The sequence below is a fragment of the Tasmannia lanceolata genome, unplaced genomic scaffold, assembly GCF_043159265.1.
Source record: "Tasmannia lanceolata isolate RefF3 unplaced genomic scaffold, GAP_Taslan_0.1 ptg000007l, whole genome shotgun sequence".
In the NCBI taxonomy this organism is placed as follows: Eukaryota; Viridiplantae; Streptophyta; class Magnoliopsida; order Canellales; family Winteraceae; genus Tasmannia; species Tasmannia lanceolata.
The window spans coordinates 5,801,668-5,862,615 of NW_027518684.1; the positions used below are offsets into that span (position 1 = coordinate 5,801,668).

The window sequence follows — 60,948 nt, forward strand, 5'->3', positions numbered from 1 at the left end:
GACCAGGTGTTTGCACTTGGGCGGATGAGGTGCTCTTTAGACCTTCCGAATTCGTAACCAGGCACGAACCTTATTTTATATCTCTGGTTATCCGTTGCAACAGAGCATAGTATGGGATCCAAGGCCCATTTGCCTTTTTCCTTGGATGGCGACTCTGAGTTTATTTCAGGTATGTCTCGGTTTCGAACCTCGGTTCCGGATCGAGACATATCTCTTTCTTTTATATCGCCACTCGTGCTATGCTATGAGGGTGGCATCCGTTTCGAGAGTTCCTTGGTAGAGCTCTCCACACACGTGGATGATCCTGAGACTTAGTGTGGGGCCCGTTCCCCGCCTCTCTCTCGGATCGGGGTCCACAGGCTGGCGACTCTGCTGGGGATTTTCTCTTTCGAGATATTGCCTAACTCTGTTAAAATGCCATTTGTTACTAATTTTGAAGAATTTTGGGCTAAAATCATTATAAATGGGAATTCAATCGCTTAGAATCCAGGGGCACCAGATGGGTGTTTAAAACAAGGGATTCACACACTGCACATCATACATCATTTTATTTTTTATTGATTTTCTTATTATTAGCTCCATGGGATAGATATAATGCGTACCTCATGGGATATCACTATCCAGATGGTGCTGTTGTATCTATTACCAAGCTATGCGCCAGTGCTGCAGTCGTAAACACTAGGCGTACTTGTGTTTACAGCAGCCGATGAGCAATGAAGCATACTATGTATAACACTAGGCGTACTTGTGTTATACATTTTAAGTATGGATCATAAGCATAGTACCTGATATATTGAGTCCGGAGCTCTACTTTCATTTTACATATATTATGTACATGGATATATTTGTTAATTTAGTGGAACCCAATTAGGATTTGCATGTGCTTATATATATATTGCATTCATATAAGGACGAACATGTGTTGCTTACACATGTTGGAGCCTAGATTTAGGAGCCATGTCCTATCCATAGATTACTGTAGTTCACTTTATGTGGCTACAGCGCAGTCCTAGTACACTCACATGTCTGTCCTGAGTCAAGCTTCTTGACTCTGCGGAATTATATTTAGGGCTGGTGCCCCTGGTTAGGATGTGTATGTGTATATTGATTATTAGATTAGGGCTTACTCCTTTGTAATGTTTCCTATCTAATCCAATCAGTCATTTTCTTTGAGATTTAGATTTGGTCAGTGACTTCTATTTGTCATCGTTATGACCATGGTCTTTGTTCTGATCTTTCGATCATAGATCTGGTTCATACCTTGTATCATTGATCCTATATGTGCATTATTAGATTAGGGTTTACCTTTTAGTTAGGTTCTCCTTCGTAATCTAATCAATCCTTTCTATTTTATCCATTCTGTGGATTATCATTAGATTATTAGTTCTTTATCCATAATCTATTCCTTGATCTATTGGTCTTAAAATTGATCCGTGTTTTTCATTGTTAGATTAGGGTTTACCTCTTAGTTAGGTTTTCATTCCTAATCTAATCAATTATCCCTATCTATTCATTCTTTTAGATTATGATCAGATCGATGGCTTCTAATCATCATTCTTATGGTCACGATCTATCCTTAGATCTTTTGGTTGCAAATTCAACCCATCTCTAAATGTCGTCATTCATGGTCAGCCCTTCACATCCCTCCGATGACCATATTCTATTTTTCACTCATGAGCCTATCTTGCCACCAACATTTGAGTGCAAGTATCCTTGCTGGGAGTTCTATACTACAGAGATTATTCATATACCCTTGAGATGACTTGTGGGGTCCCTTTGTGTGGCCGTCATGCTGCCAATTTTTACCCAACACATTTTCAGTGTGATCGTCATCTTTTGGGATTGTTGATGAGTCATGTGTTTATCTTACCATAATCCTTCTTCCAATTGTTATGCTGTTGGTTCTTACCCAAGGGAGAGATGTGTTTGTATTATCTCTTGTTTCAACTTGTGTATAACATTCAACGAGATTGTCTTACACTAAAATTAGTGTTTGTCATTTCCATGACAGGAGTCAGACCTTATTGACTTCACCCATTTGTTGAACCAGTTTCCTTTCATTTCACCCAACCAGGTCAACAGAACCTATACCAGGGTTGAACCCCCAATTATGGACATTATGGAGAGAGGAGTGCCACCCATTAAACTTTCAGTGCCAGTGCATTACTGAAGAAGAAGTGTCCTGTTTTGTTAGGTTTTTCTTTCGTTAAGTGTACACCAACTTTCTTCTCTCAAAGTTGGTAAGTCTTATTGTGTCAATGTTAAAAAAAAAAAAGTGTCACGTTTGTTAGTCGTGTTCATTCAGAGTCTGTTGTTTCCGTCCTTTGTCAAGTCTAATGTAGAGCCCATTGAGGCGCGTCGAAAAAAAGAGAAAGAGAAAAAGAGTGTTACCGTTGTACATACAGTTTTCAATTCAATAAAGTTGTTGATTTCATATCTTTGATATTCTATGATTCACTCTTAGATCTAATGTTTAAAATAACTAAAGACACCCTTCTCGAATGAGAATGCAGACAAAATTACCCTCGAGATCTGAAACATGATCAAACGAGAGGAAGAGCGTCGAGCATAGCCACTCAAAGAAGAAATCGAAGCTATTGATAGTGGTATCAAAATCTGAAACTCGGGAAAGATGGATTGGCAAAACTTTATCTCCCGAGGAAAGCGAGGAATTGATAAACCTATTTAGAGGGGGTTCGAGGTGGTCTTGTTGATCCTATGAGGATAAACCAGGCAAATGCCTTGTTGTGATGAAAAGCAAGACTCCATCGGCTTTAGACATTCAGTCAAAAGGTAAAATTCGAGAGAGATATGAACATCAGACATCAAGTGAAGCTGATGAGAACATTGAGAGAAGGTTTTCAGATGCAAAGTTATATTCATAGAACTTGATCCCCAAGAAGAACACTCGAGTTGTACATCTTGGTGGGATTTCAAGTCATCGTATTCAGATAGTAAGGACAGTTTTTATGTCCAAAAGAAAGAGAATATTCAAAAGAAAGAAAGGCATGAGAAAAAGAGACAGAAGGAGAAGGGAATGTGTCCCTAAGACAACATCTTGGAAAAATCAAAGACCCAAGTGATGGAGTCTATGAGATGGATTGAATATCAGAATTGTCTCCAACATTTGGAGACTATTGAGAGCAGTATAATCTTGAACATGAGTTCAATATTCGAGAAGCGCACAAGTTTAAGTGGAGCACCATGGTTGAAGTCTTGCTTGCAAATACCGCCAGACTCTAAAAAAAAAAAAAAAAAAAATTCAAAGTCTTGAACCTTAAACATTCAAAAGCTTGTACATCAAAACACCAGGAGGCCATCCTTGGACGTTTGAGCCTTTATAGCCAAAATCCCAATGTTTAAAAATCCTTTTGTGAGCCTTTTGAGCCAATATTTTAAAACCAAATAATTCTTTCAACCACATTATAAACCAGGGGCATTTTGTGCACCCGAACTACGTCGGACCTGATCCCTAACTCTTCAGGGGTACGTAGGCAACCTGATCAATTCAGGTTCGGTCAAACCTTTGGGATAAAAGTTAAACTATCCCCTTCCAAAATTTTGAAGCTAAATAGCTAAACCATTCTTTGTAAACCCCAAAGCGAACTACGCGGATCTGATCCTCCATTTTTGGGGTACGTAGGTAGTCTGGCAAGACCAGATTCGGTCCAAATCGTTTGAACTTTTGATATCTAACCCTTTTGAACCTGAGCCTACCTATAAAGTTCTTCTAGTGAAACGAGCAAAGGTTCAAGACAATTGAAAACAAAAACAGAAAGAAATGAAAAGAACGAGAGTTTGAAGACCCACTAGGTTGAAAACCCGAAAGGGCAGCCTAGAATCGTGTGTTTGCTAAGTCGATAACCAAATGAGATGGCTTATGCAAAATGAGGGTAGCGGTCTACTGGATTGAAAAATTGAAGAGGCAATCCAGTCAGAGGCGAAGACTTCCCACAAAAAGTGGGCTGATAAACATGGAAAGAGTTCATCGGTTATGAAGAACTTTGACGTTTGAATAGTGTGAGAATTCCAGGCAAAAGCTGAGGCAAATGGTTTGCTAGACCAGAAACCTGGAATGCTATAATCATGAGTTCCCACCAGAGGAAACTCGAAGAGGTGAAGAAGCCATCACTACACAGAGCAGGATCTTGGAATCCGAGTAGTGTCAGTGAGACTTACTTTGACACCTTTCTAAACTAGGGGCATTGAAACTGAGCAATTCAAAGGGGGTAATAACCATGACGGAAATACCGATGGAGGAAATTAATGCCTCTTGACATGTTTTTTTGAAATTATTCTGAGAGCGGTTAGCCTTACCATTTAAAAATACACATAAGGTCTAAGGGTGAATCAAAAGTGAGTCAAGTCCCTTGAATAATGAACATTTTCTTTGATAGAGTCTTGGAAGTCTGTTCCTCATTCATATTTGTTTTCCTTCAAGGTCCAAGTCATCTGGCACTGGAAGAATGGGTGTATACTTTCTGAAGTGATAAAAATGAATAGACCCTAGTTTAAGTACCAGAGAAAAGCGAGAAATATCTTGTTCAGAAATGTTGAAGATGTCAAATTTCAAGCAGAAGGTGGTGGAAAGAGCGAACCTCAAATAGTGGTCAATGAAAGGAGAAGTCTTTGAGCTTAGCCATTATCCCATCTTTATTCCAAAGAAAGAACCTATACAAACCCAAATTTTCCTACCTATCGTGGTTTTACTTTCCTTGGGACTCTTGTTATGGAAGTACAATACACTAGGGGCATCTTTTATGACTTGTGTCATAAAAGATATCAAGCAAAAAAGGCAATCAGTGTCAATGTCTTCAGTAAGTTGAGATAAGAGATGTAAGAGTATATCTCGAACCAAACTTCTAAACTCCTTAGACGAGTCCACTCTCCTGAAGAGTCAACTTCCCAAGAAAAATCAATTTCCTCAGTGGAGTCTAGAATTTGCTCCCCAACCTTCAAACCTCAGCATAATGCTTTTTACCTGTTAAAGAAGGGTCAATACCTGGAATTTTCTTCAAGTTTCTTGAGTTTTATCTTCAGCAAAGATCATGCATTTTCAATCATTCTTGGCGAAGAATGACTTATTCACCTTGTGAAATCGATCAAAGTTGGTCATTTCTTCAATCATTTCAATGAATTTTCCTTTCATTTAAAAAATATTTCTGCCTTTGGCTCCGTGATTTGGAGTTTGGTCATTTCTTTCACCATTTGAAAGATTTTAAAAGCTGTTTTCGCCAATGGCTCCGCGATTTGGAGTTTGGTCATTTCTTTCACCATATGAAAGATTTTAAAAACTGTTTTCGCCAATGGCTCCGCGATTTGGAGTTTGGTCATTTCTTTCACCATTTGAAAGATTTTAAAAGCTGTTTTCGCCAATGGCTCCGCGATTTGGAGTTTGGTCATTTCTTTCACCATTTGAAAGATTTTAAAAGCTGTTTTCGCCAATGGCTCCGCGATTTGGAGTTTGGTCTTTTCTTTCACCATTTGAAAGATTTTAAAAGCTGTTTTCGCCAATGGTTCCGCGATTTGGAGTTTGGTCATTTCTTTCACCATTTGAAAGATTTTAAAAGCTGTTTTCGCCAATGGCTCCGCGATTTGGAGTTTGGTCATTTCTTTCACCATTTGAAAGATTTTTAAAAGCTGTTTTGCCAATGGCTCCGCGATTTGGAGTTTGGTCATTTCTTTCACCATTTGAAAGATTTTAAAAGCTGTTTTCGCAAATGGCTCCACGATTTGGAGTTTGGTCATTTCTTTCACCATTTGAAAGATTTTAAAAGTTGTTTTCGCCAATGGCTCCGCGATTTGGAGTTTGGTCTTTTCTTTCGCCATTTGAAAGATTTTAAAAGCTGTTTTCGCCAATGGCTCCGCGATTTGGAGTTTGGTCATTTCTTTCACCATTTGAAAGATTTAAAAAAAAAAAATGTTTTCAAGTCCGTTTTCACACGGCATTCAAGGCATTTAAAGTCCGTTTTCACACGGCATTCAAGGTATTCAAGTCCGTTTTCACACGGCATTCCAAGTCATTCCAAGTCCATTTTCACATGGCATTCCAAGTCCATTTTCACATGGCATTCCAAGTCCGTTTTCACACGGCATTCAAGTATTCCAAGTCCGTTTTCACACGGCATTCAAGACCATTTTCACACAGCATCCAAATCATTAAGTCCGTTTCTACACGGCATTCAAATCCATTTTTTCTCCAAATTTCAAGATCATTTACAATCAAATCTATCATTTAATGTTTTGCAAGAGAGGCTATCTCGCCCATATATCAATTGTTGAGTTACGAGTTGGAGAGAGGCTATCTCACCAGCATTTGCAGAGTCAGAGTCCGGTGAAAGGCTATTTCACCGTGTTATCTTTGTAAATATCATTTTCAAAAACAAAAATCAAAATTTGATTTGTTTTCTTTTTTCGGGTCGGCCAAAATGTGTTGTCTGTTCAACTTTGACATTCGCGCGACAAGCACGCTCTGCCAAAGAGGGGCATCTGTAGACACCCCATTTTGACCATGCCCTAAACCTCCCGTTTTCATGAATAACCCCACCAAATCAATCAGATAGGATCCCAAACTTCACCCTTAGCTAGGTTAGGGTCCCAGCAAGGTCCCTGCAAAATCTCGTCAAAATCCGAGTTCGTTTGCCTAGCGAACGAGTCGAGCAAGGTCGTAGGTCAAGTTCAGAAGAGGGGGGTGACTTTATCTGGTAGGGGGGCGAATTTAAATCAGATTAAGGCACGAATTGCGCGCGCGCCTTATCATCTAACCATGCGCCCATCATTTTAATAGTGCCGAAATCTCATCGAATTTTACCTATAAAAACCAAATACAAGCCTCATTCCGGGGGGAGGGGATTTCATTTTCCAGAAAAGAGGAGGAGAGAAATTCGCAGAGAGAATGTGGGGAGAGAGGGAGGAATCGCCGGCAAATCTCCATTAACTTCGGCAATTCTCCGGCCGGCCTTGAACCCTCTCCTCATCTTTTCAAATGACCATCCACTTTACCCCTACTAGGTTTTTAGCTTTGTAAATTCAAACCAATTCTCACTGGCCAAACCCCATTTCCGGCAAAATCTCATCGGAATCCGGCAAATCTGCATCATCTCCATCATCCTTCCTACCAGATCGCAGATCACAGATCACAGATCTTTGAGATCATCTCCGAAACCCTAATTTCTCTTCTTCTCCGGCCAGATTCAGGCCAGATCCCGGCCAATCTACCTTCTACGAGCTCCGGCCGACTAGCTCCATTTATTCCGAGGAGGGAGAGAAGAAAAAGATTTTCGCAGAGAGAGATTTCCGATCGAGATTTTCCGATCGTCTTTTTCATTAAATCCGGCTAGAATCCGGGCATTCTGCCGGTTAACCACCATTCCTTTATCTCCAATTTGAAGAAAAGAAAAAAAAAATTGGCAGAGGAGAGAAACAGAGAGCGAGAGAGTTTTCCCCCAAATCCTAACTTGTGCTTTTTCCGATCAAGTTCTCCGATCATTTCTGCCGGTTGACTCGCCGGAGCTCCGACACATATCTCCAATTATCTTCTTTCACCTTGCTTAGATTGCCATTTCCTCAATCTCAACCTGTAGTTTTTATTTTCTTTTTACTTTTAGGGTTTCATTTTCAGATCTTCAATAGAAAAATCAAGAGAGTGAGAAATGAAGAGAGAGATCCTTCATTCAAACCTTGGCTGAAACCCGAGCACGATCTTCTTCTCCGGTGGAAATCTGGCGAGATTCCGGTCATTGTACCGGCCTGGTTCTTCTTCTTCAAACTAGATTTTCTGGTTTTCCATAGTTTTCTCTTTCTTTTCCTCTTATTTGTGTTTCCCAGCATCATAGAAATCCTAAATCTCAGTTGAAACTTTTTCTTCTTGAGTTTTAAAACCCTAATGTCTTCTTGAAACCCTAAGATAGAACTATATTTTAGATCTATAGCTTTCTCAAACTTAGAACTTCGAGTTTATGCTATTTTGTAGTCTCTTAACCAACTCTGAGACCTTAGGAATCCGATTATAATTTTGCTGAGCTTTGGATCTTTTTTGGCAATCCTTGTTTCAACTTATTTCGAGCTTTATTGAGCATAGAACCCTTGCTGAAGGGAGAAGAAATGAGGATGAGATGAAAAAGCTACAGGATTGAATTCTAAAGTACAGATTCCATGGCCGTTTGATCCTTAAATTCTTTGAAGAATTCACAAATCTGAAAAATCTGCATCGCTTCAAAGATCTTCATCATTAGATTTTGGTAAGTTCGGTTTCGTCAAAAGAATCAGGTAATCTTCTCTCTATATTTGGTTTTACAAATTTAGATTTTGCTCATGCTAATAACGTTTTGATCTATTAATTATGCTTAAAAATCTAAATTTATTGTGGAAAAATGTTTGTACACATGATCTGTTAAAAAATATATAGAACTTTTGAGCTTGTACAGATTCTTATTAGTAAATCAGATGATTGATTCATATTTCAGTTGTTCAGAGTAATTTTCTTTATATGTGGAAGTGATTTGTAGTTGAGACCTATTCATTGATGCATTTTTGCTTGGCTTCGAATTGTGCAAAGGTCTGTGGCTTGTGATTTTGGTTTCCTCATGTTCCTTAGTGTGAAATAAAAAAAAAGAGGCGTTGTGATGATTTTTTTTGTGAATTAGTCTTGGTCTTGATGGAATAGATCATTCATGTTTACATAAATTGACCAGGCAAGAATTAAGGTTTACAAATGGATGATGATTTAAATCCTATTGTTGATTCAGTAGTTATACTGTTAAGGTTTTGGATTGTGTCATTTACCTGAGATTTGCTTTGTCACTGATTTAGGCTATATTAATGAGTCATTAATCATTTTATCATTGGAAAAATTTGTATAAAATATTGAGAATTTATTACTTTTCTTTTATCTTAAGTTTTGAGTTAGATTCTGAAGATAAATGGATTGTTCAGGTGAGATTATCTCAAAGCTTATTATACTCATTCCTATTTATTTAAATAAATTGTTAATAGGAAGAAGGAGATCAGATGACTACTCTATTCGATATCATCGACATGAGTACTGTCTGATCTCAAGGCGGGATTAGAAATATTATCATGTGTATTTGATATCAGATGATTACTTTGGCATCATCTGATTTCATTGGAGTCCCCGTATTGGGGTTTGTGGTTGGTTTTGAAGTGTTTGATATTGTTTTTACTTTATTAGGCTATCCAGCGGCTGGTCTGGACTAATTAATGTTGTTTATCATTTTATAATTGCTATAGATCGTGTATTGTTTTATTGAAAAATTTTCTTTGTTTAGTACTTGATTTATTTTTATAAGAATAGAATGGAATTTGTGATTATCTGGTAGACTTTCCTTTCTCTTTGATAGACTAACACAGTCTTTTAGATATTTGTTAAATTCTTTAGATATTAGAATTCCTTCTCGTTGCAAGGGCGATGAAGGCGCTAGCCTAAGCCCATCCTTAGGGGACTCTCTCAGTCCGAGTAACCCTCCCCTCGTTTGTTTTTTTAAGGCGTGCCCAGTCTTTTGAGATACCCTTAAACTTTGTCATTTAGAGCCTCAATTTAGAGAGACAGGCTATGTCTCATATAAGAAAAGTTATACCCTTTAGAGACAAGCTTTGTCTCATTAGAGGGTTCACCTTTAGGAGACATGCCATGTCTCGTCAGCACCTCTCTTGGAGACCATCCTTGTGCTTAGGAGACGTGCCCAGTCTTGCTAGCATTTTTCTTTATCCTACCTCTATGTCTAAGAGACTTATCCAGTCTCATTTTCTTGCTAAACCTCCTCTTTGTGCGTCTTTTGGTTTTGGGAGAACACCTTACTCGGCTTGGCATCATACCCCTACCTTATGGGTATTGGGTTGCACATTTGTTGCACCCTAGGGCTAGGTAGCTGTCCGGCCCAGCTGGGTGTTTTACCTTTGCCAAATATGCATAAGGTCTCTTTTTCCTTATTACTTGTTGAGCTTTATCTTAGTTTGATTGGTCCACTAGCACATGAATCCGTCCTTAGTCTAGAGAGTCAATCCTCTTGTTCAGGAGTCAAATTCTATCATCATAGGGGTTAGGATTTTATCCTACCTCTCATCGTATCATGTTTTTATCCACTCTTGCAAGGTATAGGATGCTGTCCAACCCTTGCAGAGCTGTGTTTCAGTTCTTTTCCCCCGCAAAGCATAGGATGCTGTCCAACCTTTGCGGGATATCAGGAGTCTGCCCTCCCCTTATGATGATAGGATTTGTCCCCCTTGAGTCAAAAACACTTAAAAACAACAAAAACATCTGAAAATCCAAAAATCTCAAAAATCTTGAGTCATTTAGGAGTAGTTAGGAAAATCGTTTTCGAACTACGTTGGCTTGATCCTCTTCCATGAGGTACGTAGTGCAGCTTGAGATTCTTATCTCAGGTCCAGCCAAACCTTTATAAATAAATCATTTACCCATTTTAAGAAAAAAATACCAAAAATCTTCAAAACCTTGTTTTCAACAAGATCTTCCTCTAGAGTTAGTAGTTTGTCCTAGATAAAGAGTTTTAGAGTTTTGAGTTTGTCTTTGATGTGTTGTGTGGTTTGTTTGTGTTTGTGTTAGAGTTAGGAGTTTGTCCTAGAGTTATAGGAGCGCCTCCGTCTAGTCAGTTGGCGATTCATATCGCCGACTGATGATTAAGTCTTGGATACGCTAGTGATCCCATTGTTTCCCTTAGGGCGTACAGCTTAGCTACACTTAGATTATAGGAATCACCTGCATTAGCTTAGGACTAACCTGCATTTAGTTAGGGCATATAGGGTGTCCTAAAATCTACAATCCATTGGAATTTAAATAATCACACAAGAAGCTTTAAAAACTAGTCCGGTCTTTTAGATCGAGTCTAGGATAGAGGTCTAGATGTCTTAGGCATCATAGCTTAGAATAGGTGCGAAGAACTACGTTGCCTTGATTCTCGTGGAGGCGGGGATACGTAGGCTTCTTTGGATGAACATCAGATCATCTAAAGACTCGGGCCTAGGTATAGATTAGAGTTTTAGGGTTGTATGGTATCGAGTCATTTTCTATGTTTTGCAGTGTTTTCTTACTTTATTGCGCAGACCTTATACTTTTTTGGTGTGTCATGCATGTGTTTGTTCATCAAAACTTAGACACCCATTAGGCATGTCACTTATAACCTAGCTATGCTTAGGTGATACATGTTTCTTTTATTTTATCTTGTGTGCCTTTGATTTCATCTCCGAGACATGCATGATTAGATAGACGCCTTCTCGGAGATATTCATTCCCATTTCATATGATTTTCCCCCAAAGCTCTTCAAAATTATTAAGTAAATGGCATAAGAGACCAGGTGTTTGCACTTGGGCGGATGAGGTGCTCTTTAGACCTTCCGAATTCGTAACCAGGCACGAACCTTATTTTATATCTCTGGTTATCCGTTGCAACAGAGCATAGTATGGGATCCAAGGCCCATTTGCCTTTTTCCTTGGATGGCGACTCTGAGTTTATTTCAGGTATGTCTCGGTTTCGAACCTCGGTTCCGGATCGAGACATATCTCTTTCTTTTATATCGCCACTCGTGCTATGCTATGAGGGTGGCATCCGTTTCGAGAGTTCCTTGGTAGAGCTCTCCACACACGTGGATGATCCTGAGACTTAGTGTGGGGCCCGTTCCCCGCCTCTCTCTCGGATCGGGGTCCACAGCTAGTGAAGAGCAGAAGTGCCTCCAACCACGTCTCCGACCTCGAAGAGGCCTTCCAAGTCTTGAGGGAACACAACATGAAGCTTAATCCGACCAAATGTACGTTTGGCGTCGGAGCAGGCAAATTCCTGGGCTTCATGGTAAGCCAGAGAGGAATAGAGGCGAATCCAGAGAAGATCAAGGCTGTAATGGAGCTGACTCCTCCCGCCACTATCAGAGAAGTGCAGCGGCTGACCGGGCTGGTGGCAGCCCTGGGGCGGTTTATTTCTAAATCCGCCGAAAGATGCCTTCCGTTCTTCAATGCGGTCAAAGGTATAAAAACCGCGCCCTGGACTCCGGAATGCCAAGCAGCGTTCGAGGAGCTGAAGCGGTACTTATCCTCTCCCCCCTTGTTGTCCATGCCGGAGCCAGGAGAAGAGCTGATTCTGTATCTCTCAGCGGGACCCTTAGCGGTTGCAGCAGTACTTATCAGAGAAGAGTCTAACCAGCAAAAGCCGATCTATTATGTCAGCAAGGTCCTCCACGATGCAGAGACCAGATATCAGCGAGTAGAGAAGCTCGTGTGCGCCCTCATTATGGCGGCCAGGAAGCTAAGGCCGTACTTCCAGGCGCACACGATCAAGGTCTTGACAGGGCAGCCTCTCAGACAGATCCTCCACCGACCAGACACTTCGGGCCGACTTGTCAAGTGGGCCGTGGAACTCAGCGAGTTTGATATCAAGTATCTGCCCAGGCCGGCGATCAAAGCTCAGATTCTCGCTGACTTCATAGCTGAGTGCACAGTTCCGGACCCAGACCCCGGGCTGGTAGCAGTTCCGTCTCCAGAAGCAGAGCTGGCTGTACCGGAGCCACGAGTCGTTTCCAGAGCATCACCGCCCCTCGGGACTGAGTCCGTCACCGCGCATCCAGTTTTGGAAGAGCCGCTCTGGGAAGTTTATGTGGACGGGTCATCAAACAAGACAGGGTGTGGTGCAGGGCTAGTTCTCACTAGACCAGAGGACTTCGTCCTGAACTATGCCCTGAGGTTTGGTTTCCGTGCGTCCAACAATGAAGCAGAATATGAAGCGCTCATAGCCGGAATGAATCTCGCTGTGCAGACCCGTGCTCAGAGGTTGAGGGCGTACTGCGACTCACAGCTGGTCGTCTGTCAGATCCAGGGGGTATATGAAGCCCGTGAAGAGCGGATGATCAAGTACTTGGGAAGGGTCCGCAGTTTGGCCGATCATTTCAAGAGCTTTGAGGTCGTCAGAATCCCCCGAGCAGAGAATGTAAAGGCAGATGTGCTATCAAAGCTTGCAGCATCAGGTTACACCGCCCTCAGAGAAATTCGCATGGAGTTTCTGAAGAGGTCCAGTATCGATGCCCAGTCCGTCGTGGTGATGCAGATTGACGATGAGCCGTGCTGGATGGATGAGATAATCAGGTATCTGCTCAGCGGAGAGCTCCCGGGAGAGAGAAAGGAGGCCCGCAAGGTCACGCAGCAGGCAGCGAGGTTTTCACTGGATGGCGGGACTCTATACAAGAGGTCGTATACCCTCCCGTATCTAAAGTGTCTCTGCCCCAGTGATGCCTTGTTAGCCCTGCAGGAAACCCATGAAGGAATCTGCGGAGAGCACCTCGGGGGCAAGGCCCTCGCCATTAAAGTCCTCCTGAGAGGTCTGTACTGGCCTACATTGAGGAAGGACGCGCTGAGCCTTGTGAAAAAGTGTGAGAAGTGCCAGAAGTTCTCTCCGGCCGTCCACCAGCCACCCGTTCCAATGGCCCCGATCATCAGTCCTCTTCCTTTCGCAGTATGGGGAATGGATATTCTGGGCCCCTTTCCGCCGGCCTCGGGAGGCCGTGAGTTCGTCGTTGTCACCATCGATTATTTCACCAAATGGGTAGAAGCAGAGCCTCTGGCCAAGATCACGGAGCAGAATGTACAGAACTTCTTCTGTAAATTAGTGGTGTGCAGGTTCGGAATTCCCCGGGTCCTCATAACGGACAATGGCAAGCAGTTCGACTCGAGGAATTTCCGAAAGTTTTGTTGTGACCTGCAGATAGAGCAGAGGTTCACATCTGTGGCACATCCTCAGACGAATGGGCAAACAGAGGTGACGAACAGGACCCTCTTGCAGGGGATAAAGAAGAGACTGGATGGCAAGGCCGGGCGTTGGGCAGACGAACTGTATCATGTACTCTGGGCGTATCGGACTACTCCGCGCACGGCTACAGGCGAGTCACCCTTCAATCTCTCCTTCGGAACAGAAGCAGTGATCCCGGTTGACATCGGCGTCCCCTCCCCAAGGATCGTCCATTTCAGTGAGCAGCTCAACGGGGACGGACTCCGTGCCAACCTTGACTTGCTTGAAGAAGTCCGTGAGGAATCTCAGATCAGGGCTGCTGCCTATAAGCAGAAAGTATCCAGATATCATGACGTCAAGATCCGACCAAGAGAATTCTGTGCCGGCCACCTAGTCCTGAGGAAGGCCTCCGTTTCCCAGCCAAGAAGCGTAGGCAAGCTCTCTCCGACCTGGGAAGGGCCGTACCGAATCAAAGAAGTCATCCGCCCAGGAAGCTATCGGCTAGAGTCCCTTGACGAACAGATGCTACCACACGCCTGGAATTCTAGAAATCTTCGGATCTACTATCAGTGATTTTGTTTGCCTTCATAGGCTTGTAAAGAACTGTTGTAATCATCCAAGTTCCGGAATGAATAAAATAAGTTTCCCGAACAAGTGTTCCTCTTTGAGTCACTTATATAAACATCAACATACAGTAGTGGTGCACTCCGGCTCATCCTAGTGGCTTGGAGATCAGTTCCAGCCAGGACGCCCGCAGTGGAAACCACCTTCAAATATTTTCTAAGTGTTTGAGTACCAAGCTTCCAGCTCGGTTCTCGCAGACTTAGGACGAGCAGTAGTGGTGCACTCCGGCTCATCCTATTGGCTCGGAGATCAGTTCCAGCCAGGACGCCCGCAGTGGAAACCACCTTCAAATATTTTCTAAGTGTTTGAGCACCAAGCTTCCAGCTCGGTTCTCGCAGACTTAGGACGAGCAGTAGTGGTGCACTCCGGCTCATCCTAGTGGCTTGGAGATCAGTTCCAGCCAGGACGCCCGCAGTGGAAACCACCTTCAAATATTTTCTAAGTGTTTGAGCACCAAGCTTCCAGCTCGGTTCTCGCAGACTTAGGACGAGCAGTAGTGGTGCACTCCGGCTCATCCTAGTGGCTTGGAGATCAGTTCCAGCCGAGGACGCCCGCAGTGGAAACCACTTCCTAAGAATCTAAGTGTTTGCATACTTGGTTCCCAGCTCGGTCAACGATGCAGCACAGAAATAATGCGTACAAAAAATAAGAATGCCGTACAGACAGTTAAACAAAAGTGTATTTGTATTCAGTATTCATATCACAAAATTGCTCTTTTCGCCGACTGGCTTACAAAGAATGGGCCTTACAAACTGTGCAAAAAAAAAAAACATATCACCAAAAAGAAAGAGGGCTGCTACTCAGGCCTCCTCGTCGGCCACTACCTCGGTGACGACCTCTGTGGGAGTGAGGGTTGCAAGCTCGCCGCCCTCAGCAGAGGAGACTGCGGCCACAGTCACCTCCGCATCCACCTCAACAGGCCGGGAGGAGTCCGGTTCGTCTTCCTCCTCCTCCGGAGGTGCATACGGAACCGTCAGTCCGTCCAAGGAAACGCCGGGGTGAAGCCTCTTCACCTGCTCGGAGCAGAGAAGGAAACCCGCCCTATAGGCCTGGAGGCCCAAGTCGAAGTGCTGAGCCTCCTTCTTCTCCTCGGTTTCCTTCACGGCCTTCTCCACGGCCGCCTTCTCCTTCTTTCCGGCCCTCTCCGCCGAACTTAGGAGATCCTGCACGGCCTGGTTTTTGACCCTCTGCAGTTCGTCCTGCAAGCTGTTGAGTTCGGCTTCTTTGATCTGGACGGCTTCGGTGAGCTCGCCGTTCTCCTTCTGGAGTTGGGCCTTCTCAGACTCGATCCTTGTGATCGTCTCAGAGAAGAGATATCGCTTCTTAGCCATATCCCTCGAGTAGACCTGGAGTTGATAGAGGGCGGAGCTGATTGCCGCTTCGCAGGTCTCCGGCACCTCTTTTTCGACTTACAACCGGTCGCGTGGGAGGACGCCCTTGTACATCAACTCTGTGGCCACCCGGGTATCCCCCAGACCGGTGTCCGTTTTCTGCACGGCCCAGTTCGGGCGGAAGACGTTGTCGCTTCCAACCGATGCGGCGGCCGCAATACCCAGTACGGCCCCGCCGTGTTTTGGCCCTGTCGTCGCTCCGGGCTTGGAGCTCTGACCCGTGGTATCTGCCCGGCTCGATAGGGCAAGCTTATGCGTCGCCCGGCTGCTTTTCAGAGGCTTAGCCAGTGCGACCATTGGCGGAGTCGACTCCGGCACCTTCCTCTTCTTGCCCTTTGTTTGGGGCTGCTCCTACGCTGAGGAAGCGCCAGAGGTCTGCTTGATTCTGTCCAAAAGGGACATCTGCTTCACCATTTCTGCAAGAGAACGGAACGCAGTCAGAACTATGAAAATTGAAGAACAGTTCAGGAAAACAAAATGTTGGCCTAAAAAGTCTACATACGTGCCAGCGTCGCACGACTGACCCCGAGTGCTACCAGCTCGGCCTCCTCTTCGAACTCTGAGCAGTGTATTTGACCTCGCTTGAGCTCTTCTTTGATCAGAGCGAAGGTCATATGGTCATAGTCCTCGAGGGCTGGTTTCTTACTAAGGCGGCGAGTGTCCGGCGTTCTCCATTGTAATGAGAACGGCCAGTGCGAGCCCGGCACGGTGTCCTTCACATAGAAAAACCTGTTCTTCCATGTGTGAATGGAAGAGGTATCCCGGTGATCATTCTCATTTCAGGCCTCTGGCTAATGTAGATCCAGCCGCCGTCCTTATGCCTCTTCAGGTGCGCACACATCCTGAAGACGGGCACGGTGGGGTTCCTATGGAGCCGGACTTCCAGAAGGTACAAGAAGCCAACCAGCGTTCTCCAAGAGTTTGGGAGGACCTGTGTAACTGCCAGCTCGTAATAATTCAGTACGTCAGCAAAAAAGGGGTGGAAAGGGAGCCTAAACCCGGCCCGTAAGGCCTCTTCATATAGGCAGAGGTCTGCACTATCGTTGCTGGCCCGGTCCCCTTCAACAGCCGCCCTCAGAATGTACCGGCTAGGAATACAGTATTTGTCCCTGACGGTCTGAAGCCTGCTCGGCCACAGATGGTTCACCTCGTATAGGGCCCCGATGTTATACTGTGGGTTGGCTTCCATCTGTGCCTCCGCTATCACCTCGACTGGCATGCGCGACGATCGAGGAACTGCCGTTTCGACGTCCTCTTCATCGTCGCTGGTTTCTACCCGGTCCAGTCCGTCCCCACAGACCGGGATTGTGTCTAAGCCCGCACTCATTTCCTCACCGCTCTCCTCGTCTATTACGATTACTAGCTCTTCGCCCTCAATACCGGCCTCCACCATAGGTGAGGCCGGCACCGCCCTCTCCGACGCCCCGGACCCCGTGGTGGTACTGGTCGAACCGGACTCCTTTGAGCTGGAGTCCGTCTCCGAACTAGTGCTAGACATTAAAAAGGGAAGAAAAGAAAAGCTAAAAGAGATTACCGAACTGGAGTGTTGAACGAAGATCTCCGGGCTCACTGATCCGAAGCGGGCAGAAAACTTGAATAGCCGAACAGAAGAGGAGGAGAGTAAAAGATGAAAAGTAAAAAATGAAGAGTAAACTTCAGTATTTATAGAGAGGCTGGGAAGAGCGGGAAAAATCCCGCCCTTTTCCCGCCAGCCGGAGTGTGCCACGTCGCCTGCCGCATTAAATGCGCCGTCTGCATTAAATACAAGGCACAGGTTCCGAAGCGCTAGAAGACAAAAGACCTGTCCGGACAGGATATGGCGCATTCGCTAGACGACAAAAGCGCTAGAAGACAAAAGACCTGTCCGGCTGTCCGGACAGGATATGGCGCATTCGCTAGACGACAAAAGCGCTAGAAAACAAAAGACCTGTCCGGCTGTCCGGACAGGATATGGCGCATTCGCTAGACGACAAAAGCGCTAGAAGACAAAAGACATGTCCGGCTGTCCGGACAGGATATGGCGCATTCGTTAGACAAAAGACCTGTCCGGCTGTCCGGACAGGATATGGCGCATTCGCTAGACGACAAAAGCGCTAGAAGACAAAAGACCTGTCCGGCTGTCCGGACAGGATATGGCGCATTCGCTAGACGACAAAAGCGCTAGAAGACAAAAGACCTGTCCGGCTGTCCGGACAGGATATGGCGCATTCGCTAGACAAAAGACCTGTCCGGCTGTCCGGACAGGATATGGCGCATTCGCTAGACGACAAAAGCGCTAAAAGACAAAAGACCTGTCCGGCTGTCCGGACAGGATATGGCGCATTCGCTAGACGACAAAAGCGCAGAAGACAAAAGACCTGTCCGGCTGTCCGGACAGGATATGGCGCATTCGTTAGACAAAAGACCTGTCCAGCTGTCCGGACAGGATATGGCGCATTCGCTAGACGACAAAAGCGCTAGAAGACAAAAGACCTGTCCGGCTGTCCAGACAGGATATGGCGCATTCGCTAGACAAAAGACCTGTCAGGCTGTCCGGCTGTCCGGACAGGATATGGCGCATTCGCTAGACGACAAAAGCGCTAGAAGACAAAAGACATGTCCGGCTGTCCGGACAGGATATGGCGCATTCGCTAGACGACAAAAGCGCTAGAAGACAAAAGACCTGTCCGGCTGTCCGGACAGGATATGGCGCATTCGTTAGACAAAAGACCTGTCCGGCTGTCCGGACAGGATATGGCGCGTTCGCTAGACGACAAAAGCGCTAGCAGACAAAAGCGCTAGACGACAAAAAAGCGCTACAAGCAAAGACCTGCCCGGCTGGCCGTTCACAGCCTTAGCCAAACAGGACCGCATAAACCTCCTGAACCAGTGACGCCCAGGAAGCCCGGCCGGCCAGACTTCTGGTCAAAAATTTAGCCGTACTGGATAGCCGAAAGCCTTCTGCCCGGCCTTGTTCCTTTAGGCCAAACTTCAAGGCCAGGCCAGGGCGCCCGGAGGCTCCTGTCCGGCCACGATTTCTCCTAGCTGAGTCTGAGCCCGGCCTAAGCTGCCCAGAGGCCTTAAGGCCAGCCCGGCGCTGTCTTTTCCTTCTCTTTGCTTCTTCTAGCCACTTTCATGGCTTGAAGAACCAGGGGCAACTGATGGGGTCCGGACTCAGCACTGAGGGAATCCGGACTCAGCACTGAGGGGTCCGAACTCAGCATTCAATTGGCTGCTGACACGTGGCCCTCACAAGGACCGTTGGAAGGCCAACACCTGTCCCCACTAGGTGTGGCACCTGGACCAATCAGGGACTTCCACCTGCCCTCCTTAGGTATGAGACCTGGTCCATACAGAGCCCACCACCTGTCTTGGACAGGTGGCTCAGAATTACCACCTGTCCTAGACAGGTGGCTCAGAATCACTATAAATAGCCTTCACTTGTACTAAGGTGAGGGTCCTGAAATCTGAGAACCAAAACTCTAAGCTTTTGCTCTGACATTGCTCTGCACTCCTGCTCATACTGACTTGAGTGTCGAAGCGCCCGTCCGGAGTATCACTCCGGGTTGGTCCTCTGACCCTTTTCTTTCTTGTCTGTACCCTTGTGCAGCGCAGGACTCAACCAGCCCTTCAGTCGTGGCTTGTTAGCTCGGATCATCCAGCCCTACCATAACCTGTTACCGATTTTAGGCCTAACACTATATATGTGGGTCTCCTTGAGCTTTTGCTATTACGGAATAGTATACATGTAGTGATTCCATGAGGAATTCCATGAGGCCTTCTGTGTTCGCCTGGAGTGTTTAAGATCATAGCACCAGTGTTGTTAGATTGATTGGGTGCTATATGAGACAACTAGGCTAAATGAGGTAACCAGGCTAGATTAGGATATTTCAATCTTCATATATTCTTTTCATTACCCTTTTCTCTTTTTATCTTTACCTTTTGAGTTCTCTATACAAGCCCTCATTAGTTTCCACTTTATTAAACATCATTCATCGAGCATCATTCAATCTTTATCATATTCCTAGTTTTAGAATTTCATTGATCGTGGCCGGCGGGGTGGCCAGAGATGTATTAGGTGCCTTGACTATCACCGTTTCTTGTTACTATGAAAATACAACGCTCGGTGGGAATACAGAGTGCTTGCTTCATGTTGATCATGTGCAACGAACTTCCAATGAAAACACAAAATATTGCAATTTATTATTGACTAATGTAAGGGATAATGAAATGTAAGAAAATAGTTAAATTTCCCCAATCCTCTAGATTTTTTCTTGAATGGCTAATTGATGCAGCGCATATCTCTTGAATTCGGCAACAATATTCTGGAGAAGCAACATATCTTGCTACTTCCTTTCTTTAGTTAGAAAAAATTATCATCAATAGATTTTAGGCAATATTTTAGGAATTTTATTTTTATCATCAGTCCAAAAGTAGTAGTTTTCTATTTTCTAGGAGTAGTAGTTTTATGACTGTTATTTTGGTTATTAAAAGAACCCTATGTTACTTTGTGGGGGGACTTTTTTTATTGAATAAAAAATCACACATTTTGTGTAGAGAAGATTGAGCTTTTTCTTGGGGTTTGTTCCCTATTATGTTTGGATTATTGATTTCTTCTTTCTTCCGTTCGCACCAATTTTTGTCATTTTATTTGTGGTATTTTTTTGGGACGTCAAATCTTGTTCTTTTAACATGATTTTGGTGTTTTTAGAAAAGTTTTTCGATTACCTATCTAAAGAGCCCAAGATTACGCTATTTGTAGTTGATTTGGCTAAGTTATAGGCAGTTTATGATATGGTATAGTTATATTACGGGATTACTATTTTAGGAAAGTTTTAGTCATGTTTCTTCTTTTTATTTATCTTGCTTTAGTTAAAAGATTGAGAATAATAGTTAGGCAAGAATTTAGGGTTGTTATTCTTAGGTTTTGACTTTTTATATAATGTAATGGCATGAGGAAAGAAAGATAGATTTGAATATTTTTAGGATATCACTTGTGAAGAGAGCATTGGCTCTGTCAAGTGGGTGAAGGAGCTTTGCTCCTTTCACGTGATATTGGAGTTTTCCTCCAAACTGTAGCATGGGTTTTCATACCCCCACGAGATTATTTTAGTGCTGCTCGTGCCGATCTTTATCTTGGTGTTGCCGCTCTCACGCTCCCTGCGTCACTAATCCTTTGGATATAATATATATTATACAAGTACTCTTTTAGAGGTCAGACAAACAATTGGAGGGAATCATTCAACTGGAATATTTATCACATTTCCTATGTGCTACCAGGGTTACCACTGAAGTATTCTCTTTCTAAATGTAATACAGGCGAGAGGAAACAAGCCTCCTTTCCTTTTCTTTATTTTAAGAATCGAATGATGGTGTACGAAGCAGGGGTGGACATGGTTCGGTTCGGTTCGGTTTTGGAGTATACCCAGAACCGAACCATATATAATCGGTTCCCTAAAATTGGAACCAGAACCGAACCATATATGTTTGGAACCAAACCGAACCAGAACCATATATAATCGGTTCGGTTCTTGGTTTACCCAACCTTCACCAAGTGTAGATATTTTGTCAAATCGTGTTTATAATTGGTTCGGTTCGGTCCGGTCCTGTTTATATATGAACTACAAACACTAACAAGCACAAATATGGGCAATGCAAAAAATATATATGAACTACAAACAGACACAAATTTGAGATAATCAGGCACAAATTTGGGGGCTGAATTAAAATTTTAAAGGCAAAGCAACACGTTAAAGAGGGGTGAATTAAAATGGGTGGGGGTGATTTTATCAAATGAGGAGGCATTGGGTTTTAAGGTGATGGTCGGTTTTTTGTTTGGTTTTCGGTTCCGAGATCCCAAACCCAGAACCAAACCGAATTTCCACCGGTTCCAGGATATTAAAACCGGAACCGAACCATATAGATATGGAACCAAACCGAACCGAACCATATGTGCCGTTTCAATTCGGTTCTTCGGTTCGAACCGGAACCATGTCCACCCCTAGTACGAAGTGCTTCATGTTGATCATGTGCACAAACTTCCAATGGAAATACAAAGTACTTCAATTGATTATTGACAAATGCAAAGGACAAAGAAATGTAAGAAAATAGTTAAATTTCCCCAATACTCTGGATATATTATACAAGTAACCATATAGCTAGATGTCAGACAAACAATTGGTGGGAATCGTTCAACTGGAATAATTATCACATTAATTTTTGATGATCCAACTGGAATAATTATCACTTTTCTCGATGATCCAAGCCGTTCATCTGTTTGGGCACAACGCAAATAGGTTGTGCCCCAAAAATCATTTCCATAGGATGATGCTAACCCTCCGATCTGTAGAAGATTCCACAAATGATTTCATTTTCAGATCAGTTCAGATCGGAGGGTTAGGATCATCCTATGGAAATGATTTTTGGGACACACCATATTTACGTTGTGCCCAAACAGATGAACGGTTTGGATCATCGAGAAAAGTGGGCCGTACCTACTTTTTTCAGACTTCACGTGTTTTCACGGCCACCCATCATATAAATTCTCTGTTTTCACATGGCTCGATGCTAGCATTTGTTCTTTGCATAGGCATTAATAGAATAAAAGTAGTATAGAATGTATGAGTTTAACAAAGCATCCAGAGCTACCAACGTCTAAGACAAAACACTAAGAGGTGATAATCATAAATTAATTAAGTGAGAATTTCGTTGTTTCTCATGAAACGGATTCACTCTATTCTGCATTTCCATTATGCCAAACTGCTTTATATATTTCTCCTTTCTGCTTCAAACCACTGCAACAAACTTGTGAGAAAGAGAAATATAGATGGCTTTAACTGATGCCTATTACTTCTCAGCTTTCCTCGTGTTGATCTTCTTCTCTATCTTCCAATTAGCCCTCTCTGCACGGCCATTTGGCATAACTGAGGGTGGAGATTTGATCTCCCAAACATGCAATAAGACCTTCCACTTTGACTTATGTGTATCTTCCTTAGAATCTGATCCCAATAGTCTTAAAACGGATGTCAAAGGGCTTGCGGAGATTTCAATTAACTTAAGCATAATCCAAGCTACAGAGGCGATATCTCAATTGAGGACATTGATCATGAACAATAGCAATGACGCTTATACGGACGGGTGCTTGAAAGATTGTTTGGATGATTATATTGATGCAGTGGGGAATCTAAGGGAGTGTAACAAAGCATTTAGCGAGGGGTCTTATGGCACGGTTAATACATTGGTGACCGCGGCAATGTCGGATTCCGGCGCGTGTGAAGATGGGTTCCAAGAGAAACCAGGCTATGTGTCGCCATTGATAGGGAGGAGTGATTTTTTCAACAAGTTATGTAGCAATTCTTTGTCAATTACTAATCTTCTGTCTTGATTGTGAGGGTTTGAATTGGGATGGTGTGTTTGAAGTTTTTTTCTTGTTCTTGGACTCCTCATTATTAAAAGTAATTCTTGTATTCCTTTGGAAATGAGAAACTCTTCATAGCCTTTCTTGGCTTGAGAGACTATCTTTATAAACAACATAATTTCTTAGAGTTTAGGCAATTATACTAGTTAGAAACATACAAGAAATACAAGGAAAGAGAATTACATGGCATCAATATTGTTTTGACTTGAGTGAAATGCATGAAAGACCTGGTTAGTTGTGAGATAAATGGTGCCTATATTGTTGCACCCGAGAATAAGTACATGAAATGATGGAATCACTGGTACAGATAGAAGGGATTGAAGCCAGGCTAATTCAGCAGGGGTGTAGGCAAGACCTTTGTAAGTTGATTCATTACTAGATCATGGAACGGTCGGTTACTTCCTAGAACTCCATGAAAGTTTGTTTGGACTGAGAAATAAATATAGGAAAAATTGCCAATGTGGGACACCAAAATACAAGAATTGTCAACGGGGTTACAATTTTGAGAAATTGTTAAAGAGGGTTGATAACCCCCTTTTGAGAGTTTAATAACCTCATTTACAAGGTTGATAACCCCCTTTTAGAGACTTGTTAACTCCCATTTCATCCCTTTCTAACAATTTTTCAAAAGTGTCTCCCCGTTGGCAATTCTCATATTTTGAAGTCACCCATCGGCAATTTTTCCATAAATATATTTTTTCACTTGGTCAACCTGCCCAATCAACATCATAGAGGATGGCCACCGATGGTGAATACCATGAGTGATGGCTCTTGGAGAATGGAGATAACGTCAAATGCATTTAACTGATGTCCAATGGTCAAAGTCCAAGATAAGCCGATGTAGAAAATGACAAACTTTGTTAACTGTGAAGGAAATGTAAGGCCTGGTGAGAGATAAATATTAGAGAGTTCCAACTGTACTGCAATATTCACGAGCATCCAAGAGTGTCGTTCCAGTGTAGGGCTGGCAATTTCACCCGGAAAAGCGGGGATCCACCCCGCTCAGTTTGGGGAGGGGATTCCCCGATTTGAGTGGGGAAGGGGATTTAAAAAATTCCCCGGTGCGGGGAAGGGGAGGAGAAAGGGATGGAGTTGGCCCTGCCCAGCCCCGCTCCGCCCCGCATTAATGCCATTTTTTTTTTGTATTTTTTTAAGTTTTTTTTTTTTTTTTTTGAGAAAACTACTAAAAACCCCTTGGATCAAAACATATCTACAAGATTCTTCCAAAATTTTCATAATTTCCATTAGTACAGTTTTGTCCCCGACATAGCTTTTTATGTTTTCTTTTACCCATAATCCATTGGTCATTATCCCTCATTATATTAGAATATTACCCTTAGAAATCCCTAAAATCTCTCCCTCGAACCATCACTGTAAGGCAGCATTAAATTCTTTGAAAATCTCCCTCCCCCAAATAAAGACAACATCTCTCTGATGAGTGATGAGATTTTATATGGTGTGCGCTCATATAGTCCATTATTTTTCAAAAAATAATGTATGGGCTACGCCATAGGATGGTCCAAACCGTCCATTTGATAGGCTACAATTTAAAAGTACTTTACAGCCACACCATAGATCATCCAAACCGTCCATTTGATGGGCCACAAAGTAAATAGATTGCGGCCCAAAAATCATTTTCATAGGATGATTGCAACCTTCCGATCTATAGAAGGTACCATAATATGCAATTCCTCTATAGATCAGAGGGTTGGGATTATCCTATGGAAATGATTTTTGGGCCACAACCTATTTACGTTGTGGCCCATCAAATGGACAGTTTGAATCATCCTACAATGTGCCCATCAAGTGGAAGGTTTGGATCATCCTATGCCTATGGTAGTATGGTGTGCCCATCAAATGGACGGTTTGGATCTTCCTACGGTGTGGCACGTACAGTACTTTTTGGCAAGTGGGATTGGAAATTAGGGATCTACTAGGGACTAGTAATCAATTAAATGAATCTGAGAGCAACCACCTTTGTCCCCAGGTTATTAAAATGAATAAGATGAAATCTTAGCCTATGTGGGTTGTGTGGCTACTCTCACATGCAACAGCCAAGCTGCAACCTGAAGTGATTGTCCCTAGCAAATCTTTAGTTTTAAACCTAACATTTAACGAAGTAAAATGAGAAAGTAAAGTGATCGTCCCCGAAGGATGCGGGGCGGGGAAGGGATGAGGATTATATATTCCCCGTGGGGAGGGGAGGGGGATTCCCCACCATCCCCGCAGTGGGGAGGGGGAAAATTCCCCGCAAAGGGAAAGGAGTAGGGGACCCCAACATCCGACCCCGACCCGCCCCGTTGCCAGCCCTAATCCAGTGATGTGAGAGTAGACCCTGGCAAACGGGTGGGGGCGGGTAAAAATGACTGAAAAAATTTAAGGGTAACGAAGCTTGGACCCGCACCCGGCCCTTCCTCACATGGGGCGAACCAAAAAAGTAAGGGAAAAAAAAATAAAAAATCAAGAGTTGAAGTTTTAAAAGATGAGAAGAACATGGTAAAGAAAGACAGAAGCAAAGTAGATGGAAACGGCGAGGAAGATATAGAGATTCAATAGCAGGAAAAAAGAAGACAACCCACACGAGGCATAATGAGAGAGAGACAGAAAGGTGAAGTGTTTTCCTGATAGCTGTCCCATCCTGTACCTACTCTATGAGACTTTCCAATATTATAATCAGGAAAATCTTGTTCTTATCGTTTAAATTCCTACAAGCACACGCGGGCATATAAAATCTGATCGTTTTGGTTTTTACGGGCACCCGCGGGTCCACCCGGCTCGGCTCATTTTTTTCGTGACCCGTACGGGCCGGGTGAAATTTCTACATGTCAGTGATTTAGTGACCGGCCCCGGCCCGTACGGGCGGGCCGGTGGACTTGCGGGTCCGGCTCACTTTTGCCAGGTCTAAGTGAGAGAGACTGAAAGAGTGGGCCATAGGAGTGATTCTGGGCTTAGCCCGATCAATTTTCGTAAGAACAAGGTCAGTGAGAGTAGGGGACCACCGGCCCTGTGAGTGACCTCAATACTGACGAAACACCAAGGTTGGAGAGTTACTCAAAAATATATTTTTGTCGAAAAAAAAAATGTAGTGTGATGAATGTTAACATAAGTAGCCTCAGTTAATTATTGGTAGTAGTTGAGAAAAGTTACGGAAAGCAGGCCGGTGTTTAGTAAAAATATGGGTTGTGGGCAACTTTTTAAATAGAAACAAAAGAAGGGCTAAACTTCAAAATCAGGTGGTCAAAAGACCCTGATACCCTTCTGATATCAACAGAGTTTTCCTTTTTCATTACTGCCTCTTAAATTGGCCCGATTCACAAGGCTTCTTTAGTTCATTTAAATGTGTATTTGAACCGAGAGAACCTTCGGTTCGTTTCTATGTTGGAAAACTTTTTGGAACCCCGACGTTATTGTACTTTTTAAAACACTGACGTTATCTTTTCTCACTTATCTTTTGGTTTAGAACGGTAGACGTTATCTTTTCTCACTTATCTTTTCAACACGTGTCAGACATCCATCCGTCTCTAGGTATTTTCGACGGCCAAGATAGAACTAATGGGTATGCCGGTGGAAACTAATGGGTACGCCGGAGGAAATAATGTGTACGCCGATGGAAATAATGGTTACTAAGAGGGAAATAATGGGTACGCCGGCATAAATAATGGGTACGCTGATGGAAATAATTGTTACAGAGAGGGGAATAGGAATAATGGGTACACGGGCAGAAATAATGGGTACGCCGATGGAAATAATGGTTACAGAGAAGGAAATAATGGTTAGAGAGAAGGGTATTATTAGAATACGCCACCGTTACATATTGATGTCCACATGTTGTGGATCCGACCGTCTATTTATATTGGCGACTACCAAAATTTAAAGGAACCCAAGGACTCTGGGTTAGGAGAAAGATTTCAATCCAAACCAAACCGACTATATATAGAGCCGCTAGCATTCCAAAAAGTTTTTCAACACGTGTCGGGCATCCATCTGTCTCTAGGTATTTCCGACGGCCAAGATAGAAACGAACCCAAGGTTCTGTGACTTCTGTTGATTCAAATACCAGATGAACCAAACGAATCTCGTGAAACACACCAGTAATGAAGAAGGAGGCTGAATGACGTTTTTGTTGATGTCAGAAGGGTATGAGGGTCTTTTTCCAACCCGATTTTGATGATTAGCCCATATTTTGTTCTTGTTTTAAAAGGTGCCCGCAATCTGTATTTTCACTAAACATCAGCCCACATTATGTACTTTTCTCTTGGTAGTTTACTTTAAAAAAGGGAAATGATTTTCAGTACTCCATTCTTTTGATAAGATGCATGCAGCATCTTGTCGTTTAGTATTTAAAGGGCTCATGAGAGCTTTTTGAGAACGCCGTAAAATCTCTTTAAATGCTAGACGATAAGATTCTTCACTCATCTAATCAAAACATTGGGTCTTGATATCACTTCCATTGAAAAAAATAACTTTTTGGCTAAATTATAATTCTAGATGTCTAATTAGAACACATAGTTAAGCTTAGGACTATGGAAAATGCCCATTATGTACGACCTGATTCACCAGAAGCATTGAAGGATAATTATGCTGATAGATTGTTTTTAATATGGACTTGCAGTCAAAAAGTGATTATTAGAAGTGATTATTAGAATCAGAATCTCATTAGATTTTGAGTCAAATAATCAGTTTGAGTCAAAATCGATTCTCAACTCAACTCAACTCAACTAAGCCTTTGTCCCAAACTAGTTGGGGACGGCTAATGAATCCTCTAGAAAATTTTCACGAAGAAGATAAAAGGATCTACCCTCAAATCGATTCTAAAATTCAAAAAAGGACTTCCTGGTCCTTAGCATACAATTTCATTGATAAGAATCCATTAGATGAAGTACTGCTGCAGTGGACCTGCCTGAAACGGCTAGATCAGAAATCCATCACTTTCTATATAGCAAATTAATTTCTAGAGATCCCCAAAAGTTATATAATCGCTTGTAAGTCCTATTGGACACTAATTAAAGTCCAATTTTTGGACTCTCAAATCGGTTCTGAAAATCCAAAACAACAAACAGGACTCACAATCGGTTCTCAAAATCGAAAACAAACAGTGCCGAGGCAAAAACGAGACCCCCACGTCAGAAACTTTGTATGCACTCAAAACATATTGAGAAACAGAGAGAGATCTGTGTGTGTTTTTCTCAGACGACAAATGAGAAAGGTAAAATGAACGGCTGACCATGTATGTAATTCAGATGGGGTCCACCTATGTATGTCTAGATTCATCGAGTCCTGAGGAAAGTTCCTTAAAATAATAGATAACTGTGGGCTAGGGATTTTCGTCATTTTCAAGGGCGGTTTGGGGGTTTTTGACTCTGGGGTTTTGAACGTGACAAAGAATCGTACAGTCAGTTAAAAACCGCACGCCACGATGCGGAGATTCGCAGCAGATCGAGCGAAAAAACTAGCCCTCTCTTTTAAGGGCGCTCTCTATTCCCAATCTTCGTTTTCCTCTCCTTTTTCTTCTGATTCAGCAGATATGTCTTCTAAATCTGCTCCTGTTACTGTTGATACAATTAATCCAAAGGTATCATTTTTCTTCTCCTTCGTACCTTCTTTGATCTATTCAATTACATGGGTTGTCTTATTTTGTCTTTTTAAGGCAAGTTTGCTAGCCTACGTTTCGTTTTCTGCCTTTTTTGCATATGGGTTTTGTAATTTGTTGGATCTATTGGTTGCATGCGTGTTTTTTTAGTTCGTGGCTCTGAATCTTGGATTTTTTTTTACTTGGTTTCGTCTTATTTTTCTTTTTCTGTAGGCCTTTTTTTTTTGTTTACCTGGATGTTATTTTGTTTCTGCTTCTGTCTGCATCGGCTTACTTGGGAGTTCTATGATATTTAAGGTTATGGATTTAGTTTATTGTTTTACCTGGCTCTGTTTGGTTTTTTTTTTCTTTCTGTCCAAGATGGCAAGATCGATCCTTATTTAGTTATCTGTGTTGGGATTTGGGTTTTTGATTAATTTGTGATCTGTAATGTTGTTAGTGTTGCATGTTTTACCCCATCGATTTTTATTTTACTATTTCATTCCTGTGTATCGATTGGCTTTTCACTTTAATTACATGGTTTTCGGTTTTGGGCTTTTGGTCTATTGACAGTAGTATATGTCACATTGAGTTTTGTCTGGGAAAATTGGCCTTTAAACTTATCTTGAGTCCATGATTATTGTGTTCTGGTATTGGGGATTCATATTTGGAGGGACTGATATTGGTGGCAGCGGACAAGCTTTAGAAGCTTGTAAGTTGGTGTGACCTCAATCAGGCTCCGTGTCCAAGTCAACTTGAATCTTGATCATGCATTCAATAAATTTTGCGAGTTTAAAAAAGCTCATCTTGTCTTGATCATAATTTAGGGAATTGGTTCTCAGGCAGGATTTAGAATTATTTAATTTCCTGCTCCCTTAAGGGCCCGTTTGGATGCCGAGAAGATTTTGATTTGGATTTCTCACATTTGCAGCCCTTTTGTGTTGTGATTTGGATCCGGATCAAATTCTTGGATTTCCAAATCAGCGACTGACAGTGAAAAAAATCAGATTTCTAAATATGCTATTGAAATAAGTAATTGGAAATCCACAGATCTGGCAGTTTCCTTCACTCTCTTCGCTCCTCAACCTCTCCCCTCCAGTAGGAATTACCCCCTTCGCTCTCTGTCTCCCTCAACATGAGCTGGCGGATCTATTCATTTTGTATTCAATTCCAAATTCAAATACAAAATATGAGGTGTCCAAACGGGCCCTAATAGGGCGTCTTGATTGTACTTCTGCTAATTGTCTTTATCTTTGTTCCTTGTTGTTCCTCTATGGAAGGACTCTCTCAATCTTCCTGTATTATTAATGAAATTTGCTATTATTAAAAAAGAAAAGAAAAGAGGGAGCTTATCTTGCTGTATGACATATTATTCTTTTTAAAGCTGATCGCAGCTATTTTGTGTTTTATAAATTGAGTTTTCAGATATTTCTATTCGATGCATATGGTCAAAAGTATTTAATACTGAATTAAACTTATTGCGGGGTGAGAGATTCCTTCAAGTTGTATTGAAGAGCTATTGTGTGTGTGCGTGTCTTTTGTTTCAAAGGACCTTCCTTTTTCTTGTATTTTAGGGATATTTTGCTTGTAAGACTTCACCACATGGATCGCTAAATTATGATCATTTGATTGTTTGAAGAAGACAAAATTGTTAGCGGTCCATTCATATTGCTATCCAACCCAATATTTTTCAGCAGTAAAATATAAGTTACTTGATTTGTGTCTTTGAAAATCTTCGAGACATATTTCTTTCAGTAATCTGTCCATGAATATCGTGCTTCTTGTTGGAGCCTTCTCTTGCCAAAATTTATTAGATGAAATGTGTAGGGAATCCTACAGTTCTCTACTCACCTCAACTAAGCCTTTGTCCCAATCTAGCTGGGGTCGGGAAATGTGTAGGGAATCCTACAGTTCTGTTGTTAAAAAAATGTGAACTTTCATTGACTTTCTCTGCATTGAGCTCATAAGATAACAAAATTTAAGTTTGTTTTATGGCAACAAATTTTAAGTTTATTCTTAGCTTCGGGACATTGATGAGATGATTACAAAATACTTCCTTCGGAAATGACGATGCTTCTGTAAATGCATGAAGGTTTGAATAATGTGCATCTTGATTGTAAAGCTTTCCTAATAATTTTAATGCATGTGTGAATGATACAGTCACTTTTTTTATATTCTCTATACTGTCGTTTGTCTAGTACATTCATTTTTGTACAATATTTGACCTAGATACTCTTTTTCTTTTCCACCAGGTTATAAAATGCGAGTATGCTGTTCGTGGAGAGATCGTTACTCTTGCGCAGGTATTCCCAATCGCTAGTTGTGTTGTTCGCATATGTGCTTTTCTTGAGATTCTTCCTCCTAAATGAATCATAGTTACCTAGTTTAGTAATGTAGAATGAGTCACCAATTGAAAATCCAGAGTGCCAAATCACATAGCACTCATACGAGAATAAAGGTTTTGAATGCTGAACAATATGTTCATAGGAGTTCTTTCCCTGCTTAAAATGACAGCTAAGATTCATGTGATACTTATTTTGTGGGTTGTGGTGAAATTTTTGTCTTGTATTTTTATGCCTTACGGTCTTGTTTTATTGTTGTATCTAGTATGACTAAAACCAATGTACAAAATTTTACTGATCAACCCGGAGTTCAGGCGATTTAGCTGGATGTGTCCACACCATCCTCTAAGGGTTTACTCTCTCTTTTTTTTGAATCAGTGAGTTACAATCGACTCAAGCTGAGTCAAATGACTCAAGTATGCCAGAAGACCTATTTCTTGACTGATCTTTGTGTTTAATTAGTCTTCTTGCTTCTCATAGTAGTTTTATGTGCTGCGAGGTTTAGACCGATCCAAGTTGGAAGCAAATATCTTTTGGAATTGCTGAATTTACTGTTTCAGAAATCATGGTCTTTTACCATCAAATTCATCTATTGAAGATTGTTTGTTTAATGTTTTTGCTTCACAGAAATTGCAACAAGAGCTACAAACAAAGCCAGGTTCTCATCCCTTCGATGAGGTTTGTAATGTTATTCTTTTTCCCTTTTATGGGTCTGGGAAGAGTTTTGCTAGTGATTTGGGACAATTAATTGTTTCATAATAACAAGTAAGCTAATTTTATATGTTTTGTAATGGGCATATGGAAATGGGTATGTGTCAGTCATGGCAACTTTGAGAAGCCTGATATAGTGACACTAATGAACTACAGGAAATTATAAAATAAGCACTTGTGAAATACTGAATAAAGAATTGATGGACAAACTTGGTTTGGTGATATTTCTTCTAGACAAGGAGAAGTAAGAACACTGAAACTTGGAAAATGGAGCTTATCTTTTAAATTTAAAATAAAGTTTTGTGCAGAATGAGTTATACCTTGTCTAAGATTAGAAATACTTAAAAGATTAACAACCATACATTTGTTGCCATTCAAAAAAAAAGAAAAGAAGCAACCATACAGTTGTCTTATCCTTGTTAAGAGGGTGCAATTTAAAAGACAAAAAGATTACTCAAGCATCTTTAGAGGTATCTGAAAAGAAAGTTGCAGCACGTCGTATCGCTATAAATAGCATCCTTCATGTAAATTTTGAGAGAGAGAGAGAGAGAGAGAGAGAGAGAGAGAGAGAGAGAGAGAGAGAGAGAGAGAGAGAGTCCTTTGAGAAAGTGTATAATATACCACTAAAAACTGTATAAACTATTCACCATTTAAAAAAAAAAACTGTATAAACTATTAAAAATAATAAAATAAAATCCATCCAGTAGAAAAGTGGAAGGAGCATCCCAATGGCTTGAATTCTTTCTGGATGTTACATTTTTCAACTTGGCCAAGAGTTGGCTCTGGTTATTCATACCAATATTGATAAAAGAATAGGAACCTTTGCCATGACTCATGATGCATCGCGTCTAACACTTCTCACAGTAACAGAAAGGAGACACTCTTGTCTTGTTGATTTCTGTATACCTCTGTTCTTGTACAACTTCTTTCAAGATGTATTTACACTGTTACCCATGTCGATGCAATGTGAACAACAAAAGACTAAAGAAGGATTGTCTCCTTGTTGCTTAGGTTGGCAAGTTTTGTCGCATGTAATCATTCCTAGATAAATATCATTCATTGTTGTTGCATGCTAGCATCCATTGTGATTCACAAACAGGATCTGCACTTTCACAAGGATCTTTGCATGAAACTGCATATACCTGCATGGTTTCTGTGAGCATGTGTTATTACAAGCTGCTGACTTTGAGGAAAAAAATTATTATTTCCTATAAAAAAAACTTCCTAATTCTCGTGTGGGGCTTCTATTCTCACATAAAGTTCTTGTTTTAACAATTTGAAAGTGGGAGATGTTTTTTTAACTAACGAATGTATATTCAAAATCGTTCCATTAGGAATGAATAGATTTCCCTTGGTTGAACCTGATTGAGTGTGTTGAGTTTGCCTTTTCCTCTGCAGATACTCTACTGCAATATTGGAAATCCTCAGTCTCTAGGTCAACAGCCAATTACCTTTTTCAGAGAGGTTGGTGTATTGTAATTCTTCCATTGAAAGGTTAATTTCGGCCAGCTTTGATATTGAATTTTCACTCTTTTTTCTCAGGTTCTAGCACTATGCGACCATCCACCACTCCTGGACAAAGACGAAACTCACGCATTGTTCAGGTACATCATTCTATGTGCTCTTGGTTGACCAATCCTCTCTAAGGAGTTGTTGGTCCATCTTTCATGTTTATAAGACAATACTTGTATAATGTGAAATGTAATGAAAAAATCAGTCTTCTCTCCACATGTTCCCTATCTCTTCCTCCAATTTCATTATTTATCTCAAGGTATCTTAATGTATCATCATGTTCTGTAACATCACCTATCATTTAAAAATCTAACAATATAGAAAACGTTTTATAGGATTTATTATTAAATACTATTTTCCTTGCATGCTTTCGTATGCAAACTTCATTTCTGCTTGTTGCAGCTCGGATTCAATAGAAAGAGCTTGGCAGATTCTGGACCAGATTCCTGGTAGAGCTACAGGTGCTTATAGTCATAGTCAAGTAAGATCACATTTCCTCTCATCCATGCAATGATGTAAAAGTGAAAATGGTTTCCTCACGGGAAATGTAGGCTAATTCATGCGACCTCCTTATCAGGGTGTGAAGGGCTTGCGTGATTCAATTGCTGCTGGAATTGCTGATCGTGATGGTTTGCCTGCCAATGCAGATGACATTTTCTTAACTGATGGAGCAAGCCCTTCGGTACTTGTTTGAGCTTAAATGTTTGTTTGTTTTGTTAGCTTTTGATGCCATTGAATCGAAGCAAAATATAACTGTCTGCTGGTCTTCTCAGGTACATATGATGATGCAGTTGTTACTTAGATCTGAAAAAGATGGCATTCTTTGCCCCATTCCTCAGTACCCTTTGTACTCTGCCTCAATTACTCTCCATGGAGGCACTCTTGTATGTTACTGTGGATTTTGGTGTTTGCTTAAAGTTTGACTTTTATAATAAGCAATCAGCAATGTTCATAATCTCACCGACTTGGAACTCTATTAGTCGTGCTCCTATTACCATGTTCAAACTCCAAGATGTTGATGACAGGAGTTTTTGCTAAATCTGTGCATGTGACAGCGACTTTACTTAATTAAACTTAACGATTCCATGTCAAGTCCGAGTTTTTGAACATTGATAAAGAGCAAAGAAGTAATATTGGTCTTATTTTCAGGTACCATACTATCTAAATGAAGCAACAGGTTGGGGATTGGAGATTTCTGAGGTTAAAAAACAACTAGAAGCTGCTCAGTCCAAGGGTATAACTGTCAGGGCATTAGTAGTTATAAATCCTGGCAATCCGACCGGGCAGGTGAGCACTAAGCCAGGTTCCTTATATGGAGGCAATATTTTATGTTAGGAAAGCCAACAGCCAATGAGGCTGATACCTTCTGTGACATGGGCATAGTGGATAATATTTGTGTTACTTTTAAGATGATCAAGTAACCATGGTTTTAAATTTCGGTTTCGGCTAAAATTTGAACTTATCCGAAACCGAAATTTCAGGCGACATCTAGTATTGGCGCACGAAATCCCTGATTTTTGGGACGAAATTTCGATCGAAATTACCGATAATTTCGGTAATTTCGTTCGAAACTGTTTGACGGAATAAAAGATTATTATTTTAATATAAATTTCAACGAAATTCCCAAAATTTCTGAAATTTCGAACGAAATTTGTTAAATTTCAGGAATTTCAGTTTCGGTACCATTTCGTTTCGGTCCTCACCGAAATTTCGGATTTCGGTCGAAATTTAAAACCATGCAAGTAACCACAGCAGAATGTCAATAATACCCAGATATCTTCACAATGGACGCACCATTCAAGATTCATGATGAAGAGAAAAGATTCATCCATGGAATAAGAATTCAATGCATGTTGGTAGTTTTTTTTTTGCTCGATTAAAATTCAATCCATGGAATAAGAATTCAATGTATACATCTAGCCCTCCCCAAACCCCGCAATGGTGGAAGCCTTGTGCACTGGGCCGCCCTTTTGATCTATTAAAATTTGCCTTTATCTATAGAACAATAGCAGCCGTGTTAGACTGACATGGAGTGTGGTTTATTAGGAAAAGCCTAATTCATGTAATTTCTTGTTTTTTACTATTATACATTCTTTATGCAATTGAGTTTATTAAGATAAGTTTTTGTACTTTATACTTAGATATGTTTCCCATATCCTAACCTTATATGCATCATGGTTTATATATATATATATATATATATATATATATATATATATATATATATATATATATATATACATATGAGAAAAGTGTAGCTACACATACGTGTAGCTAACTTAGCTACACCAACGGCTTAAAATACAGTGGGCCCCACATTGTTTGGGTGATGCAAACCATTCATTTGATGGGCCCTCATATAGATAGGGTGTGCCCAAAAAATCAGCTCTATAGGATCATCCCAACCCTACGATTTGTGGAGGCAAAAATGGACGCCTAACAACCTTCACAAATCTGTCCATTTTTGCCTCCACAGTTTGAAGGGTGGGGATGATCCTATGGAGCTGATTTTTTGGGCACACCCTATCTATATGAGGGCCCATCAAATGAATGGTTTGCATCACCCAAACAATGTGGGGCCCACTGTATTTTAAGCCGTTGGTGTAGCTAAGTTAGCTACACGTATGTGTAGCTACACTTTTCTCATATATATATATATATATATATGGAGAAATTGTATGATGAAAGGCCGTATAAACACTTAAAGGTGGTACGCCAGAAGTATCACCCTTGATATTTGATCCAACAGCAGCTCCTCAAAAAGTGTGCTGCTGTTGGATCAAATATCAAGGATGGGATGATGGGTACGTGTTTATACGGCCCTCCATCCTATGTGCATATGATGTGTTGACATGTTGGGTTTCCCAAGTTCTCCTTGTCTGATGCCTCATGTCCTTGTCTAGCACTGGTTCCCATGAATGTTGTGTCTGAGCTACATGGCATCATCAAATATTTTTATGAAAGAGAAGGAACTGCTTTTGTGGGTCTCTGTTTTTATACTTCTGTAAAGCTTATGATCTCTATTTGTAAGCATTTTTTGGTGTTAATTCTTGCCTGCAGGTTCTCGCAGAGGACAACCAGCGGGAAATTGTGGAGTTCTGCAAGAAAGAAGGTCTTGTTCTTCTTGCTGACGAGGTGTGTAGCTACTGGTTATTATTCATAATGTTTGGACTTGGAAAATGAAAATTGCTGTCATTGGGTTGCTCCTTCTTGATTGGAATCCTGTATAATTTTTATTCCTACTTTTGCATTATAGAAATATGAAGTAGTGTGATCAATCTGTCACTTTTGGAGTTTGACTTTCCCAGTGCAATCTATAAGGGCCCATTTGGATACCTCCCATTTTGTATTTGGATTTGGAATTGAGTTTTGAATACAAAATGAATAGATCCGGCAGCTCATGTAGAGGGAGACAGAGAGGGAAGGGGGTACTTCCTAGTGGAGGGGAGAGGTTGAGGAGCAAAGAGGGTGAAGGAAACAGCCACATCTGTGGATTTCCAATTTCTTATTTCCACAGCAAATTTAGAAATTTGATTTTTTTCACTGTCAGCTGCTGAATTAGAAATCCAAGAATTTGATCCGATGCAAATTACAATGCAAAAAGGGCTGCAAATGTGAGAAATCCAAATCAAAATCTTCTCGGCATCCAAACGGGCCCTAAAAGAAATTAAAGTTATTATTAACATGGCCCGAGGTTAGTTGAACCAGATCGACTTGATTCAGATCTGATCCACTAAGGGGTTTAAAATTTGGATTCAAACATTGTTTCTGACAGAGTGGTTACTAATGCATTTCTGCTAACTGCAAATAATCACAGGTATACCAGGAAAACATTTATGTCGACAACAAGAAGTTCAACTCATTCAAGAAGATTTCCAGGTCAATGGGATATGGTGAGGAGGACATCGCTCTGGTATCATTCCATTCAGTTTCTAAAGGTATGTGATTCCTCTCTCAGATGATCAAATTTCAAATTAATTGTATAAATTATAAACCTTGAATTGTATTACTGGAAAACAATCAGTTTCTTTTTCTGACTGACAGGATACTACGGTGAGTGTGGCAAAAGAGGAGGTTACATGGAGGTTACTGGTTTCAGTGCCGATGTAAGAGAACAGATTTACAAGATAGCATCTGTAAATCTTTGTTCAAACATCTCAGGCCAGATTCTTGCAAGTCTTATCATGAATCCACCCAAGGTAAATTTTGTGTTTTTTTGTTTACTTCCAACTTCCAAGTAAAAGTTAACCATGTGTTTTTTAAAGACTCGAACCCCAAGACTGTTGTGATAATCATTTTCTAGTACTCGGTGGAATGAAATGGCTTTTAAGTCATATTTTTTTTCTTATTATTTGGTTTTAGTAGGTAATCACAACAAATAAGCTTTAAATGAATATGCAGGTTGGAGATGAATCTTTTGAATCCTATTCTGCGGAGAAAGACGGAATTCTATCTTCTTTAGCAAGGCGTGCAAAGGTAAGTTGGTCAGTGATTTTTGTTTTGCTAATTCAATACCTGTTTTTTTCCCTATAAATCAATTCAATTGTAAAGATTTGGGTTGCAGCAGATATTTTACCATGTATGGATAGTCAAAACATTCAGTCATTTTAATGCGAAAACATAACATGCTGCCTTGAAATGATAACACTCCTAGGTCAACACTCGAACAAAACAATTATTCTTCAATCCCCAAAGTCTTATGCTTAAAATTTCATCATATTCACACCCAGATAACTTCTCAGTAAATGGCATTTTTTTTTCATTTTGCCTTGAAGATGACATATTTGACATTGAAATGGAATGGTTAGGCTCTCTAGTTCAAAACCCTTAATATTTGATCTTTCAGTGGATTCATAAATCTTTGTGGTAGAACCTGATATGCACAACAGGCTTTGTTTCCTCTTGTAGTGGCTCCATTCAAATTTCTTAGTATACTACTGATAAAGCTACTCCTTCAGACGATACATAGAATGAAATCCTTACTTGTCGTTCACATATGTATGGGATCCATGTGTTAGAGACACTTAAGCACCTCATATTTGAGTCCAACATTCAAGCAGAGAAACCGAACCACAATTTAGGTCGTTTCTTGTCTAGCATGTTTTGATGGACAGTGATGTAGTGGACCCATGTTTATAATGTGAGCTCTCATAGCATTTTTACACTCATATTTGAGTCCAAAATGCAAGCAAAGTAACTTAACCACAATTTAAGTTGTTTCTTGTCTAGCATGTTCTGATTAAAAAATGATGTAGTGGGCCCAATGTTTATAATGTAGGCCTTATGTTGCTTGTTATGAGGGCCTTATAGTTTATATAGGTGCAAATCAAATTTTCATTGGCCTTACATCCCTTCGGAAGTAGGCCACGGTGATGGCCAACACTTGATGCATATAGCATGTTACTGTGTAATTGAGAACACTTGGAAACCAATGGTGTTCTATGTAATCAACAGTGGCAAACAACATCACAACTTACATTCTTTTTTTTTGGTGCAAGGTTAAATAATGAATAGCTTGAGTAGATTTTTCTCGAAACAGAAAATAGTTGAGTCGATGCATGATTACATGTCCCAGGACCATACATCTTGCCATAGTAGGTGGGCCACCTTGCGCCTCTAGCTGTTCCTGAGCGTTCCCATTTTAATCCCAGTCACCGGCTATGACCTATTCTAAGTTACTGTTGAAGCTCACAAGCTTCTGACAAGGATTGATCGACCACCAGATCCCCTTTAACCTGGTGCTGACCAGTGAATCTGGATCCGGCAGAAGGTAATGGTAAACTGAGCACAACACTCTCCCTTTGGCTATAATAGGACAACTTCAATATGCGTTTATGAATGGAAAAATGAACAATCATCGCACAACCAAAGCAAAGGATAGACAGGTTAGGCTTCCCAAATACCTAGACACACTTTCATTGCATTCAAACATCCCTACACAACCACTTCTCATTTTGGTGTTTTGTGAATTATTTTAGTATCCAAAGTCCAAACGAACATACTGGTGATGGGTGACTCCTTTCTCGTAGTCATCACATTAACTGAGGTTGAAAAACAGTCTTTATCAATTGAGCTAGAGGATCAACCCTTTTTGGGGAGTCTTTAATCAAGGTATCCAATGTAAATATTTGGCCAATGATACTTGTATAGTTTCCATGAGCTTTAGTCTCCAGATTTCCTGGCTACATGTATCACCTTCAACAGTCAAGTTGTTTTTTATTATTTCACATGTTAACACAAACCTGAGACTGTAATAAAGAATATGGAAGATCTTGAATATTTCATGTGCTAACGCAAACCTGAGACTGCGATCAAGAATTTGGAAGATCTTGAGCAAGAGGTAGCCTTTCGATGACACTAATTTAGAAATCAGATTAGGATTTAATCCCTTATTTATATAGAAATGTGCAAGAGGATAATTTTGTTCTTATGCGGTAACAAAAAGAACAAATATGAGACAGATGGTAATGAGGAAAGGAAAGATATCCTCTATGTTTTCTTGTGTTTCAGGCTTCAGTACCCTGCGCAGAAAACCAGCACCTTTGGAGTATTTTTTTTTTTTTTTTGAATGGTAGAATTCATTAAAAAAGACTGAGATGGTCGAAAAACACCTTGGGAGTATTTAGTCATGGTTTACAATGTAAATATTTGATCAATGGTGCTTGTATAGTTTCTGTGAGTTTTAATCTCCTGATTTCCTTAATGCTTATAGCACCCATAGTAGTCAAGTTGTGCTAGCGTATTTCACGTGTTAACTCAAACCTGAGACTGTAATCAAGAATTTGGAAGATCTTGTGCAAGGGATAGCCTTTCGATGACAGCAATTTTGAAATCAGATTAGGATGTGTGAGAGGATAATTTTGCCCTTATGTGGTAACATAAAGAAAAATGGTAATGTGGAAAGAAAAGATATCCACTATGTTCTCGAGTCTTTAATCGTGGTTTCCAATGTAAATATTTGATCAATGATGCTTGTATAGTTTCCATGAGCTTTAGTCTCCAGATCTCCCTGATACTTATAGCACCCGTAATAGTCAAATCGTGCTTGAGTATTTCACGTGTACACTCAAACCTGAGACTGTAATCAAGAATTTGGAAGATCTTGTGCAAGGGGCGTAGGCTCTTTGATGACACTAATTTGGAAATCAGATAAGGATTTAATCCCTTATTTATATACAAATGTGCGAGGATAATTTTGCCCTTATGCGGTAACAAAGAATAAATATGAGATAAATGGTAATGAGAAAGGAAAGATATGGTAGTTTGATACTCATAAATGATAGAAAACCTCCTTAAGAGTCCCCTCATCTATGGAAATATCCTTTCTATGCAAATGTGTAAGCATTCAACAATACTACCAATGTAATCGACAGATTTATTTTGATGCATGGAAGAGCGAGTGACATGAAACTATGGAATTGCTTCTGCTAAACAGAGTGACAATAGACCTCTATGTGAAGGTCCACAGTCCACTCATTAAACACATGGTTCATTGCTATCTAAACCACAATTATATTATTGCTAGACAGAGTGGGTCGCCGCATCAACACAGGAACACATGTTGGAATCCAACACTGGTTATCAAGTGTCGGATTTGGAAAATCTCAAAAAGAAAGATTTGTGGATTCACCAGAATACTGTAATTGATTCTCAAATTTTGATTTTGTATTAAATTTTTTAATAGATTAAGTAATATAATATTTTACTTCCATATAAAAAACTTACTATTAGAATATAAATGCTCAAATCATGTGGTAATTATAAAGTTGTGGTAGTAGTATTCACAAAAAAAAACACCGAATATAAGAGACCTAGAAGTGTTGCCGATAATCCTTAAGTATTGGAATTCAAGACGCGTCCGACACGGGTGCTTCACCCATTTAGAAGATTCTGTGTAACATTGTTTGAATAACCAGAAATTCCAAAGAATTTATGGCCTAAACTACACTTCTATTGTTGCTAAACAGAGTAGTGGAGCGCCGCACATTAAGATCTTTGAGTAAGCGGAAAAACCGAAGCATCCTTAAGATAGTGGTAGTCGTGGCTTTGATATCCTGGCACTGTTTGCAACCCACATGACAGAATTGGTAGAATCAGAGATCTGAGAACAGGTTATGTGATAATTCCATCAACAAACTCCCCTAAATCTTTCGCAAAGAGGAAATTCTACATCAAAATGGCTTACAAGGAATAGTTATTACTTCCATTTATCATGATAGCATAACTTGTACTCTATCATCCATACGTGCAAGATGTTAGGAAGGTTTTCCAGCCCTGCTACGCTAAGAAATTTAGAGAACTTGTGCTGGGAAAAAGCTGCTGTGGGAGATATCTATTCAGTAACTATAATAAGACAATCATGTTGGCACTCAAGTTATCGCATATGTATACAATTGAATCATGTTGGCATTCAGTAACTATAATAAGACAATCATGTTGGCACTCAAGTTATCGCATATGTATACAATTGAATCCGTGGTCCAATCTGCTCTTAATATCACATAAAAGGACAAACGTGAAAAAGAAAATATGGAAGTTCTAACGACAAATAGACTTATCTAACAGTGATTGGCATCATGAAATGAAAACTTCAAAGAGGAATCTTCTGTCAATTCCAAATGTGTCGTTGCTACTGCGGACTGTATCAGTCACAGACAATGGTAAAACTATAATTAAAATTAAAGTCAGGGCTATCTCTATAATAATAAGAGACACTGACAATCAATTCTTCAAAGTTTCCTTTTTAACTCGAAAGCACCCATTTACAACCTCTAACAGTTCCATTTTGTAACCGACTTCTCTTTAGTTTGAAATTCAAAAAGTTGAAGCACCCCTGAATGTTTCTGTTTCTTTTCGTATTCATGAACACAGACATTAGAAGATGCATTCAACAGTTTAGAGGGAGTTACCTGCAACAAGGCAGAGGGAGCAATGTATCTTTTCCCACGTCTTTACCTGCCTCAGAAAGCCATTGAAGCTGCAGAAGCAGTGAAGACAGCCCCAGATGCATTCTACGCTCGTCGCCTTCTCAATGCTACTGGAATTGTTGTCGTTCCTGGATCTGGCTTTGGACAGGTGAGTCTTCTTGTCATTGAATTTTTAGGAATTTAAGTTGCTGTATGGCACCTTAGTTGCAAAACAGTGATGTGTCATCAGGAAATTCAATGAATGATGTCCATCTTCCACGTAAATTTCTTGAGAAAACATTTTCCAGTTGGCATAGCATTCCCAAAATAGCACCATACGTGCATTATGTACATCACCTGAAGAAAAATGACCCCTTTTTCTGGCATCTGGAGTGTGTCATGGTTGCTTTGCTTTCATTTGGTGCGGAGGATGGTGCACCTCACGGCACACTGCTAATTTCCTGGAGTATAAAAAGTTCTTTTTTTCTGGGCCCTCTCGCATTTGGACACATTGGTCTTGTTCTTGAACTTTCAAATTAGTAGAAAATTCTGCATCTTGTTTCATTGACCAGAACATTCCCAGTCCCAATCGTCTTTGTATAGAACATCTGGACCAAAATCAAATGGTTTTGTAAAGTAGTTACACTGGATGAAATGTTGGGTCTCCTTTGTCGCTTTTCTTCTTGGGTGTGTGGGACTTACTGATGTTTGTTTTTGTGTTTGGTTGGAGAAAGGTACCTGGCACTTGGCATATCAGATGTACAATCCTGCCACCGGAGGATAAGATCCCAGCCATCGTCTCCCTCGTGACCACCTTCCATGAGTCATTCATGTCTGAGTTCCATGACTGAAATCATTCTCTCTGGTCTAAGTTTGGGTCAAGGACAATACAAATAAAACCTGCCCATCCATATTTTCCATGTTATGGATGCGTGTGTGATGCTTATTGCAGCTTTATAACTTATAAACTTGTCTCTTTATTTTATATCCTGAGAGGAACTCATTTCACATAATCTTATGTATTGGGGGCGGCAAGATGGAGGTCGATGTAGGTATAAAACGCTTCAGAGGAGAGTTTTTGCTATTGAAATTTCTAAATGGCATGCAAATTTTACCCATTTCTGTTACAAATTTAAGTACATTTCAACAAGGTTGAACGTTGTTCACTTTACTGGAGCAGAATTTTTTTTTTTTTTTTTTAAAGCTCATTTGTCATACATTCCAAAGCAGCCCTATTTGTAATCTAACATGCGATTGATATCTACAAACTGAAGGTGTTCGAGACCAAATAAGGGTTTCCGAGTGGAAAAAGGGATTCCATGCTTCTTGTAATAGATTTTATTGGATATCTTTCTCTCTCTCTCTCTCTCTCTCTCTCTCTCTCTCCTGCAAAAGTTAAATTTTTCTTAAATCAGCATAGTAGCCTTGTAGGTGCCATCAAACAGGCAAGATCCCAACACACTCCATTCTTATGGCTCATCATCGTGACGCCTAGAGGAGAAAGCAAAGTTATGAACTGCAGAAGAGCTGCTGATAGAGAGTCTTCACTTAAAAGAGAGGCAAAGTGAGACTATCCACAGAATCAGTACCTTCCCTAATGCTCTTGCCTACCTCTGCAGCCTTAATTTTGACGATTAAGAAGAAAATGATAATGACGATGGTTATGGTGATGGAGAGGCAAACTATTCTCTCTAGCAATCACTAGAGCTGAGGTAACAGAGATTCATTCTGACCCGCAAACAAATTTTCCGGCCGGCTCTTATTGTAGGAGATGCAGTGGCAATGCCCTAACTAGAACCTTCCCCCTCGCCCATGGCTCCTTTTATTACTTAATGAGACCACAGGAGACATTGATGTTATTGCTGAGGCTTCAATTAGAACCAATTTTTTTGGGCTGGAGTCAGAAACAGACTTCGGTCAGACAGGCCGTTTGGATACGTGGATTTTAGAATCTTGGATTAGATGGGCGACGACATAAGGACAACAGCTTTCATTTTCTGATTTCTCACCCTTCTTTAGCTTTCATTTTCTGATTTCTCACCCTTCTTTCCGTCAAGAGAGTAATCCAATGCTTACTTTTAGGCATAGCATTAGCCTATTTCCGCGAGTCAGAAACCCTCCGCTAAAATAGGTTGGAACGCCTGTATGCCTAATCTATGCAGGGTGGGTGCTCTATTCAGCAATATGGGGGATTGGTCGTTGTGTGTCACCACCTCCCACCTATCCTACACATTCGATCAAGGTTGTCACTGCGAAGCTGTTGTGTGTCACCACCTCCCACCTATCCTACACATTCGATCAAGGTTGTCACTGCGAAGCTATAGTTAAGGTGCACGGGGTCTTACCGTCTAGCCGTTGGTACTCCGCATCTTCACGGAGTCTCCAACAATTATTCCAATAATTACATATCCGATTTGACCTATGGACGAATATGCAAGCATACGTTTCATGCTTAGGAGATCATCTCATGTTTCCAGGTTTTAGAAATCTCACTTAAATTCTGCATTTCCAAGATTCTAAAACATGGATTTCTTAGTTTAAATCCAAGATTCTAAAGAGAAGTGGAACAGATGGCCTCCTCATCTCCCATCCAGGATTTTGAGGAACATATCCAAATGGCCCGAGTCTCTTAAGATGGAAATGAGTACAGTGGGTGAAAACATCAACTTCTTGTGTGATTGAAGATGCATGTCCTTGCCAAATGCCAATACATGAGAGTATTTGCTTTTACAGTAATTCAGCATAACATTTACCATAGCTTGCATATTGGTTTTATTTGAATGGAGTCATTTACCATTAACACGAAAGCTTTAAACTCAGGAATGAGGGTCTGATCTTAAAAGTAGAAATCAAGTTTCCCGATTTAGCTTACAAATCAAAGGGGCAAAATGAAAATTGCCCTATAGATGATGCTGTCAACTTTTGAAATGTTCATAGATAACGAGAAAATGGTTGGTCTTATAGGCGACTGATGACGGCCTCCACCTCGGAAGGAGTGTAGAGATGATAGGTTGGAGCCACCTTCGCAATATCAACATTGTTTGGAGTTACCTGACCAGAATAGATAGCTCGTTTTAGACTGTGAGAAAATATAACCTGAGAATATCAACTGTGTAAATGGTTATTTCAAATGCAAAGGACCTACTTTCTCTTCCATCACTTGCTTCAAGATGGAAAGGGCTATTGTTTCGGCTTCTTGAAGTGTTAAGTCCTGAAAACCAAAAATCATGTTAATCAGTGATTTGCATTCTCAGATTTTTCCTATGTAGTCTTTTGCTTCAAGGACATAACAAAAAACCATGTCAAGCAGCTGACAAAAATGAGAATGTCCTTTATTTTCTAAAAAAGATGACCGTGAGGGAGCTTGATTCACCAAGTTTTTCATGAACACGATGGCTGATTTTGTTGGGACTTCTGCTCTTTTTTTCAGCAGTCCCATTTTCTTAAACTCTCCAGCCCCCTCTATTTAGACACATTTTTCAATCTAATTCTTCCAATTAATCTACTCTCCTGATGTCAGTTTGATGGTTTTTTTCTTAATTTATAATTTGTAGCATTCACTAGGTCTTTTTAGCAGGTTTTCAGCAATTAGGCTGGGTTAAGTTGGCTAGGTTGAACTTGGAAGTCTGAAAAGCAATCTCAAATCCATTTCACGTTTGTTAATAATGGACAAGAAGGTATTAAAAGATGTCATAATACCCACCAATTGAATACAAAGAAAAAAGAGAGACAAAAATCCAAGTGCCACAGATGGATACCTTGTTGTATTGCTCTTGCAAAGAGCTGTCAGCTCCTTCTGAACCTGAACCAATGGCCTTTGCATTGCATTGCCAGAACGTGCCAGATGGATCCGTGTAGTATCTGAACATTACAACTTCAATAAGAGTCCCATAAAATGAACAAAAATAAATAAAATAATCAAGGCCATTCTAAAATTTAGTGCCAGTCTTTGTCCAGTGAATGCATTTGCGGGTGAGTCATCATGTGCACACTCCCACATTTGCGCAAGAGATGCATGTATTCCTTGCATTTGTCAGCAATTATGAACATTTATGTATTTGTTTAGTCATTTTGTAGCAAAGATTACCAGAGAAGAGCTCGTGCAGAGATAGCCCTAGATGGAAACGATCAATAACAGTAAAAATACAATACCTTGCCAATTTGATATGATGCCGCCATCATCTAAGCCGTTATATTTAGTTTTTTATGGGTTATCGGGCATGTGTTATTTCTCTTTTAGGTAGATTTTTATTTGATTTATTAGCATTTTATTTACCCTAAATGTGGGGATGTCCAAATCAGCCTATGGCCCCACCATATAAATATCCATGAACCCCACCAAAGTCCCAATCTTGGAAAAATGTGAAAGAGACTTCCCTCCCTCCCTCTGAGTTGATATTTCCTCCACCTCCCCCTTTTCACCCCATCGATATTGCTCCCTCTCTTGCTCCCTCTCTCTCCTCTCATCTCCATTCGATCTCCCACTTCCTTCTCTTCTCCTTCCCTCCTCACTACACCTTTTCCACTTTCTCCCTTTCTTCCTATCCCCTCACCTTTCACCACCTATCTCATTATCTACCTCCCTTCTTACATTCTGCCCTCACACTCCCCCCTCTTTCTTCTTTGTCTCGTTCTTTGTAATCGCATTTCTCTTTTCATCGCCTTTTCCCATTTGCCTTTTACTTGCACTTGCACCTCCCCTCAATTGGGTTCATAAATCGTTTCTCCCTCAGTTGGGTTCATAAATCTCCCCTATTTCTATCTTTATTTCTGTCTCTTCTTCATATTGTTCTCTATCTTGATCTTGATTTTGGCTGCTTTCTTGTTCTTGATTCCTTATTATTCCCTCTTTTTACCTTGTATGAGATCACTCCACTACCTCTATATACTCTAGCTATCTCTCTTCTCCCTCTTGGAGGGCCCAGTACGTCATCCCAGTTGTTTTGATTATTATGTGCTATTTGTTTCGATTTAAGAATGTATGTTGCTATTAATCTGATTTAAAAACCATTTCCTGTGCTCCTAAGTTCCCATAAATTGATCCATGAATCTTAGGCTTGCATTACCAGGCCACTGATTACCTTCAAATGTTAGTATTCTAATGATGCTTACTCCAAGTCTTTATATAGATCGCAATTGTTTCTTGTACGCGTCTTTTAGTGTCATTCCCACATCAGAATCTCGTAACACCTAGTCCTATTCCAATATGCTCATGGTCCAAAAGTAAGATTATTTTTCTAGTTTTGGATGATTGTTCCACTTCCCACTGCTTCTAGTAATTGAAATTTAGAATCCAGTCCAATAAGGGAGATTGTTCTAGAATGAGGACTACTCTTATAAGAAGTTGAGAACAATTTTTTGTGCATATCCTAATTATTGATCACAACTATGTTGATCCTCTAGCTGCAACTTGAAGGTGATACCATACCTTCCTGGGTGAGCACTTTATAGCTCCGTCATAGTATCCAATCTTTTCTCATCTTTAACTCTACTATATCCCTAAAGGAAGTTTCAGCCTCTCATTAGCATCTTCTCAATTTACAAAAGGTCTTCAGTTTTCACTTAGATTTATTCACAATTTTTCAGGATAAGGTTCTAAACATCATCTTTCTGTCGATGGTTATGAATAGTTTTTTTTTTTTTTTTTTTTTGAATGGTAACGGATTTCATTAAAAGAAGACTGAGAAGGTCCCCCTTACAGTACAAAGAGATGGTTATGGATAGTTTTATGCTACTGAGAGCCACACAACCATGTTTTAATAATGGGACGAACTCACCTCTTATAATTGTTTTAACCAGGTGTCAAAAGGCTGTTGAGAGTTTTTTCGGGAGAATTGGAGTAGCCTTTGACAGCTTGTTAAAACATGTAAAACAAGTTGAGTTCGCCCCATTATCAAAACATGGTCACACGGATCAGTCCTCTATTTTTATTTTATCAAAGATAAAGAGATGAGTTCAGTCCTTTATTTTTTTTATCAAAGATAAAGAGATGAGTTTTATACCATGGAAAGGAAAGCATACAAGGGAATAATCACCACCAGCAGACATATCCCAAAAAAAAAAAAGTTTCAAAAGCACAATGTTCCAAAGAATAGGAAAACACTTACAAGCTGGGGCCATTCTCATCATGGCCAGCAATTAGAAGAGATACCCCAAAAGGTCGGGACTGTAAAATTAACAAATAATATTTCCATTAGAAAATAGAAAAAAAATATCCAGCATTTTGTGCGACATTCTAGCACCACAGTTGTTACTAAATAAGCAACAGTAAAGATAATAAGAATATAAATCACAGCAGATCCATAAGCAAAAACCACAAAAATGATTCCAGAGACATGGTGAGTACGGAATAAACTGTTTTTTTATCAGTGCACTAAATTTAACTGTACCATGCAATCCAGGGTTCAAATTTCCAGACAATCAATGCTACAGAGATTTAAGATCTTAGAGTGTGTGAATACATTGAAATTTATCTACTCAGATAAGGATACACAAGGACCACACTTATGTTGGCAGATGCCATGACTAAAGATTTATCACCAAAGCTTTTTATGGAACATGTTGCGCACATGAAATTGGTGGATAAGTTCACATGCTTTGGGTAGTGGAAGTTTGCATAAGGTTCGGACATTTTTGTGCAGTGAACACATTAAGATTTATTGATAATGATATTTTATTTATTTGCTGCTCTACTCCTGTTATTGTGAGCACATGAATAGATGTTTATAATAAGCAGAATGTTATTGTGCGCACATGAATAGATGTTATAATAAGCAGAATGTCTGCAATTGACATTATGTGGACTGTTACATTTATTTATTTATGTTGATGAAGGTTACTTTGTGACCATGAGCCATGAGGAGGTTATTGGGTCGACTAAATGATCCAATGATTACATTGCTCGTAGTTAGTAATTATCATTACATGGAATGTTTATGAAGGCATTAGGTCTAATTTGGATTATCATCTTGTTAAGTGCTAAGCTTAAATCCTATGTAGGTCAAGTGGGAGAATGTGAGCTAGTAGACTTGTAAAGGAAGCTAGCAAGTCAGTCAGATCCATTGACCGACCCATGCACGGGTGCTCAGCCGTTTTGTAGCAGCGTATGAGAAGGAAAGAGGGGCTTGGAGACGTGATGGAGGTCTCCAAGCTCCCCTATAAATACACCCCTATTGCTCTGATAACACATGTAAGTCACTGCATCCTTTACCAATGGTTTAACATGATCTTAGCCCCATTATTCAAAAAATAAACATGGTCATAGCCGTCGAAAAACACACACGCGCAAGCACAAATAATTAAATAAATGGGGATCGTGGTGATTAGTGGCTAGAGCCAGTGATGTCAGCCATAAACGTGGGAGACGTTAGGACGGGCAGGCAGAGCGAAGGATTAAAGTCATTTGAAAAAAAAAAGGTGTACCTTCGGCCATGGATTCCAACGACTATAACTCTCCTCTTGAGGGGTAGTCAATTTTAGAGGCGATGACAGAATGCTTCCCAAGGCTGCAACCTCTCTCTCTCTCTCTCTCTCTCTCTCTCTCTCTCTCTCTCTCTCTCTCTCTCTCTCTCTCTTCACTTCCTCCGGTGATGGATACTTCGTGAAAGTTTTGCATTGTGAATGAGAGCAGCGACTATAGTGGATATTTATAGGGAAGCTTGGAGGCCTCCATCACGTCTCCAAGCCCCTCTTTCCTCGTTCTTTCCTTCTCATTCACCACCCAAAAAAGAACTGGGTGGTGGTGCACAGAGGTGATTTGATGCGACATGTGCATGGGTCAATCAACGGACCTAACCGGCATACTAACTTACTTTGTAAGGCCACCAACTCACATTCTCCCACTTGGTATGCATAGGACCCACCACATATTTCCCATGAAGAATGTAATATGGGCATCCTTTTATACCAAAAAAATTGAATCCTGCACTATTTTGCCGAAGGTATACTTCAGCCAAGCCTACTAAGTTTCTACATCAACAAGAGTAACACAGGTTCTCACAGAAACCACTTAATCAAAAGCAGCACACTTAATCACAAGTAGCAATAAGGACCATTTTGGATAACTCTAAAGTTTATTTGCAGTCTTATATGCAAATGATTTTGAAGTTAAATATGATTAATTGCAGATAACTGTTATTATAATTTAGAAATGATATAATTAATGGCTTCTAAAGAGACCTTAATGTCTCATTTGCAAATAAGATTAGCTTAAAATTTTTTTTTTGCAAATAAGGATTGTGATTGGTGGCATCCAAAGAGACCTTAAAGCTTCAAGCGTCATTTAAGTTTTCACCATACGACAAAATCGGACTCTTTCAAAAGCATTCAACTGACACAAGTTCATTGCAATCAATATAAATGAGCATCATACTAGGATGCATAAGCAAGACTCAAGCTAAGAATGGAATTGGATGCATAAGCATCATACTAGGATGCATGAGCATCATACTAGGATGCATATATATCAAAAAAGAGAATGGGAATGGATATGGGGCTACTGCATATTTTCCCCCAAAGCATGCAATATAGGAATGTTTTTATAATAAAAGAAAATAATACTGCACTATTCTGCGTGAGGAACTACTGCACAATTTGAACAAGGAACTGATGCCCACTTTGGGCATGCAACCCATTTGCATTTTGGGAGCATTCTCTATAAATTGCAATCTAGAAAAGCTTGTAGTATAGCGGTTTACACACAAATCCTACCATAATGCAATGGGTTGCAGACCAAACTATCCCAGGAGACTAAATAAATTGAAACCAAGGAAAAAAAACCAGGTTACTAGAAATTAATTGCAAAAAGACATCATATCCCTGGTATACTGAAAAGCTATTGTAGTTTTAAAAGGCAAAGAAATGATGACCATAGATTCTTCGTCGCCTTCACCGAAACGAAGAGCAAGATCACATAGGGCTTGCGTGGTTGATTCCACTGTCATTGATTCGCCATAAGAGAACCTGTGGTTCTGATGAAAGTACATTTACAAAATCAGAATCAACCCAAATCATACCACTAGGAGTTAAGGAGCGCAAGGTGAATATCAACAAAACCTGTGTTTCGACACGTGCATGCTCGACGAGGGTGCGAGCATCAGCTATCAGTCCACTCATAGCACATCCGATATGCTCATCAATCTCCATAATTTTTTCCACACTGCTTGGCTCCTGAAACAGAAATGAAACTTAGGAACTGAAAATACTGGCAACCTAGAAAGATACTAAAGGCTAAAAATTCTGACAACAAGAACCCAATATCTCAACACGTGTGCACATGTGGTTGAGAGGGTGCATTTGTTCTTTGCATGAGCACGAATAAACAGACCCAAAAAGATACGTTGTATTATGTTGCATTCCAGTATAAGGAAAACAATAGCTTTCAAGTTGAATGATCATGGTCATGAAGCAACATATAATGATTTCTAGTGAAAGTGAAGGTTTTCCTTCAGCAGATAGAGCCCATGCCAATGTGAAAGCATTAGTGGAAGTTATTTCCCCATGTCAATGTCAATCCATTGAATGAAGGCACTTTTTAGGTGGGAAGCTCGTTGCAAATGAATGTATCGACTTAAGAAACAAGGATGTAAGTCTGGGTATCCTCAGCAAGATTGATTTGGAGAGATTGAGAAGGTGAATTCTAGTTTGCATTCCAACCAAATCTTTTGGTTTTTATAAATGGGAGTCCGGTGGGTTTTTTCATAGTTCAAGGGGAGTTGTACAAGGATCTACTCCCACCCTTCCACTACATCATAGTAGGAGAAGTTCTATGCCTAATGCTTGGTAAGGTGGAAGTATGAGTGACTAATGAAGGTTCAAAGCAGTGTTTAAAAATGCGGAGCGGAACATGGCCGAAGAAAATCCCAGTCGACTCGGTTGGCATGGCTGAGTACTTGGCTGACGCAGTCATAATTTGGAAGAGTCAAAGGAGTTTTTATTAACTCAGTAGGCCAAAAAGTGGAACACGGAGGCTCGGGGAGTCCACGATGAAGCAGGGGAATTTTAAAACTATGGTTCAAAGTTATTCCATCCCATCCTCCATCTCAGTTATAATTTGCAGATGCCTTGTTGGCTCTATGTAATGATAGGGTGGATCATTTTAATAACCTTCACTACCCACTAAGATGTTTTGAATGGATATGGGGTTAAGAAAGAACTTGACAAATAGCTCAATTGTGGGCGCAGACATGGAGGATGGGTTCCAGGTATTTGAGGTCTTTGGGTGTAAGGTGGACCTCTTCTTATCACTTACTGTTGGAACCTTGTCAGGATCTTGTGGGCTCTGGGAGTACAGGGGACAAAAAAGAAGCTTGCCTTGTAGAAGAAGGATTACATCTCCTTTGCAGGAGATTGATTACCCTCGTCAAAGCATCAATAGCCAGCATTCTGGTTACTTCACGTCCTTATTCAAGATCCCTGACATGATTGCTAATGAAAAAAGCTTGAAAATCTCATCTTATAAGGAAGGTTTGCAAACCTGAAATGTGGCAATCTCTATCATATGCTTGAGTGAAATGTTAAATTACTTCCCTGTCTAGGTTACAAAAATCCAAACTGTAATCAGCAGTAATACATACAAAGGATACTAATGAAATAGCAATAATAATAATAATAATAATAATAATAGCCACAATCTTTCACCAGCTAGGGAAGTGCATGTCGCTAAGCATACATGAATTAGTTTTTTATTTTTTGTGTAACAGAAAATCTCCAGCATTATAATTCAAAAATGTTACATAACCCATAAATTAGATGACATATTGCACTAATTGAATTTTTGTGTAACAGAAGATCTCCAGCATTATAATTAAAAAATGTTACATAACCCATAAATTAGATGAAACATCGCACTAATTCATTTTTTTGTTTTTCCTTTTCGAGAGCGAACCTGTGATGGTGTCGAAGAATTAAAAAAAAAAATGGAAGTTAAAATTTGATAAACAAATGTGCTTGTGTCCTCTTATGGTTTGCTTCTCGTTGTCTACACTCTGTATAAAAAACCAACTTAACAAAGAGGTAACACAAAAAGAAAATGAAAGAAGTTCCAATTCCGGCTAAACTAATTGAGCCAAAGAAAACTGGTAATGAAAATTAAGAGACCAGACACCACATTAAATAAGCAGATGAGGATAAACAGACGAACCAGCAGAGGCGAAGTGATGCGTTTCTCGACTGCAAGCACAACACCCTCCTTTGTCTTCAACCCAATGGCAGTCGATCCTAACTGCAACATAATCAAATCCTATCAAAACACTTTCCCCAATAGCTCAAGCAACTAAAAAATACAAGATATTTCAAAAAAGAAGAAATAATTAGGTACTAAAAATATGGATTCGACCTTGATCGCCTCGATCGCATATTCAACCTGAAACAATCGCCCTTCCGGAGAGAAGGTGTTGACACCTCTATCATATTCCGTCCTTCAACCGCACAAAACAAACAAAACAATGAAACCCTAGATTTGAGAAGACAAGAAAAAAAAGGAAAAGAAGCCCGCTTTGGGAAAGAAACCCTAGATTTGAGATGGAAATGCTTTCACCTGGTGAGAAACATCTCGAATAGAGTTATCCTCTTGATCCTGCAACGTTAATGAAAGGAAACCCTAAAAATCATAGAAAGAAACGTTAGGTGGTGGATTTTCAGAGATTTCACACCTTTTGAAAGGAAATTTTAAATGAAGATAAGAGCAGATGTAGATCACCAGAACAAGGAAATAATGGAGATGCAGAACTCGATTAGATTAGTTATTACATAGAGATACGATCTAGGGTTTTCTTTTTTCTTGTTTTTTTTACCTGGATTGGAGATGAAGAAATGCGCTTACGTAGAATTACTTTTCCCTGCCTGGGTTTTAAGAGTTTCAGGTCTTAAAAAAGCTTGCAGAGCAAGGTAAGTGCCTAGTGATGGAGACGGTAATTTAAACGAACTATTGAGGGTATTCCTGTCCACATAGAATCGGAAAGAAAATAGGCGTCTCGGATGATCCAAACCGTTCATTTGTTGGCCAAAACGTAAACCGGCTACACCGCGTAATAGAAATGAGATTGCCCGGTATAGAAACCTCTATATTTCCAAACCATCGGAGGGTTAGGATCATCCTATGGAGATGATATAAGGAGTGCAACTATTTATTTTGTCGGCCCTGAACGGTCTAGATCATCCTATGAAATGGGCCCCACAGTATACTTTGAAAAAATTACTAGACGTCACAATGTCACATGCACACAAACACAACATATAAAATCTCACCGGGGGGGGGGGGGGGGGGTCTATGAGAGAGATGTGTTAAAGTAACTTTTTTCACGAGTTGCTGAAATACATCAACTTTCTTACATGAATCTTCCCAAACTACTTCAATTGAACAGCCTATGATGCATTGGAAACTAATTTTTACAATCATTTTATTCATCCTTTCAGACTTTTACACATGTTTTTATTGAAACGTTTGAAAACATATAAAAAAAAACAGTTTCCAATACACCTTAATAGCAAAAATCCATTCAAGAACATTGCAGAATATTCCGGATATATATGTGTGTGTGGATATTGATATCAAAAGGGGTCCACTATGGCCTGTATATGGAGACTTTCAAACATTTGGATGATCCTCACAAACGGGATGAGTAGAGCATGTAAATTGATTGTGGCCCAAAAATCATTTTCAAAGGCTGATCCCAACCCTATGATCTATATAGGTTTCCATAATATGCAGTTCCTCTATTTATATCAGAGGGTTGGGGTGATCCTATGGAAATTATTTTTGGGCCACAACGTAAATAGGGTGTGGGCCATCAAACCATGGTTCGGATAATCCTACGGTGTGCAAATCAAATGGGCTGTTTGGATCATCCTACGGTATGCCCATCAAATGGACAGTTTGGATCATCCTATGTACTTCTTGAAAAATAACCATACCGGCTTACATTACACCCTATAAAATCGCATACAACAGAAATGTCGCCTCTAATTGCTAGCGTCCATCGCAAAAAGCATTTCGTGGCTGGTCTATCCATGTCAGACCACCCAAGTCGTGAATGGAGGCAAAAGTTGTTGTCTTCATTCTTCATTCACGAGGTAGCCGGTCTGAGATGCGACAGCGAAATGCCTTTTTGCGATGGTCCCTAGCAAATCCCTTATAATAGAGATATTCTTAGATGATTATTTCAGCGATTTCAAAGTTATCTTCTACAACTAAGTGTAAAATGGGTAACAGAATTAATTAAAAGCTATTAATGTACTGGATGGGTAAAAGAACTAATTAAAAGCTATTAATGTACTGGGGGTTTCCTGGATAAGCATCGAATATGATATCTACCTTTTTTTAGGTGGTCTTCCAACGGCTGCTCAGTCTGTTAGTCTTCCATAAGGAAATCATAGGCCAAATAAGGAATTGTCCCTTTTCAATATTGATAAAAAGACGAAAGCATTCAGCATTGAGCCTAGAAAGGATGTTTTCTTTGGGCACTACTGTATCATATATGAAACTGCACGAACCAGGCAATAACAGTCCTAAAACCTAGCCCTTAGTATACCTCTAGAAAATTATTTTCAGCACAACCATATTTTGATATTTTCGCTAAGGTCAGTGATAGACACATGGGGAGACGATTTAAGATATATGGGAGTCGATTTATCACTCCCCCTTCGCTAACCGAGGTGTCAATTAAAGAAGAAAGGTTATTACATTTCCACAAAAAAAAAAGGAGGTGTCAAAAGGTTATTGCATTTCCCAAAAAACTCTCACAAGCCGTTTAAAGAAGAAAATACAGCCAGGTTTCTGCAAATATCACAAATAAGGTGTTGCTGATAATATTTCCTTAATCTTATAGGCAAGTTGTTTAGGTCCTGTTCATTTAGATTGTGACAACATTGTAACTGCCGACCCGATTACTGGACTCAAAATTAAACGTATTTTTGAGTCCAATAATCAGTTTGGCTGTGATAGTTTATAAAATGATGATATAATCAATCGATTCCAAAGAGTTTGAATATCAGACTGCAAGTATAATTAATTCAAAATAAGTGTACTTGGTTACGCCATCCTCTAAGTCTGTAACAATTTATATTCCTTCACAAAAAGAAGGAAATACTCAAACTTATTATTATCTTCAAAGGCAGGGTTAATTTCTCGGAAGAAAGTTCTTTTTTTCTTCACACTTTGAATCAAAAGACTTGAAGAAAACGCATAGTTTCTTCAGAAATTAATCCAATACAATTTCCTTGACGGTACTCCACCAATCAAGAGTCCAGAATTTTGATCCCTATACCTTGGTGGCAAAGCCGGTGACAAGCGAAAGGGCGTTGCCCGTCACCTTCTTCACGTACGCGGCCCGGTTGGACACGTCGGACTTGAGGGGGCCTGACGGCACTTCCTCGAATCCGTTCATACACGTTTCCATGTTCGTCAGAGCAGCGCTCATCAACGTCTCCACATTACTTATCTGGCCCTGCTTTCCCACCTGTAGCTCCGCCTTAGAACCGCTCATCAGATCGATGGCATCACTAAACATGGATATGCAATCGTGTAGGGCGGCGTCTGCACTCGCATCGCCTCCTCCGCTGTTTCGTGAGAGAGATGAGAAGTAAACCGCGGCGTGTTTAGCCTTCTTGACGCTGACGGAGACGGCTGCGACTGCCAACCGGCCTGGGTTTTGATGTACGGAGTTGGCGTGGCCCACGAGGGTGGTGTAGCAGATTTCCGGGTAGAGAGTGGTGGGGCAGCTTTTGCGGATGAATTCCGTGGGGTCATTGTTGCCGGTAACGGACGGACCGGGGGCAGGAGCTGCCCCAATTAATGCCGGAAAGAGGAGGAAGGCTGACAACACGGCGGAGAGGAAGGGGGAGGGCCATTGGAATACTGTCATTTTGAATGGAATGAATTTAGAGATGGCTGCATGGAATGTCCAAGTTGAATGGGTTTAAATAGGCTCATCAATTACTAAAAGGCCAACGGTATCAGCCCTCATTACCATAATACCATTGTTTCTTTGCACGTCGGCTTGCACAAACCAACTTGAGAATTTATATGATGCCCGTCCCTCAAACCAACAAGGGCTAGGTGGTCTGGCCCTTGATTTTTCATCTGGTCAAAACACATACTTAGGTGGTTTGCCATAGCCCTTGTGATTCTCACGGTCGGTCATCATATAAAAACTCAACCAACTTTGCCTATTTATAGGATTTAAGGACCTGTCGAAAGGGTATTGCATTTCCCCCGAAAGCTCTCACACACCAATTAAAAAAGAAAACACAGCTGGGTTTGTACAATAACATTTTCCTGAATTAGTACATAGTCACGTCCGTGATTTGTTAGGCAATTACGCCCAAAGCCATTTCGAGGATGACTTTTGCATGAGAGAATTAAATGAAGACAAAATCTGTTGAAATCCCTTGATCTGTAGTGATTTCATAGTTGTAAAATTGCAAACCATTCTCAAAACAGGTGCAAAATACCTTTTTATAGCACCTTAACAAACTCGTTAGCAAAACCCCAGTTAAAATAGCCAAATCCCTTGAAATGTATAGTTAAATCATATCCTTGCACACAAGCTATTGTTAGGGTTTTAAGAGTTTTTAAAACTATTGTTATGATCATGGTTTTAAATTTCGACATAAATTTTGGATTTCGGTGGATACAGAAACCGAAATTTCCCAAAATTCCATTTTTCGCAATTTACCAAATTTCGGACCGAAATTTCAATTAAATGCCATTATTTATTTTTTTAAAAAGTGTTACAAAATTTCGGACCGAAATTCCGAAATTTCGGTTTTCGGTGGGGTCCGAAACGGTTACCGAAACCGAAATTTTAAACCATGGTTATGATAATATCAAAGGCATTTAGGTAAAATTTTAAACCCGAATAAATATATCTCTTCCCTAAATTTTCTCCTAATTGTGTCGTTGTAATTTAAATTCTTTCTATATTTTTAAAATGTAATCATGTACAGATAGTCTATATAACTAATACACAGATCTTGAGTTTATGTTTGGATCCAATGTAAGATCCAATAGAGCCAAAAATTTGGATTCATTTTGACGCTGTCCAAATTCTATTTAAATCAGATTCGATCTTTTTGAATCCATAGGAAGTTATCCCAATTAGCCCTACCTACCTCTGTTGTGTCTCTGTTGTCCCCAATTTTGACGAATCTATACCATATTTATATACTTGGGATGAACTTAAATCTCTAATGGCTATCAACTCCACTCTTAGGTATTTTGAGATTTAACTTTCAACCCATTATTAGATTGGTATATCACTAGTGGTTATTAATTGCATTCCATTAAGGGCCCGTTTGGATACCTCAAATATTGTATTTGGATTTGGAATTGAGTTTGAATACAAAATGAACAGATCCGGCAGATTATCTTGAGGGGGAGAGAGGGGAGGGGGTACTTCCTATTAGAGGGGAGAGGTTGAGGAGCAAAGAGGGTGAAGGAAACTGCCACATCTGTGGATTTCCAATTTCTTATTTGCACAGCTTATTTGGCAATCTGATTTTTTTCACTATCAGTTGCTGAATTGAAAATCCAAGAATTTGATCAGATCCAAATTACAGTGCAAAAAGGGCTGCAAATGTTAGAAATCCAAATCAAAACCTTCTCTGCATCCAAACGGGCCCTAAATGTCTATCTCCAATTTCTATTAATTTCACTTTTGAGCAATATGTGACATCTCTATAATCTCTGCTTCTATATTACTAAAGCTATTACAGAGAATAAAAATGTAGATTTCTTCTATAATCTCTTCTCAGACGCTTTGTTCTCAGAAACCATATTTCTTCGTCCTACAATGCGAAATTCCCAATCTTTAAACACGTAGATGATTGGGACCCATGCATTCATAGCCTTCTTCATTTTTACTGCTTGCTTTCAAACAGACGGATCGCTTTCCCAAATTGAATTTCATTTCTACATTTGTGGATTAAATGCTTGCTTTGAGACGTATGGATATCTCCTCCAATAAATAAAAAAATATGTCATATGTTCCGCAGAACAGCTTGTGTTCTTATTGATAGCGAGAAATGTGGAGTTTCGATCTGTTTCTAATATATTTCGTTGTGATGTTTCTGAGATTATGTAATGTGGGTTTATTTTACCTTAAGTTCATTGTATATGAACCGATTTTACATTCCACGTCTCAAAATGATGCACTTTATTTCACATCGTTCTTCATAAGAAAACGGGATTCCGTTTGGAAAATAAAAACGGGATAGACATGATGACCTTTTTAAAGGTGTATTTATTGCTTTTATAAGGATTTGAATCCCCTTCCTTTGTCTTTTAGTGGACGTGGCTCCATTGATCGATGCCCCTTTTTTTTTTCCAAAACGGATTCCCGTTTTCCTAGCAAATCTCTTGTTTAAACTATTATCGTTTAATTGCTTATCATTCAATGCCTACTATTATTTTAGTTCTTTCCAGTTTCAGCTCTTCTTCGCCGAATTAGATCTTAGACTTTCTGTTTTTTAGCCTATCAAATTACCATTCTAATTCAAGACTTAGCAGCAGACACTACTATAGCAGAGTTAGATATTTAGCAAGTATTCATTGTTCTTACAATCCCTCCTTGAATTCTAGGAGAAAGGACTTTAGGAATCCTCCTCTGGATTCCAAGTATTGCTATTCCTTTCCTTACCCCCCTAAGAAAGAGAGCATATTTGCATCCAAAATCATTTTTGTCTGTTGATTAGAGATGAGTGTAGACGTGTAGTTGTATTTTTCGTAGTTCTTTTCTTGTCCCATTGACCATCTTGGTCGATGTTTTCTGTTTTTTCTCTTTCAATAAAGATATTGTTACCATTCAAATAAAAAAGAGATTTAGTAGCTTTGTCAGCAATGGGGTTTTCTTTTGAAAAATCTAATTCTGCTAAAATCAATTCAAACTGAATGTGTGCACATCTACTCAATGAAACTCATCACATTGTATTTTGGTCTTACTCAATTGACTTACCAACCAAAAGACAAAGAAGAAAAGCATTGTGCCTGAGGCATTGCCACGCTGCCCTATATTTAGTTGTAATTCAGATCAGACTCATCTCTCATTGCTTTCTGGGTGTTAACTTTAAACATCATGTTATTAATGACTTACTATTGTCTATATGGGATTTTTGTTTTCCATCCATCCCCGTACTTGCATTTTGTCTGACATAAATCACTATGTTGCATGCAATGTATGGAAGCATTGGAAAGCCAAAGTCAAAAGACCTACTATATTTTTATCCATGTGCTTTCATATATATTAAAATCTATGATTCCATGTACTTAGGAGATTTGTACACACTTGCAATGTCTTCATGTAGGAACTGGATTGGGCTCTCATTGAATTTTTAGATTTATCATACACATTCATATCATTGAAAAAATCGAGCATACCATCTATTATGCTCTTCTGAATCTTACAGTAAGTTGCTTATAAGAAAAAAATGTCGTTTTAATAAGTTTCCAAGTAATGTAGCTAAGAAGAATGATGATTTAATTCACTTTTTTGCTATAATGATGTAATTCCCTATCTATTCTTCTTTCTTTTCTCAGTGCCATTTAATTTCTTCTTATTTTTGCCTTTCCAATTTGTTATCTTTAGTTCTTTTACTGTAATGACCCTTTTCTTCAACCTCTATAAAGAACATTAAACACTCAAGAAAAAGATTGCATTGCATTCATATAGGACTAATGGCAGCACTCCATTTAATATACCATGTGCAAAAACACAATATAAAGATAGGTGGAAGATGGGCAATCTGAAGTTATCTCTT

General features: G+C 40.2%; 4 protein-coding genes across 6 annotated transcripts; 2 read left to right on the plus strand and 2 right to left on the minus strand.

The window, feature by feature from the left end:
• Window positions 1-22,555: 22,555 nt before the first annotated feature.
• LOC143881276 (putative invertase inhibitor) lies at window positions 22,556-23,122 on the plus strand. Its single transcript, XM_077384262.1, has one exon. The coding sequence runs from the start codon at window positions 22,565-22,567 to the stop codon at window positions 23,120-23,122; it is 558 nt and encodes a 185-aa protein (XP_077240377.1). The 5' UTR covers window positions 22,556-22,564.
• Window positions 23,123-28,478: 5,356 nt separating this feature from the next.
• LOC143881595 (alanine aminotransferase 2-like) lies at window positions 28,479-43,313 on the plus strand. Its single transcript, XM_077384769.1, has 15 exons — window positions 28,479-28,727; window positions 30,977-31,027; window positions 31,694-31,744; window positions 33,176-33,241; window positions 33,320-33,381; window positions 33,692-33,770; window positions 33,867-33,971; window positions 34,063-34,173; window positions 34,439-34,576; window positions 36,350-36,424; window positions 37,107-37,227; window positions 37,334-37,488; window positions 37,691-37,765; window positions 42,161-42,364; window positions 42,930-43,313. Exons 1-15 carry the CDS (start codon window positions 28,572-28,574, stop codon window positions 43,044-43,046), a joined length of 1,566 nt encoding a protein of 521 aa, XP_077240884.1. The 5' UTR covers window positions 28,479-28,571; the 3' UTR covers window positions 43,047-43,313.
• A 1,637-nt stretch (window positions 43,314-44,950) lies between these two features.
• Window positions 44,951-54,092, minus strand: LOC143881596 (proteasome subunit alpha type-5). 3 transcript variants are annotated; one of them, XM_077384771.1, is made up of 10 exons: window positions 53,988-54,092; window positions 53,732-53,770; window positions 53,531-53,612; window positions 53,336-53,416; window positions 51,250-51,363; window positions 51,063-51,164; window positions 48,303-48,361; window positions 45,954-46,056; window positions 45,341-45,406; window positions 44,951-45,246 (listed from the first exon to the last, which is right to left on the minus strand). In XM_077384771.1, exons 2-10 carry the CDS (start codon window positions 53,743-53,745, stop codon window positions 45,154-45,156), a joined length of 714 nt encoding a protein of 237 aa, XP_077240886.1. In that variant the 5' UTR covers window positions 53,746-53,770; window positions 53,988-54,092; the 3' UTR covers window positions 44,951-45,153. The 3 variants fall into 3 exon arrangements, with proteins under 3 accessions (XP_077240886.1, XP_077240885.1, XP_077240887.1); XM_077384770.1 differs by having other exon boundaries at window positions 53,732-53,794; window positions 53,988-54,073; XM_077384772.1 differs by lacking the exon at window positions 53,988-54,092 and adding an exon at window positions 53,894-53,969 and having other exon boundaries at window positions 53,732-53,794.
• A 2,361-nt stretch (window positions 54,093-56,453) lies between these two features.
• On the minus strand, window positions 56,454-57,056 carry LOC143881277 (21 kDa protein-like). Its single transcript, XM_077384263.1, has one exon. The coding sequence runs from the start codon at window positions 57,054-57,056 to the stop codon at window positions 56,454-56,456; it is 603 nt and encodes a 200-aa protein (XP_077240378.1).
• Window positions 57,057-60,948: the final 3,892 nt, after the last annotated feature.

Bases quoted from the DNA above. Each gene is read 5' to 3' on its own strand.
- LOC143881277 (XM_077384263.1), bottom strand. From the start codon at position 57,056: ATGACAGTATTCCAATGGCCCTCCCCCTTCCTCTCCGCCGTGTTGTCA.
- LOC143881276 (XM_077384262.1), top strand. From the start codon at position 22,565: ATGGCTTTAACTGATGCCTATTACTTCTCAGCTTTCCTCGTGTTGATC.
- LOC143881595 (XM_077384769.1), top strand. From the start codon at position 28,572: ATGCGGAGATTCGCAGCAGATCGAGCGAAAAAACTAGCCCTCTCTTTT. The intron at 33,382-33,691 runs GTACATCATTCT...TGCTTGTTGCAG, and splicing joins GAAACTCACGCATTGTTCAG to CTCGGATTCAATAGAAAGAG. The intron at 37,489-37,690 runs GTAAATTTTGTG...ATGAATATGCAG, and splicing joins TTATCATGAATCCACCCAAG to GTTGGAGATGAATCTTTTGA.
- LOC143881596 (XM_077384771.1), bottom strand. The intron at 48,362-51,062 runs GTCATCATTTCT...TTAATTTTACAG, and splicing joins AAGGCGACGAAGAATCTATG to TCCCGACCTTTTGGGGTATC. The intron at 45,247-45,340 runs GTAGGTCCTTTG...TATTCTGGTCAG, and splicing joins AGCAAGTGATGGAAGAGAAA to GTAACTCCAAACAATGTTGA.